This window comes from Henckelia pumila, chromosome 1 (genome assembly GCF_033568475.1).
Source record: "Henckelia pumila isolate YLH828 chromosome 1, ASM3356847v2, whole genome shotgun sequence".
Classification (NCBI taxonomy): Eukaryota; Viridiplantae; Streptophyta; class Magnoliopsida; order Lamiales; family Gesneriaceae; genus Henckelia; species Henckelia pumila.
Genome location: NC_133120.1, coordinates 26,603,561 through 26,675,649, shown reverse-complemented (window position 1 = coordinate 26,675,649; position 72,089 = coordinate 26,603,561).

Sequence of the window (72,089 nt, the reverse complement as noted above, 5' to 3'; positions counted from 1 at the left end):
GCCAGACTCTAGAGCTCGACAGGCTCTCAAAGCTGATACCAAAGGCATTGGGGGTCGCGCTCCCTCACCATAGAAAAACCAACTCTCACTCCCTTCCGGATGAAAGCGTACTAATCTCTGATAGCAGTCCACTGATGCTCGATAGGTAGTCAGCACATCTATTCCCAGAATGCAATCAAAGTCGTCCATCGCCAGGACCATGAGATTCGCTAAAAGAACGTTCCCTTCAAACTCTAAAGGGCAACCCATCACTAGACGCTTAGCCAAAGCAGATTGGCCCGTCGGAGTAGAAACAGACATCACTAGGTCTAGTGTAATGCATGGTAACCTATGCCTCTTAACAAAACGTGCAGAAATGAAGGAATGAGATGCACCGGTGTCAATAAGTACAAGAGCAGGTATACCATAAAGCATAAATGTACCTGCGATGACTTTCTCATTCTCCTCCACAGCCTGATCATGTCTCAGGGCAAACACCTGGCCAGAAGCTCGTGGCCTCAAATGAGAACTCCCAGCAGACTGTCCCTGCGACCTCTGCTGTACGGTAGCCTGAGAACCCGATCCTGAACCAGAACCAGAACCACCTCCCCCAGACATTGGACAATCTCTTCGGATATGACCAGTCTCTGCACAACGGAAACAAGCTCCAAAAGCTCTACGACACTTGTCGGATGGATGGTTCTTCCCACAGTGATCACACTTGTCCTTCTTACCGAAACGGACAACACCTCCAGAACCAGAGGAAGAAGAAGATCCAGACTTCTTGAAAGTTTGGGCACGGGGACCCAAAGAACTAGCAGGTCTCGGCTGAGGGAAAGACCTGTTCCGCCGAATGCTGTCCTTCGCCTAGTGACAACGGCTCACCAAACCCTCGTAGGACATGTTGTCACCAACCGCCACACGGTCATGGATCTCAGGGTTAAGGCCCTGAAGAAACAATTTATACTTCATCTCTGAGCTATCAGCAATCTCGGGGCAATAGGATAGCAGATCAAAGAACCTCTGCTGATACTCATCGATAGACATGGTTTCCTGTCGCAGACTCAGTAGCTCGCCTGCCTTCGACTGTCGGAGTGCAGGAGGAAAATACCGCTTTTGGAAAGCTGTGCGAAACTCGGCCCAGGTGGCCACTCCTCTCGCCGCAACAAAAGGTGTAGAAGTAAACCTCCACCACCTGCGCACACGCCCATCCAGAAGATAGCCAAGGGTCTCCACTTTCTGCTCATCGGTGCATTGGAAAGTCTGAAAAGTCGTCTCCATGCGGTCTAACCAGTTCTCCGCATCCTCCGGAGACTCACCTCCAACTAAGGGCTTAGGACCCATAGCTAAGAATCGACGCACAGTGAAACGCTCGTCGTCATGATGACGATGACGCCGTTCTCGACGAGGCTCCCGGTCGGCATCACCCCAACGCCCACCAACACTGCCATGAGAACTCTGGTCGTCACGATTTGACATCTACAAAAATACCTCATGATGAGACTAAATCCCAAGAAATCTTTTGCATGCTCTGATACCATAAATGTAGTGACCCTTAACCGGATCACCTACTAAACAGAACTTATGCATGCAATTAACTTAATTAAACAGATATCAGAATAAAACTGCGGAATCCAATAACATTATACAATCCCAAGTAAAGAAATCTGTAATTATACAATAATATACAACCAAATCGAATAGCTGTATAAACCCAAACAACAGTAATAAAGCCTAGACGAAGCTCCAGCTGGCCAACCACTGACTAGCCCCTCCTGGATCCACCCTCCTCGTCCAATCGCAAACCTGCCCCATGGAATAGGGTGTCCAGAAAATACAGAGTACGAGACGTGAGCATAAAACGCTCAGTGCGAGAGTATGAGTATACATGCATGCAAAGTGAACACCCTATAGACTCGAGGTCAAGGATCAGATAACAGAGACAGACCGGGCCCTGGTATGTAGCACGCTGTGCCATCGCTTCAGGAGGTGGCTCCCATACCGAGATAACTGTGGATACGCCAGACCCAAATCGATGGAAGTCCATCCACTAACAGGATAGGGTACAACCCTACTACAGACATCTCGAAGGAGATACAGCAAGATGCAAATGAATGCAGCATAATATCATGGCATATAAATCATGCAGTCATATAATACATGCATACTCAGTCAGGATATCTCGAACAGTACTTTTGTACCTCAATACAGTGCATGCTCTACCAACTCTAGGTCCACGCCTATAGTCTGCTCTACACTGCCAAATGATACTACTATCATTAAAGTGCTCTAAAAGCCTTAACTAAGCTATTGCATACTCCTAAATATTTATAGGAAGCAAAAGCTATACCTTCGTCCGTCGTTAGCCCTTTGATGTCGATGCCTCCAAAACTTGGGCACAACTCTGCTACGACTACCGAACGCCTCTCCGACCTCCGGACCAAGCCTAAGAAGACTAGAACAGCTCCAAAAGGACTAGAAAGGAAAGGAGAACTCGGAATTGGCAAATGAAAGTGAAGTCTCGGCCTTCTATTTATAGACAACGATCGGAACTTCCGATCCTTGATCGGAACGTCCGAAACTCGATCGGAACGTCCGATCCTGCCATCGGAGCTTCCGAAGATCCTGATCTGCCACGTGTCAAAATATCACTTGATGACTCCGGATAGGGGTGATCGGAGCCTCCGGTCCTGATCGGAGCTTCCGATCCAACCACACGTCATGCCTGACGTAATATCGATCGGTGCCTCCGATCGCTCATCGGAGCTTCCGATCCTGTTCGGAGTCTCCGATCGTGCCTTCGGAGCTTCCGATCCGTCCAATACCCAATTCAATTAATTAGCATTAATCCTTTAATTACTCAATTAGGGCACGGGCTACTACAGGTACAGTGACTGTCGAGTTTCGAGACGGAATAGGAAGCGTTTCCATATGGCTGTGCACTGTGGAATGTCCCAGTCGAGCATACTGGTGGGAGCTTGCCTTAGTCTTTATGTGTGTACAGTGGTTGCGAGTATGTATAACTATCAGGAGAACGTTTATCGATTGAATTCATGAGGTGAATAACCTATGATCGAGATGATGTAGATCATTAGAGGCGTGATGACTTCCATTGCAATGTATGCTTGACTTCGCAGGCCAACGGCTAGGAGATGACGTAGCGTCATGAATTGCAAGTGATGATAGTTATCAACAGGGCACAGTGTTGAGGTTATACTGAGAAACGTGGACAACATAATGTACTAGACATGATGGTTTAAGTTTCCAATATTCCTTGGGAAGTCGGTTGTGCTTCAGGGAGAGTGGAGAGGGTAACCAGTCTAGGGAACATTGCGAACAATTACTTTGAAGTATAGACTTAAGTCAACTGGATTATCTTAAAGCGAGATTCATGTTAGAATGTGTCAGCACAATATTGGGATTAGTGTTTTCCTGACTAGAGGTGTTGAACACCGAGAACTTTTGGAACCATTAGATGGTTAGTTTTGATTAGTGATTCGACGAATGCAGTAAAACCAGTTAGGTTATGACTTGGTCTTCGTCAGTATAAGATTTCCTTTGAGACGATGATCTTGATCAAGCGGGTATTGTATCCTTCGTGGTCAGGAAGATCGTGTTCCGAGTGAAAGAAGTTTCAGTGATACGATACGCTAGCGCAAGGGAAGTTCGATTGTCGACCAGTAGCGCAGTAATTTTCAGCTGGGAAAATGTTAATGCGGTTCAGCATTAATGGAGCTTGCAGAGAATTCGACGGGAGTCTGAGTGTGTCGGAGGATATTTCGACCAGACACTCGAGCAAGGTTTTCTTGTATGTTCTTGAGGTTTTACCCTAGATTTCGAGGACGAAATCTTTTAAGGGGGGGAGAATGTAGTGACCCGTATCCAGAATTAGAGATTAATGAGTATATTAATTGTGTAATCATGTTTAGATTAAGTAAAACATGATTAAGGAAATTCCAAATGGGTTAAACGGAGTTCAGAAATGGATTCAGAACACTCGAAAATGGTCGGAAAGGTTCCAAGGGTTCGGATGGATTGGAGGATCCGAACCAAAGATCGGAGGATCCGAACTCGGATCGGAGGCTCCGATCGAGATCGGAAGCTCCGTCGGTAGGATAGGACGCTCCGATCGGGACCAGGGCACATGTCATTGCTTACATCAGCAAGGTGACATCATGGCTGATGTAATATTGGGCGATCGGACGCTTCGAAGATGGGATAGGAGGATCCGATCGTGTTTGGACATTCCGAACTTGGTTCGGAGGCTCCGAACTCCGTCTATAAATAGGGGGCCGATATTTCATTTCAAAGTGCACCTTTTCCTCTCTTCTCTCTGATTTCTAAGCCTTCTAACTCAGATCTAGGGAGTTCTAGGCATCCTATTGGGAATCCGGAAGTGGCATAGCGATCCAGGCGTCAAGGCGGAGCTGTGGCCTAGTTTTGAGGCAATTGTCATCAGCGGGCTGACGACGGACGCAGGTATAGCTATGGTCTTCTTAAATTATTTAGGAGTATGCAATAGCTTAGTTAAGGCTTTTAGAGCTTATTTATTGATGCATGGGTATTTTCATTGTAGAGCTGATATAGGCTTGGAACCTAGAGTTGGACTGCTAGGAACTGCCTGTAGTAAGGTACGTAAGTACAGACTGAGATAGCCAGCGGGTTTTGCACTCTTATATGTTGCATTTATGTGTCATATTATTATGCAGCATGTGCATATCATATTGTGTCTGTCCATCTTTTGAGAAGAGCCATGTAGGGCTGCTCAGCCCTGTTAGAATGGTTTATGTCTAGGGCCTAGTGACTGACGGGTCATGGGTGATTAGCATCTGGAGACACAGTCTACGTCCTATAGGAATGAGAAGTGTACACAGGGTTTGCTCCCCGGGTTGTACCACTCATGTCCTAGGCGCCATTACTGAGCAGTTATATATAGTTATCCCAGATATGGATACCCATCATTTGCATGCATCATATTTGTATGTTTTACCCAGTGCTTTCGTATTGAGCTTAGAGCTCACGTCCAGTCTTTTCTGTGTATTTGGACACCCCATTCGACGGGGCAGGTGTAGGTGCATGATTGAGCACCAGGAGCTTGGAGCAGCCAGTGACCAGTGAAGACATCAGGATTGGCTGTAGGTTTTGCCTTTAGGCTATTTATTCGATTTGGTTGTATAAATCGAATTGGTTTAACCGGTTGTATTCTGCCGGTCTGTTTTTATTTAAGTCTTCCGCAGCGATTTATGTAATGCATGTTTAATTATGCTCTTAAACTCTGATTAGGTAGTGGATCCGGGTAGGGTCGCTACAGATCGAGTAGTGTTTCTTGGTCATGTTATCTCTCAAGAAGTATCATTTGATCCAAGTAATACTGAAGCTATTTGCAATTGGTCGCGTCCGACTAAAGCTTCAGAGATTCTTAGCTTTTTGGGTTGGCAGGGTATTATTGGAGGTTTATCGAGAATTTCTCGCAAATTTCTAGACCATTGACATAGCTGACAAGAAAAGATGTTCATTTTGTTTGGTCGAGCGAGTGCGAGCAGAGATGTGACGAGTTTAAAGGCCGATTGACTATTGAACCTATTATTGCATTACCATCTGGAACCGGAGGCTATGTCATTTTTACAGATGCATCTCTTCAGAGGTTGGGCTATGTGTTGAAACAGAATGGGCATGTGATAGCCTATGCTTCTAGACAATTGAAAACCCATCAAGAGAATTACCAGTGCACTATTTATAGCATGCATCAATTGTGTTTGCATTAAAGATTTGGCGTCATTATCTGCATGGCGAGAGGTTCGAGATCCTTTCGGACCATAAGAGCTTGAAGTACTTGTTCACTCAGGCAGAGCTGAACATGCAACAACGTCGATGGTTAGATCTTCTCGAGTATTATGATTGCGAGATTAAGTATCAACCAGGTACTACGAACCAGTGGCGGACGCAATTAGCCGGAAAGAGAGTATTTGTAGTGACCCTTACCCGGATCACCTACTAAACAGAACTTAGGCATGCAATTAACTTAATTAAACAGATATCAGAATAAAACTGCGGAATCCATAATCAAAATATACAATCCCAAATAAAGGAATCTGTAATTTATCCAATAATATACAACCAAATCGAATAGCTGTATAAACCCAAAACAACAGTAATAAAACCTAAGCGAAGCTCCAGCTGGCCAACCACTGACTAGCCCCTCCTGGATCCACCCTCCTCGTCCAATCGCAAATCTGCCCCATGGAATAGGGTGTCCTGAAAATACAGAGTACGAGATGTGAGCATAAAACGCTCAGTGCGAGAGTATGAGTATACATGCATGCAAAGTGAACTCCCTATAGACTCGAGGTCAAGGATCAGATAACAGAGACAGACCGGGCCCTGGTATGTAGCACGCTGTGCCGTCGCTTCAGAAGGTGGCTCCCATACCGAGATAACCGTGGATACGCCGGACCCAAATCGATGGAAGTGCATCCACTAACAGAATAGGGTACAACCCTACTAACGGACATCTCGAAAGAGATACAACAAGATGCAAATGAATGCAGCATAATATCATGGCATATAAATTATGCAGTCACATAATACATGCATACTCAGTCAGGATATCTCGAACAGTACTTTCGTACCTCAAAACAGTGCAAGCTCTGCCAACTCTAGGTCTACGCCTATAGTCTGCTCTACACTGCCAAATGATACTACTATCATTAAAGTGCTCCAAAAACCTTAACTAAGCTATTGCATACTCCTAAATATTTATAGGAAGCAAAAGCTATACCTTCGTCAGTCGTTAGCCCTTTGATGTCGATGCCTCCAGAACTTGGGCACAACTCCGCTACGACTACCAAACGCCTCGCCGACCTACGGACCAAGCCTAAGAAGACTAGAATAGCTCCAAAAGGACTAGAAAGGAAAGGAGAACTCGGAATTGGCAAATGAAAGTGAAGCCTCGGCCTTCTATTTATAGACAACGATCGAAACTTCCGATCCCTGATCGGAACGTCCGAACCCCGATCGGAACGTCCGATCCTGCCATCGGAGCTTCCGAATATCCTGATCTGCCACGTGTCAAAATATTACTTGTTGACTCCGGATAGGGGTGATCGGAGCTTCCGGTCCTGATCGGAGCTTCCGATCTTGCCACACGTCATGCTTGACGTAATACCGATCGGAGCTTCCGATCCTGTTCGGAGCTTCCGATCCTGATCGGAGCTTCCGAACTCACCTTCGGAGCTTCCGAACTCTACCCAAGTAATTATGATTAATTCCTTTAATTACTCAATTAGGGTACGGGCTACTACATTCTCCCCCACATAAGATATTTCTTCCTCAAAATCAGATCTTAAGTACCGAATGCAAATACAGAAATCAGAAACATTCTTTATTCAAATCAAACGTTTACAGAGTTTGCAACTGAATACAACTATAAAGAATGAAATCAAAACAACTCAGGATGGTCTTTACGCATCGTGTCCTCAAGCTCCCAAGTAGCTTCCTCAGTGCCTCGGCGCTGCCACTGAACTAAAACCAAAGGAATGACTTTGTTCCGTAAAACATTATCCTTATAATCCAGGATACGAAGAGGTTTCTCAACATAAGTCAAATCCTTGTCTACCTGAACCTCAGACCACTGCAGAATATGAGATTCATCTGCCACATACCGTCGCAACAGAGATACGTGGAAAACGTCGTGAATACTGGATAGATGCGGTGGCAAAGCTAGTCGATAAGCCAAATCGCCAATGCTCTCCAAGATCTCAAACGGACCGATAAATCTGGGAGAAAACTTGCCTTTAAGGCCAAATCTGAGAATCTTGCGGAAAGGTGACACTCTCAGAAACACTTTCTCCCCGACCTCGAACTGCAAAGGCCTACGCTTGATATTAGCATAGCTGGCCTGACGATCCTGTGCAGTCTTAATCCGTTTCTTGATTTGATCAACAATGTCTATCGCCTGCTGGATAAACTCCGGTCCCTCAGCCTGTCTCTCCCCCACTTCTTCCCAGAAGAGTGGAGTACGACAACGTCGCCCGTACAACGCCTCAAAAGGTGCCATCCCAATACTAGTGTGATAGCTGTTGTTGTAAGCGAACTCGATCAACGACAAATGATCCTGCCAGGCTGAACCAAAATCCATGACGCACGCTCTAAGAATATCCTCTAACGTACGGATAGTGCGCTGTGACTGACCATCAGTCTTCGGATGATAGGCTGTACTCAAACTGAGAGTAGTACCCATCGCACGCTGAACACTCCCCCAGAATCTAGAAGTAAACCTGGGGTCCCGATCGCTGACAATGCTCACAGGCACTCCATGAAGTCGGACGATCTCCTGAATATACATCTGTGCCATGCGATCCACAGAGTACTCTCGGCTATAGGCAATGAAATGCGCTGACTTGGTGAGTCGGTCCACCACAACCCAGATAGCATCACAGTTCCTCGGGGATACCGGCAAATGGGGCACAAAGTCCATTGTGATAAACTCCCATTTCCATTCAGGAATAGGCAGACTGTGAAGCAATCCTCCAGGTCGTCGGTGCTCTGCCTTGACCTGTTGACACACCAAACATCTCGAAACAAACTGATAAACACTGCGTTTCATTCCCTTCCACCAGAAACGAGTACGTAGATCCTTGTACATCTTGTTGCTCCCAGGATGAATACTCAACTTAGTGCGATGTGCCTGAGACAAAATCTCCTCTCGCAATTCTTCATCCTGCGGAATCACAAGCCTACCAGACAAACACAGAAAGCCATCTGACTGATAATGAAATCCAGACGATCTACCCTCGTTAGCTAGACGAGCTAAACGCTGGGTCTTTGAATCAGACATCTGAGCATTTCGAATCTGCGAATACAAGGCTGGCTCAGATAATATCGCAAACATCAGGATACTCTGCATACCTTTCTTATGCTTGAAGGTATAACCTGAAGTACAACAGTCACTAATCGCACTAGACATCGAACAAGTCTGAAGTGCGGATAGTCGCACCTTGCGACTCAAAGCATCAGCGGTGAGATTAGCAGCTCCCGGATGGTACTTAATCTCGCAATCATAGTCCTTAAGTAAGTCCATCCAACGTCTCTGCCTCATGTTCAACTCTGCCTGAGTGAACAAATACTTGAGACTCTTATGGTCGGTGAAGATCTCAAATTTCTGGCCATACAGATAATGACGCCAGATCTTCAAAGCGAACACAATGGCTGCCAATTCCAAATCATGGACTGGGTAGTTGTCCTCGTGAAAGTTCAGCTGTCTCGAAATCCACACCCTTGCGGGTAAGCTGCGTCAACGGTCAAGCTAACTGAGAGAAGTTCAGAATGAAGCGACGATAATACCCTGCTAGACCCAGAAAACTACGGATCTCAACAAGTGTCGTCGGACGCGACCAATTAAGTACCGCTTCAATCTTTCTTGGATCAACAGAAATCCCCTCCCTGGATATGATATGGCCAAGAAAGACCACTCTATCCATCCAGAACTCACACTTGCTCAGCTTGGCGTACAATTGCTCATCTCGAAGAGTCTGCAGTACCAACCGCAAGTGAGAAACATGCTCTTCCGTATTACGCGAATACACCAAGATGTCGTCAATGAAGACCACGACAAACTTATCCAAATACTCCTTGAAGACACGGTTCATCAAATCCATGAATATAGCCGGCGCATTAGTCAAACCAAATGGCATCACTTGGAACTCGTAATGCCCATAGCGAGTACGGAATGCAGTCTTGTCTACGTCCTGATCACGGACTCTCAACTGATGATACCCTGATCTCAAGTCAATTTTGGAGTAAACTGACGTGCCCTGCAGCTGGTCAAACAAGTCATCAATACGAGGCAACTGATACTTGTTCTTTACAGTGACTCGATTCAGCTGCCGATAGTCAATGCACAGCCGCATCGACCCATCCTTCTTCTTCACGAAGAGAACAGGAGCTCCCCAAGGAGATACATTAGGATGAATGTACCCCTTGTCCAAAAGATCCTGTAACTGATTCTTCAACTCACGCATCTCTGACGGAGCCAGACGATACGGTGCTCTAGAAATAGGCGAAGTACCCGGCATCAACTCTATGCCAAACTCGACTTCCCTAGCAGGAGGAAAACTCGGAATCTCATCAGGGAATACATCTGGAAATTCATCCACAATAGGAATGCTCTCTATCGCAATACTCTCAGCAGACAAATCAACTGCATAGATAAGGTAGCCTTCCCCGCCAGACTCTAGAGCTCGACATGCTCTCAAAGCGGATACCAAAGGCATCGGGGGTCGCGCTCCCTCACCATAGAAAAACCAACTCTCACTCCCTTCCGGATGAAAGCGTACTAATCTCTGATAGCAGTCCACTGAAGCTCGATAGGTAGTTAACATATCTATTCCCAGAATGCAATCAAAGTCGTCCATCGCCAGGACCATGAGATTCGCTAACAGAATGTTCCCTTCGAACTCTAAAGGGCAACCCATCACTAGACGCTTAGCCAAAGCAGATTGGCCCGTCGGAGTAGAAACAGACGTCACTACGTCTAGTGCAATGCATGGTAACTTATGCCTCTTAACAAAACGTGCAAAAATGAAGGAATGAGATGCACCAGTGTCAATAAGTACAAGAGCAGGTATACCATAAAGCAGAAATGTACCTGCGATGACTTTCTCATTCTTCTCCACAGCCTGATCATGTCTCAGGGCAAACACCTGGCCAGAAGCTCGTGGCCTCAAATGAGAACTCCCAGCAGACTGTCCCTACGACCTCTGCTGTACGGTGGCCTGAGAACCCGATCCTGAACCAGATCCAGAACCGCCTCCCCCAGACAGTGGACAATCTCTCCGGATATGACCAGTCTCTCCACAACGGAAACAAGCTCCAGAAGCTCTACGGCACTTGTCGGATGGATGGTTCTTCCCACAGTGATCACACTTGTCCTTCTTACCGAAACGGACAACACCTCCAGAACCAGAGGAAGAAGAAGATCCAGACTTTTTGAAAGTTTGGGCACGGGGACCCAAAGAACTAGCAGGCCTCGACTGAGGAAAAGATCTGTTCCGCCGAATGCTGTCCTCCGCCTGGTGACAACGGCTCACCAAACCCTCGTAGGACATGTCGTCGCCAACCGCCACACGGTCATGGATCTCAGGGTTAAGGCCCTGAAGGAACAGATTATACTTCATCTCTGAGCTATCAGCAATCTCGGGACAATAGGATAACAGATCAAAGAACCTCTGATGATACTCATCGATAGACATGGCTCCCTGTCGCAGACTCAGTAGCTCGCCTGCCTTCGACTGGCGGAGTGCAGGAGGAAAATACCGCTTTTGGAAAGCTGTGCGGAACTCGGCCCAGGTGGCCACTCCTCTCGCCGTAACAAAAGGTGCAGAAGTAAACCTCCACCACCTGCGCGCACGCTCATCCAGAAGATAGGCAAGGGTCTCCACCTTCTGCTCATTGGTGCATTGGAAAGTCTGAAAAGTCGTCTCCATGCGGTCTAACCAGTTCTCCGCATCCTCCGGAGACTCACCTCCAACTAAGGGCTTAGGACCCATAGCTAAGAATCGACGCACAGTGAAACGCTCGTCGTCATGGTGACGATGACGCCGTTCTCGACGAGGCTCCCGGTCGGCATCTCCCCAACGCCCACCAACACTGCCATGAGAACTCTGGTCGTCACGATTTGACATCTACAAAAATACCTCAAGATGAGACTAAATCCCAAGAAATCTTTTGCATGCTCTGATACCATAAATGTAGCGACCCTTACCCGGATCACCTACTAAATAGAACTTAGGCATGCAATTAACTTAATTAAACAGATATCAGAATAAAACTGCGGAAACCATAAACATTATACAATCCCAAGAAAAGGAATCTGTAATTTATCCAATAATATACAACCAAATCGAATAGCTGTATAAACCCAAACAACAGTAATAAAACCTAAGCGAAGCTCCAGCTGGCCAACCACTTACTAGCCCCTCCTGGATCCACCCTCCTCGTCCAATCGCAAACCTGCCCCATGGAATAGGGTGTCCAGAAAATACAGAGTACGAGACGTGAGCATAAAACGCTCAGTGCAAGAGTATGAGTATACATGCATGCAAAGTGAACTCCCTATAGACTCGAGGTCAAGGATCAGATAACAGAGACAGACCGGGCCCTGGTATGTAGCACGCTGTGCCGTCGCTTCAGGAGGTGGCTCCCATACCGAGATAACCGTGGAAACGCCGGACCCAAATCGATGGAAGTCCATCCACTAACAGGATAGGGTACAACCCTACTAACAGACATCTCGAAGGAGATACAGCAAGATGCAAATGAATGCAGCATAATATCATGGCATATAAATCATGCAGTCACATAATACATGCATACTCAGTCAGGATATCTCGAACAGTACTTTCGTACCTCAAAACAGTGCAAGCTCTACCAACTCTAGGTCCACGCCTATAGTCTGCTCTACACTGCCAAATGATACTACTATCATTAAAGTGCTCTAAAAGCCTTAACTAAGCTATTGCATACTCCTAAATATTTATAGGAAGCAAAAGCTATACCTTCGTCCATCGTTAGCCCTTTGATGTTGATGCCTCCAGAACTTGGGCACAACTCCGCTACGACTACCGAATGCCTCGCCGACCTCCGGACCAAGCCTAAGAAGACTAGAACAGCTCCAAAAGGACTAGAAGGGAAAGGAGAACTCGGAATTGGCAAATGAAAGTGAAGTCTCGGCCTTCTATTTATAGACAACGATCGGAACTTCCGATCCTTGATCGGAACGTCCGAACCTCGATCGGAACGTCCGATCCTGCCATCGGAGCTTCCGAAGATCCTGATCTGCCACGTGTCAAAATATCACTTGTTGATTCTGGATAGGGGTGATCGGAGCCTCCGGTCCTGATCGGAGCTTTCGATCCAACCACACGTCTTGCCTGACGTAATAACATCGGTGCCTCCGATCGCTCATCGGAGCTTCCGATCCTGTTCGGAGCTTTCGATCGTGCCTTCGGAGCTTTCGATCCGTCCAATACCCAATTCAATTAATTAGCATTAATCCTTTAATTACTCAACTAGGGTACGGGCTACTACATTTACCATCCATATCTCATATGGTGTTTTATCCACTGCCTTCGTATGGACATTATTCAACAACATTGCCGCAGTTTCAAGCGCAAAGCCCCAAATTGATCTAGGCAATTCAGTGAATCTCATCATAGATCGAACCATGTCCATCAAAGTTCGATTTCGATGTTCAGAAACACCATTCAATTGTGGTGTTCCTGGTGGAGTCCACTGTGAGAGAATCCCATTCTCTTTAAGATAGTCCAAAAATTCAGTACTCAAGTATTCTCCACCTCGATCAGATCGGAGTGTTTTAATATTTTTACCCAATTGTTTCTCTACTTCAGATCTGAATTCTTTGAACTTTTCAATTGCTTCAGACTTGTATTTCATCAAATAAACATACCCATAACTCGAAAAATCATCAGTAAAGGTAATGAAGTAGGACTGCCCATATTTAGTGCTAACATTTAGCGGGCCACATACGTGTGTGTGGATCAAATCCAAAAGACCATGTGCACGTTCTACATTCCCATTAAAGGGAGTCTTGGTCATTTTTACCTTTAGACAAGATTCACAAGTAGGTAGAGAGTTTATATCTGACATGTCGAACATGCCCTCTCCCACTAGTTTGTGCATCCTTCTTTGAGAAATATCCTACTTGGAAAAATTAATTAAACCCTTTTTAATTAATATTGCTCTCAAAATTTCTATAAGCCTTTATAAACCATTTATAAAGCTTATCTATCAATCCAGTCAAATTTGTTTATCATAAATTCAACTCTTTGAATTTATTATCTCAACGGAAATAGGAAAACCAGTACTTGTGTAACCCTCAATGGTTCAGGGATACAGCTAGCTGTGGGTTCAAGCTTACCCTTATTAGCCTCATTCTATGCATCAACTCCTTGATCATAAAATGTCAGAACTCATTTCTGATTTAACCCATCGAATCATGGTAAGAGCGTTAAGTAGCACCGCCCCATGATTCCCTAGGTATCACTGATAGTGCCTGCGAGAACCAGTCGATTATGGTTAACGTACAGTACAATCCCTTCATCTCATATATCCCGATCAAAACTGCAACCATTGGTTCATCGAGGGTTGCACGTGAATTTTGATAACGATATGATGTCTTTGAGAATACATAGTGGCATCACATATGTAACTTGGTAAACACTTTACTCTACTACACATCTTACACTCTGGCCCGAGATTCCATGCACTATTATCTCATTTTATCACATAGGATATCCACACCTGTAGGTGAGCAGTGAATCCCCGACTACAATGCACTGGCTCCTACATGTGTCGCAACTGTACCCAAACTCGCCACCTGATGACCCTCATGGAGTCGGTAAACAAGTCAAAGTAAAGTCCTAGCATGTAGAGCCTCACTGTTGTCCCGGGTCGTAAGGACTAATGGTATACAACCATAACCACGGACTTATCCACTCGATGAATGATAACCACTTGGTAAGTCCGAGGGAGGGTAGTTCAGGGAACTCATCGTATGAGCACCAATCTGTATGATTGAACATCTCTATGTCCATACCAATAAAACGTGGTACACATCATCACAGATTCCAGTCTCGAGCTCGAGCGATCCTTATCCTTATTTTGGACGGCTCAATCGACTAGGAACTTGATTTAGAATATACAGTAATTAATAATATGTGTTTCATGATTGTCATCACATGTACAACCTCATATCTTACTATAGTATATTCAAGGTCTTTATCTATGCAACTTGAATGGGTATACAGATAAAGAAAATGTCAGATAAAAGATTAATTATATTAAAATAAAGATTGTTATTACACTTGAGTCAATAAAATTCCTGACCAACATTTTGCTTGCAGGGCATCTACTCTAACAAACTGCAACACCTGTCAGCAACCGGGACACTTCTTTAAGGTATGCCCTCAGTGTAACAGAGATAGAGCTCAGAGTGGGAGTTCGTCTAGACCTGCAGCTCAGCCTAAGAGGCAGTCTTCTGCAGTTCACTCTTTCCAACCTCAGCAGCAGCAGAATAGATAGGGAGGTAATACTAGTGCAAACCAGCCTTCGAGACAACAAGCACGAGTCTTTGCTCTAACAGAGGATCAGGCTCAAGCAGAACCTGACGATGTTATAGCAGGTAACTGTTCGATTTTCGATCATTCTGCTCATGTGTTGATAGATACAGGTGCTTCCCATTCCTTTATTTCTGAAAAATTTGTGTTATTGCATGCTTTGCCTACCGAGTTGTTGCCTACTGTAGTAGTTGTTAATTCACTTGGGTGTAGGAATTGTTTCTTTCAGATTAGTCAGGAATTGTGAACTGTGTTTTGAAGGTAATTTGTTAGAATTCGACTGTATTGTACTTGAACTGTCAGATTTTGATTGCATTGTCGTTATAGATGCTTTAACCAAGTACAGGGCAACCGTCGATTGTTTTTTGAAAGTTGTCAGGTTCAGACCTGAAATGGCAGACGAGTGGAAATTCTTTGGTAAGGGTTCTCGATCTAGAATTCCTTTGATTTCAGCGTTATCTATGACTCGTTTGCTACAGAGAGGTGCAGAAGGATTTTTGGTGTATGCAGTTGATGTACTGAAATCTAGCCCAGCTTTGGTAGATTTACCAGTGGTTAGAGATTTTGCTGATGTGTTCCCGGAAGATGCTCCTGGATTGCCACCTATTCGAGAGATCGAATTCAGCATCGATTTGGTGCCAGGTACTCAACCTATTTCCAAAGCTCCTTATCGTATGACACCTATTGAACTAAGGGAGTTGAAGGAGCAGCTTGAGGATTTGATTTCCAAGGGATACATCAGACCACACAAAAAAGTATCTTTCTTCGTCAACTGTGTCAAAGGCCTAGCTAACTAAGAGAAATTCTCCACAAAACGTCGGTAGTACCCTGCCAAACCAAAGAAACTATGAATCTCAGAAGCTGTAGTCCAACGCAACCAATTCAGAATAGCCTCTGTCTTGCTGGGTTCAACAGATACGCCCTCCTGAGAAATGACATGACCAAGGAATACAACTCGGTCGATCCAGAAGTCACACTTGCTCAACTTGGCATACAACTGTCTCTCTCTCAAAACTTGGAGTACAGTGTATAGATGGTAGACATGCTCATCCATGCTGCGAGAATAAACCATAATATCATTGATAAAAACTACCACGAACTTATCCAGAAAGTCGCGGAACACCCTGTTCATCAGATCCATAAAAATAGCTGGAGCATTCGTCGGACCAAACGGCATCACTAGAAATTCATAGTGTCCATACCGCGTACGAAATGCTATCTTAGGAACATCCTCCTGCCGAACTCGCAACTGATGATACCCAGACCGAAGATCAATCTTTGAATAGACAAAAGTACCCTGCAACTGATCAAAGAGATCATCTATCCGCGGAAGAGGATACTTATTCTTCACCGTCACTTGATTCAACTGACGGTAATCAATACACAACCGCATCGAACCATCATTTTTCTTGACAAATAGCACTGGGGCTCCCCATGGCGAAACACTGGGTCGAATGTAGCCCTTATCAAGAAGATCTTGCAATTGCTTCTGTAGCTCTTTCATCTCTGATGGTGCTAAACGGTAAGGAGCTCTGGAAATCGGTGCAGTCCCTGACAGTAACTCAATTCCAAACTCGATCTCCCTCACTGGTGGTAAGCCTGAAATCTCCTCCGGAAACACATCTGGAAAATCACGAACCACTGGTATCTCCTGGATATCTGGTTCCCCTAAGGATGCATCAATGGCGTAGATAAGGTAGCCTTCCTCGCCAGACTCTAAAGCACGTCGGGCCTTCAGAGAAAAAACCACTAGAATCGGGGGTCGCGCTCCCTCACTATAGAAATACCAAGACTCGCCATCCTCCGGACGGAACTAAACAAATCTCTGATAGCAATCTACTATCGCGCGGTAGGTAGTCAGGAGATCTATGCCAATGATACAATCAAAATCCTCCATAGCTAGAACCATCAGGTTAGCACTAAGCTGAGGCCCCTCGAAATCCAAAACACAACCCACAACTAGATGCTTGGCTAAAACCTCGCTACCCATAGGAGTAGAAACTACTAGTAAAACGTCTAAAGGAATGAATGACAACTTATACTTCTTAGCAAAACGTGCTAATACAAAAGAATGCGATGCACCGGTATCAATCAAAACATATGCAGGAAAACCACATAAACTACAGATACCTGCAATCATCCGGTCACTGTCAGCCTCTGCCTGTTCCTGGTTAAGCGCAAAGACCTGACCCTGGGCACGTGGCTGCAAAGAAGAATGACCCGAGAAGGAGTCTGAGTAGGCTGTCGCTGAGACTGCTGCATCTGCTAGTGCTGTTGAGAATACGACTGTTGATAAGGTGACAGCTGATACTGAGGTTGCTAGAAAGATGCCTGAGAACCTCCTGAACCACCCGCTGCTCCAATCAGCATCGGACAATCCCTCTTCATGTGACCCTCCTGACCACACTGGAAACATGCACTGGTCGATCGACCACACTGTCCTGGAGGATGCCTACGTCTGCACTGACTACATCGGTTCGGTCTACGTCCACCAAAACAATGCACTCCGCCGGATCCAGATGAAGAAGAAGAAGCACCTCCTGTATTCTTAAAAGACTGGCCCTTCGGACCCAAAGGACTAGAACTCGCTGGCCTGGAAGAAGAAGAGAAGAGTCCTCTGTTCCTCCGAATATTGTCCTCTTCCTGGCGGCAATGGTCCACCAAGCACTCGTAGGTCATATCATTGCCCACAACAACCATTCGATGAATCTCAGGGTTCAGACCCTGAAGTAAATGGTCGTATTTCGCCATAGAACTATCAGCAATGTGAAGAAAATAAGGTAGCAGATCAAAGAATTTCTGCTGGTACTCCTTGATCGTCATCGTACCCTGTCGCAGACTCAGCAACTCACTGGCTTTCGCCTGTCGAAGAGCTGAAGGAAAATACAATCTCTGATAAGTAGTACGGAACTCGACCCACGTAGCTACTCCTCTTGCTGCTAGGAATTGTGCGGAATTAGATCTCCACCACTTCCTCGCTCGACCCTCAAGCATAAAGGCAAGAATCTCCATCTTATCCTCGTCTGTGCAACGGAACTCCTGAAAACACTGTTTCATCCTCTCGAGCCAATCCTTAGCCTCCTCAGGCGTCTCACTACCTGTCAATGGCTTTGGGCTAACCTCCTTAAATCTGCGCATGCTCACTCGTCTGCGCTCATCATGCTGACCTTGACGACGTCTATGATCAATCGGATCGCCCCATCGACCGCAGCCTCCACTATCGTGGCTCTCATCGTAATATGCCATCTGTTACACAATAACAGATAATAACTTAATCCGATTTATGAAATTCCCAGTGCAATGCGCTCTGATACCAAAAAGTGTAGTGACCCTACCCGGATCCACTATCTAATTAGAGTTAATTAGCGCATTCAATAAAAGCGCAAAGAGCAAATAATCAAAGTACAACAAATCCAATCGGCAGAATACAACCGACGATAAAAAAAGTGTATAAATATCATTATACAACCAAATCGAAGGTTCAGGGTAAACAAATCCCTACCCTCTATAACCTCACACTCTCGGATCCTCAACCCTGCTGAGAGCCACCCAGACCATCCAGCCTCAAACCTGCCCCGCCAAAAGTATACCATAAATACCAAACACAGGGGCATGAGCGACAACGCTCAATACATAAGCAATGATATATGTACAAATATGCGCACACAGATGATTTAAAATCCCAGGTAAAACACTTGCTCATGGCACCAGGAATATACAGTACTGGCTAAAGAGCGACTCCGCGGGGTACTCGTATATTCTATATCAGGGCTGAGCCAACCCCATCTTGACCCAAATCCAAAACAGGATACAAGTCCCATATGAAAACTATCATACCTGACTCAAGTCCAACATGAGATCATTGTTCCCTATGGAGACTGTCAATGACTCACATCCCTCGGGATGCAATCATAAACATGATAAAACATATAGCACATACTCATGCAACATACATGCAAATATATTATGCCGGCTATCTCGGTCAGTACTTGCGTACCTCTAACACTGCTGGTCAAAACCTAGCTCCGTTGGTCTAGACTCCAAGCCTACTAGTCAAGTCTACTGCTACTACAATTCAATTACCCATGCATCATTAATTAAGCTCTAAAAGCCTTAACTAAGCTATAGCATACGCCTAAATATTTTTAGGAAGCCAAAGCTATACCTGCGTCTGTCGTTAGTCCTTTGCTGTCGCTTGCCTCAAAACAAGGCACAGCTCCGCTACAACTCCTGGATCGCTATGCCACTTCCAGAATCCCGATAGGATACCTGGATCTCCTTAGATCTGAGTTAGAAGGCCTAGGAATAGTGAGAGAAGAGAGGAATTGGTGCACCTCAAATGAAGTCTCGGACCTCATATTTATAGACACGGAACAGAACGTCCGTTCCCCATTGTTGCGTCCGTTCTGCCTGACAAACGTTGCATTCGTTCCTCTTCGTTGCTTTCGATGTCCCATCAAGTGCGTAAAAAATGACTTCATCTTGCTGACGTCATAGATGACATAAACTGTCAGAACGTTGCATCCGTTCCATGAACATTTCTTCCGTTCCTGGTCACCCTTTGGGCCTTTTCCGATCATTCTGAATCCATTTCTGAAGTCCGTTAATCCAACCAAAACTTCATTAATTATGTATTAATAATTCAAAACATGATTACACGATTAATATACTCATTAATTGTTAATTATGGAAACGGGTCACTACATGATGACTATCATGAAACTCATTTTTGGAATATTGTATATTCTAAACTGTTCCCAGTCGATTCAGCCACCACAAAGAAGGATAAAGCCTGCTTGAGCTTGAGACTAGTATTTGCGATGTGAGTACCACGTTTCATTGGTAGGGGACATGGTGATGTCCAAGCATGCAAATAGGTGCTCCCTGTAGAGTGCACTGAACAACCCTCCCTAAAGGACTTTCCAAGTGGTTATCACTTATCGAGTGTAATAGTCCAAGTTTATGGTTGTACATCATTAGTACTTATGACCTGGGACAACATGGAGACTCTATATGCTAGTGCTTTACTTTGACTTGTTTACCGACTCAACTGGGGTCATCAAGTGGCAATGTTGGGTGTTGTGTTGAAACATATAGGAGTCGATGTATTGTAGTTGGGGATTCACCGCTTACCTATGGGTATGGATATCCTATGTGTTCTCATGCATATGTAGCTTAAAATCTCTTATCATAGTAGGTGGTAATTAGGAAAGGGTTTCTTGAAGTACACCTTGGATGCAACTATGACATGACACATAATTATCGATTCATTGACAACTCTCGATATACCAATGGTTGTCGAATCAATCGTGATATATCAGTTGAAAGGACCGTACTGTACGCTAACCATAATTGATTGGTTCTTGCAGGCACTATCATTTGATAACTAGGGAGTCATGTAAGCGATGTTGCTAGACGTTTAACATGACTGGTTGGGTACTATCAGACTTGAGTTTTTGGACATTCTTATTATCAAGGGCTTGATTAATAAGAATTGAGCTATATAGGGTATGCTCACATAAGAGACTTGTTGATCCCGAATCACATGGAGATGTGAACCCACTGCTAGTTGTATCAATGAACCATTGAGGGTCACACAAGTACTAGCTTTCTAGATCCTGTTGAGATTAAAATTAGTTCAATGTGTTGAACAACTTATAAAGGAGTTTATAAGTAAATTAAATTTGATGTATGACTTCTAATGGAGAATAAAAGGGAAAGTAACTTTTAATTTGTGAATGTGTTACAAGATTAAAAGCTGACTTGAATAAATTATTAGTTTTTGAAAATGGTGATTTTCAAAACTATTATTTGAACTTCATTAAATTAATTCAAGTGTTGAATTAATTTTACTCTAGTAAACTTTGTAGAGTCAAAATAATTAAATTAATTCAATTGTTGGATTAATTAAACACTATTGAGTCTAGTAGAGCTCAAAATAAAAGTAGTGTTGAATAATTATACTAGTGGGCTTGAATGAGTTCAAGTTGGATTTAATTAATTATTTAAGCTTAAATGGGTTTAAGTTTAATATTTAATTAAATATTAAGTTCAAGGGTCATGTATGTATATATTTGATATATATATAAGATATGTGTGTGAGGGAATATGAAGGGTTGGAATAATAGATGCAATTTTCCATGCAAACTTTTAACTTTTCCATGCATGGTTTAATTGTATCATTTAATCCTTGACCATAATAAAATTATTATCAATATTCCACACACATATAATTACATAAATATGGCCGTGCACTTCCATCCAACAATTCTCAAGTTTTGTCTTTTCATTTTGGGAGAAAAAGGAAAGAAAATTTCTGAATGAAAAATGCTCTAAATATTCTAGTGCATATTTAGAGTGGATGTAGTTCGACTAGACGTGGACCTAATTCGAAGAGAAGCTATTTTCGAATAAGGTGCATCCTTGAACGGTTGAATCCATTTTTGAGTAAGGTGTGCTCTTAGAAGCTTGTAGATTGTGTCTACCATTTCAAGAAGTTGTTCACAACTTGGTTGGAGCCATAAATCAATATTTTAAGATTGATAGGTAAAACTTTTTTAAAACACCCTATGGTTGTTTGATGTTTTGAATGCTACACAAGTGCTCGGTTTTCTTTTGATAAAAATTTTAAATTTCCGCTGCGTTTCCGGGCACGAGTTAACCAATCTCCAACACTATGCTGAAAGAGTGGGTGCCCGGTGAGCCAACTTGTGGCTAAGGGCTTTTATGACTCTATGTATAAACAATCTTTTGTTTAATATAATTTACACTTTTATAATGGCGTTTACCTTTTCTTTTATCATATTATTATGTTGTGACATACTATAAGATGTATAGATGAAGACCTTGAATATACTATAGTGTATGTAAGATGTGGTGGCACATGGGGATGACTATCATGAAACACATCTTATAGTCACTGTATATTCTAAACAGTTCCTAGTCGATTGAGCCGTCCGTTAATAAAGATAAGGATCGCTCGAGATTGAGACTAGCATTTGCGATGCCGAGTACCACGTTTCATTGGTATGGAACATAGAGATGTTCAAAGCATGAAAATGGATATTCATACGATGAATGATCGAACTACCCTATCCAAACTTTCCAAGTGGTTATCACTTATCGAGTGGATAAAGTCCGCGGTTTTGGTTGTACACCATTAGTCCTTACTACTTGAAACCTCATTGAGACTCTATATGCTAGTACTATACTTTAACTCGTTTACCGACTCTATTGGGGTCATCAGGTGTCGGGATTGGGTACAGTTACGACACATATAGGAGTCGATGCTTTGTTGTCAAGGATTCACCACATACTTGCTAGTGTGGATATCTTATGCAATCTGAGGAGATATTAGTGTGACGAATCTCTGGCCAGAGAACATGATGTGTTTTAAGAAATGGTTTCTTAGTAGCACATGCGATGTCACTATTTGATCTTCAAGATGCATTGCATAGTTATCGAATCTCGAACGACTCTCGATTTACCAATGGTTGTTGATTCGATCGGGATATATGGATGAAGGGACCGTATTGTATGCTAACCAAAATCTATTGGTTCTTGCAGGCACTATCAGTGATACCTAAGGAATCATGGGGCGATGTTGCTAGGCGCTCTTACCATGATTCGATGGGCAAGTCGGAAATTGTTGTTCCGAGTCACAAGGAGTTGTGAGCCCACGGCTAGCTGTATCCCTGAACCATTGAGGGTCACACAAGTAATGGATTTTTAATCTCCGTTGAGATAATTAAATTTAAAGAGTTAAATTTAGTGAATAAAGAAGTGGGACTTCTTATATCAGAGTAGAAGAGTAAGATTTCCTAAAATGACATAGGGATGGACATTTTTTGGAAATCACTGAATTCGGATTCAGAAAATTTATCTTGACTTTAAAAGATGCAAAAATGGTTTCTGTACACATTGGTAAAATTGGTTTATCAATCTGAGTCACGATGAATTTTATATTAATTTTTGAACATGCGGGCTTTGCTTGTCAGGCTTGAACTTATGACTAATGGGCCCTAAGCTGTTAGCAGCCCACATTATAAATAAGTTATTGCAGTACAGAAATTATACAACAGAGGTCACAAAATTCTCGAAAACCCTAGCTGTTTTCTCTCTAGTGGCCGCCGCCCCTCTCTTCTCTTTGTGAGAAAATCCAGCCTGTGAATTTTGAATTTGCAGTCTGGTTTAACGGATCAAATTCGTTAATTCTCTTCGCAGAAACTTCTGATAGATTTTCTAGTGCAATCTATCAGAGGGATTAAACTTTTGTTCGTGGACCTGATTGAAGAATTGTTCGTCCATCAGTTCCTGGGATATACAACAAGAGCAGAGTTATCTGTCGGTGTCCATAATCTCGTTTCGAGATTCATGGTAAAAATTTAATTGTTATTTAATTTTTACACGCACAATTTAATCGTAAAGTTTTGATACCCATGATATGGAATCGTTCCATATAAAATTTTAAAACTTCCGCTGCACCTGGTATCAATTCTGATTGATCTGAACACCGTTTTCCAACAGTGGTATCAGAGACAGGTTGCTCAGATCAAGCGATTAAATTAATCGATTGTACAAAATTTTTAAGCCTCGGTTTTTGAAACAAAACAAAATTTTAAAATTAAATTTTTGACGGGCAAAACACGGGCAGCGATTGGATCGCTGCCCAAGGGCAGCGATTGTCGCTGATCGCTGCCCAGGGCAGCGCACGGCGCTGCCCGGGATCGTCCCGGGCGGCCCCGGAAAATTAATTTTTTATTTTTAATTAAAATTTTAATATGTTAAAATTCTATTTTTGGTCCGATCGAAAATTGTTTTTGATTGGTCCACGAGGCGACGGATCGAATTGTTCGAGTCCGAAAATTGTAAAATTGATTTTTGGATAAATTTGAATTTTTGGAAAATTTATAGATTTTATCCTTTAAATCAGATTTTATGAAATTAATTATTTTTGGTACAATTGATGATAAGATATGATCTTATGGAAATATTGAGTAAAATATGATTTTATGTATAAAATTGGATTTTATATGTAAAATATTATTTTATTTGATAAAAAGATAAAATATGATTTTGTATGTAAAATAAGATTTTATATATGGAATATGATTTTATCCTTTTTAATTTAATTTCCATTGCATGTTATCCAATAAATTAATTTTGAATTAAATATTATTGGATAAGGATGATCGATTGTCATGACCAATTTTGTAGGTGTATGTTAGGGAATTTACATTTTGTTTTTATTGTTGTTGGATTTATTAATGGGCCTAGTTTATGGCCCAATATGAATTGTCATATGTAATAAAAGTGGGCCTAGTTTATGGCCCGTTCCCACCCCTTAAAATGTATCCCCTACTTGTTATAGTTATTTATTGTAAATACATTATACTTAGTGGGAGATAAAGATTTGAAGACGGAGGTGGGCCCAGCAGACAATAAAGACTGAAGAAATGTAAATTGGAAGCACAATGTAATAGGATTGCATTGCATACTTGCATATCACCTAGGATTGGACTTAGACTCGTGAATGGCAACCACGGGTCGATTAGTAATGGAATCGATCATCCTAAAATATAATATATGATATTATCATTGTATGCATGTTTAGACTAAATTGTATGAATCCCGCAAGCATACAAATTTTAAATGATGGGACAAATTTTCAAAAAATAAAATCCCTCATTTTAAATATGATTTAAAATTTATATCAAGATAAATAAAGGAAATTTAAATATTGTTTAAATGTTCCTACCTTTCATCAACGATCAAAGTATGAGATGCTACCCGCGGATACGGTCCGGCTCATATTATTGGGGGGGCCTGTTCGTCGGAAAGCTGTACATTGGATCGACACATGTTGTAAGTTGGGTGGAACTCCCATGGGATTTTCTCATATTATTGGGGATCCACATGGCGACCGTCCATCACAACTTAATATTGATGGGTCATCTTGATGTGTCACAATAAACAGCGTCATATTATTGGGCCCTTATTGGACATGAGGTAAAAACGTGGAGGTTGCTTTGGAAGCAATTGGGCTCTACCTTTTGAAAATTATGGTTGGCTGATATTATTCGGGACCATAGTTTGTCAATTGTACTCCATATTCCCACTAAGGAAAACAGTTTCCCATTTTTACTAGAGGGTAGTGAAATCGTTAAAATAGTGGGAGTGAGATTCATAAAATAAATTTCGCCTATTTTATGTCTTAGTAAATTAATTAAACAATCACTGATTATTGTCTGTTTCTTTTCAGTATTTCATTAAGATGAATTCGCGCAATCCACTATTCTCTATTCTCGAACAAAATAAACTAACTGGCGCAAACTATACGGAATGGTTCCGTAAGTTGAAGATTGTCTTGACCTCGGAGAAGATGCTCTACGTGTTAGAAAAATCTCCTCCGAAGGAAGCACCAGCTGATATAAGTCCGGAAGAGTTGGCCAAACTTGATAAATGGTGGGACCATGATATCAAGGCCAAATTCTATATGCAAGCTTCGATGTCTGATGAACTCCAGAGGCGATTTGAGGATACCGTGAATGCTGCTGACATTCACGTACAACTCAAGGAACTTTTTGGGGCTCAATCCAGAGCTAAAAGGTTCGCTACTGTAAAAGAGTTAATGACGTGTCGCATGCGTGAAGGGACTTCGGTCCGTGATCATGGGGTACGCGTGATTTGGCTCATTCAGAAGTTGGTAACGCTTGATTTGGTATTGGAGCATGAACTCAATGTGGACTTATTACTTCTCTCTCTTCCTTCATCGTTTGACGGTTTTGTGGTTAATTTCAATATGAACAAGATAGAGGCCTCCCTTGAAGAGATGGTCAATATGCTTGTAACTTATGAAGCCACTTTAAAGAAGGATAAACCGGTTCTCTTGGTGGGCTCCTCTTCTTCTACTAAGAGGGGGCCAAGTACAAAGGGTAAGAAACGTTTTGCCCCTTCCAAGAAACCGGACCCGAGAAGAAGAACAAGACAAAGGCTTCAAACATGGAAAAGTCCAAGGATGTTTGCCATCACTGCAAGAAACCCGGTCATTGGAAACGTAACTGCAAGGAATATCTAGAGCAGTTGCAAACTGCGAAAGGTATGTTTTATATTGAAATAAATGTTTCACTTAATACAACTTCTTAGGTATTGGATACCGGATGTGGATCTCACATTTGCAATGATTTGCAGGTGATGACAAGAAGTCGCAAGCTTAGAATGGGTGAGACCCAGCTGAGGCTCGGAAATGGTTCTAGAGTTGAATCCAAAGCTGTGGGAGACGTTTATTTAATTTTGCAGAACGATTTTAAGTTACTTTTGAGAGATGTTTTATTTGTTCCAGACTTGATTAAAAACATTATTTCTGTTTCTATGCTTGATAGAGATGGTTTTTCTTGCAATTTTGTGAATGGGATTTGCAATATTTACAAGAATGAATGTTTGATTGGAAATGGACAACTTGAAAACGATCTATATAACTTAAAATTAAAAGACGTTCCAATAAATTATGTCGATAAACCGGTAACAACAAATAAAAGGAAAAACAATAGTCAAAACCCGGTAAATCTTTGGCATGCTAGGCTAGGTCATATTTCCTCAAGGAGGATGAACAAGCTAGTGGGAGAGGGCATGTTTGATATGTCTGATATTAACTCTCTACCTACTTGTGAATCCTGCCTGAAAGGAAAAATGACTAAATCTCCATTCAAGGGGAAACCTGAGCGTAGTCAAAATCTGTTGGATTTGATCCATACAGATGTTTGTGGTCCATTTAGAATTGGTACTCAATTTGGCCACACCTACTTCATTACCTTTATTGATGATTATTCAAGGTATGGGTATTTATATTTAATGAAATATAAGTCTGAAGCGTTTGAAAGGTTCAAAGAATTTAAGGCTGAAGTAGAAAACAAACTAGGTAAAAGTATTAAGGCACTTCGATCGGATCGAGGTGGAGAATACTTAAGTACCGAGTTTTTGGACTATTTAAAAGAGAATGGGATTCTCTCTCAGTGGAATCCTCCTATGACACCTCAGCTTAATGGTGTTTCGGAGCGTCGCAATCGAACTTTGTTGGACATGGTTCGATCCATGATGAGCTTCACTGAGCTCCCACCTTCGTTTTGGGGCTATGCTCTTGAAACGGCGGTATTGTTGTTGAACAACGTTCACACTAAAGCAGTGAACAAAACACCATACGAGTTATGGAATGGCAAAGCTCCTAAGTATTCATACTTGAGGATTTGGGGATGTCCTGCTTACGTGAAGCAGACAGTGGGAGATAAGTTGGATAGTCGATCCACCTTATGTTATTTTGTAGGGTATTCGAAGAATTCAATCGGATATTATTTCTATCATCCTACTGAAACAAAAGTGTTTGTTTCAAGGAATGCCACCTTCTTGGAGAAGGAGTTCTTATTGGATAAGAAAGGCAAAATGATGGAACTCTAAGAAATTCGAGAAGAACCCAAGATACAAAATAATGATCCTACACCTCAGGAACCATTGATTGACACGCCTATTACTAGAAGATCCGAGAGGACTTCTAGGCCTCCTATTAGATATGGTTTTCTTCTTGAAGGGGATCAAAGTGAACCCGACATTGGATGTGATCCAACAAACTTCAAGGAAGCAATTTCTGATGCGGATTCAAATTTATGGCTTGAAGCTATGCAGTCGGAAATAGATTCGATGCATACAAACCAAGTTTGGTCTTTAGTAGATCCTCCCGTTGGAATTGTTCCAATAGGGTGTAAATGGATCTACAAGAGAAAGCTTGGGCCTGATGGTAAGGTATTGACCTACAAGGCACGATTGGTAGCAAAAGGTTATACTCAAAGACAAGGAGTTGACTATGATGAAACCTTTTCACCAGTTGCAATGTTCAAGTCCATAAGAATCTTTATTGCCATAGCTGCTTGGTATGACTATGAGATATGACAAATGGATGTGAAGACTGCATTTCTTAATGGAAACATTAAGGAAGAGATCTATATGACGCAGCCTGAGGGATACACATCCATGGGAAGCGAGCATAAGGTATGCAAGCTTCAGAGATCAATCTATGGTCTCAAACAAGCATCAAGAAGTTGGAACCAGAAATTTGATGAAACAATATAGAGTATGAGACGTGAGCATAAAACTCTCAGTAGCGAGAGTATGAGTATACATGCATGCAAAGTGAACTCCCTATAGACTCGAGGTCAAGGATCAGATAACAGAGACAGACCGGGCCCTGGTATGTAGCACGCTGTGCCGTTGCTTCAGGAGGTGGCTCCCATACCGAGATAACCTGTGGATACGCCGGACCCAAATCGATGGATGTCCATCCACTAACAGGATAGGGTACAACCCTACTAACAGACATCTCGAAAGAGATACAGCAAGATGCAAATGAATGCAGCATAATATCATGGCATATAAATCATGCAGTCACATAATACATGCATACTCAGTCAGGATATCTCGAACAGTACTTTCGTACCTCAAAACAGTGCAGGCTTTACCAACTCTAGGTCCACGCCTATAGTCTGCTCTACACTGTCAAATGATACTACTATCGTTAAAGTGCTCTAAAAGCCTTAACTAAGCTATTGCATACTCCTAAATATTTATAGGAAGCAAAAGCTATACCTTCGTCCGTCGTTAGCCCTTTGATGTCGATGCCTCCAGAACTTGGGCACAACTCCGCTACGACTATCGAACGCCTCGCCGACCTCCGGACCAAGCCTAAGAAGACTAGAACAGCTCCAAAAGGACTAGAAAGGAAAGGAGAACTCGGAATGGGCAAATGAAAGTGAAGCCTCAGCCTTTTATTTATAGACAACGATCAGAACGTCCGATCCTGCCATCGGAGCTTCCGAAGATCCTGATCTGCCACGTGTCAAAATATCACTTGTTGACTCCGGATAGGGGTGATCGGACTTCCGGTCCTGATCGGAGCTTCCGATCTAGCCAATCGTCATGGATGACGTAATATGATCGAAGCTTTCGATCCTGCATCGGAGCTTCCGATCCTGATCGGAGCTTCCGAACTCACCTTCGGAGCTTCCGAACTCTATCCAAGTAATTATGATTAATTCCTTAATTACTAATTTTTGTTACGGGCTACTACATTTCTCCCCCACTTAAGATATTTCGTCCTCGAAATTAGATCTTAAGTACCGAATGCAAAATACAGAAATCAGAAACATTCTTTATTCAAATCAAACGTTTACAGGGTTTGCAACTGAATACAACTTAAAGAATGAAATCAAAACAACTCAGGATGGTTTTTACGCATCCTATCCTCAAGCTCCCAAGTAGCTTCCTCAGTGCCTCGGCGCTGCCACTGAACTAAAACCAAAGAAATGACTTTGTTCCGTAAAACCTTATCCTTATAATCCAGGATACGATGAGGTTTCTCAACATAAGTCAAATCCTTGTCTACCTGAACCTCAGACCGCTGCAGAATATGAGATTCATCCGCCACATACCGTCGCAACAGAGATACGTGGAACACGTCGTGAATACTGGATAGATGTGGTGGCAAAGCTAGTCGATAAGCCAAATCGCCAATGCTCTCCAAGATCTCAAACGGACCGATAAACCTGGGATACAACTTGCCCTTGAGGCCAAATCTGAGAATCTTGCGGAAAGGTGACACTCTCATAAACACTTTCTCCCCGACCTCGAACTGCAAAGGCCTACGCTTGATATTAGCATAGCTGGCCTGACGATCCTGTGCAGTCTTAATCCGTTTCTTGATTTGATCAACAATATCTATCGCCTGTTGGATAAACTCCGGTCCCTCAGCCTGTCTCTCCCCCACTTCTTCCCAGAAGAGTGGAGTACGACAACGTCGCCCATACAACGCCTCAAAAGGTGCCATCACAATACTAGTGTGATAGTTGTTGTTGTAAGCGAACTCGATCAACGGCAAATGATCCTGCCAGGCTGAACCAAAATCCATGACGCACGCTCTAAGCATATCCTCTAACGTACGGATAGTGCGCTCTGACTGACCATCAGTCTCCGGATGATAGGCTGTACTCAAACTGAGAGTAGTACCCATCGCACGCTGAACACTCCCCCAGAATCTAGAAGTAAACCTGGGGTCCCGATCGCTGACAATGCTCATAGGCACTCCATGAAGTCGGATGATCTCCTGAATGTACATCCGTGCCATGCGATCCACAAAGTACTCTTGGCTATAGGCAATGAAATGCGCTGACTTGGTGAGTCGGTCCACCACAACCCAGATAGCATCACAGCTCTTCGGGGATACCGGCAAATGGGTCACAAAGTCCATAGTGATAAACTCTCATTTCCATTCAGGAATAGGCAGACTGTGAAGCAATCCTCCAGGTCGCCGGTGCTCTGCCTTGACCTGTTGACACAACAAACATCTCGAAACAAGCTGATAAACACTGCGTTTCATTCCCTTCCACCAGAAACGAGTACGTAGATCCTTGTACATCTTGTTGCTCCCAGGATGAATACTCAACTTAGTGCGATGTGCCTGAGACAAAATCTCCTCTCGCAACTCTTCATCCTGCGGAATCACAAGCCTACCAGACAAACACAGAAAGCCATCTGACTGATAAAGAAATCCAGACGAGCTACCCTCGTTAGCTAGACGAGCTAAACGCTGGGTCTTTGAATTAGACATCTGAGCATCTCGGATCCGCGAATACAAGGCTGGCTCAGATAATATCGCAAACATCTAGATACTTTGCATACCTTTCTTATGCTTGAAGGTTTAACCTGAAGTACAACAGTCACTGATCGCACAAGACATCGAACAAGTCTGAAGTGCGGATAGTCGCACCTTGCGAATCAAAGCATCAGCGGTGAGATTAGCAGCTCCCGGATGGTACTTAATCTCGCAATCATAGTCCTTAAGCAAGTACATCCAACGTCTCTGCCTCATGTTCAACTCCACCTGAGTGAACAAATACTTGAGACTCTTATGTTCAGTGAAGATCTCAAATTTCTCGCCATACAGATAATGACGCCAGATCTTCAAAGCGAACACAATGGCTGCCAATTCAAAATCATGGACTGGTAGTTGTCCTCGTGAAGCTTCAGCTGTCTAGAAGCGTATGCGATCACATGCCCATTCTGAGTCAGGACACAACCCAACCCTTGAAGAGAAGCATCCGTGTAAACTACATACCCTCCAGATCCTGACGGTAATGCCAACACCGGCGCAGAAGTCAACCGCCGTCGAAGCTCACGGAAATTCTCCTCACATTCGGAGGACCACTCAAAATCCACACCCTTGCGGGTAAGCTGCGTCAACGGTCGAGCTAATTGAGAGAAGTTCAGAATGAAGCGACGATAATACCCTGCTAGACCCAGAAAACTACAGATCTCAGCAACTGTCGTCGGACGCGACCAATTAAGTACCGCTTCAATCTTGCTTGGATCAACAGAAATCCCTTCCCTGGATATGATATGGCCAAGAAAGACCACTCTATCCATCCAGAACTCACACTTGCTCAGCTTGGCATATAATTTCTCATCTCGAAGAGTCTGTAGTACCAACCGCAAGTGAGAAACATGTTCTTGATTTGAAATGGAATGAGTTTAGTTTCATTTGCATACATCTTGAGCTGAAGATTCGATTCGTTTTGAATTTAGACGATTTAGGGAGCTATATTGAAGTGGCTTTGGATTTTGAGTTTTTCCAATTGCTAAATGCTTCTTATAGTTGCTCTGAAGTCTAGGGGTCTGAGTTGAGCGACATCCACCCCGAATTGGTGTGTCGTTGAGTTGTTCGTACAAACTTGACCCTGGATCCCAACCGAGTACCGATTGATATTAGATTATCCGATTAGATAATCCCGAGTTTTGAAGTCATGCATTGAATTTTAATGCATTTCAAGTTGATAGCTGATATTCCTTTTTGAATTAATTGGCTCGTTGTTTTATATAGCATGAATTGTTATATTATTTGAAATTGCTTTATTTGTCTCTTTTACTGGGAATTATATTCTCACCGGATTATTCGGCTGTCATTTTGTTTGTATGTGTACTTGATGGCAGGTGGGGCAGGATCGAGTCACAAGCTGCATGACTAGATCGAGTTGGAAGTGATAGAAGTGAGACATCGTGCGTCATAGGGTTATGTCTTTGAATTTGTATTTATTTGATTTGTCGAATGACCCTATCGTCAAAATTCTTATTTGTTTTTGGGCAGAACTTAGAATATTGTATGTTCTAATGATATATATGTGTTCTTGAGTTTAGAATTTATCGGAATTGATCTTGGTTGATTTTTCCAGCGTTTCCAGGTTTCTGTTCGTTTGGCCTGCGCGTGGGCGAGGCTGGACCTCGCGCGCGCGCGGCTAGCCTGGAGGGGCTCTGGAAAATTTTCCCGCGCGCACGCGAGCACTCCCCTCGCGCATGCGCGAGCAGTTCCACGAGCCTCTAGACCTTTTGCCTGTGAACGCGCGAGACGACATCTCGCCCGGGCGCGAGGCAATCCTTTTAAATAAAAAAATAAAAATTGATTCGATTTTTCCGCGGCTCTTCGTGATTGATTGTGTTTAATTATTCGAGATTAGATGTTTAGAAACGGGGTCTCACAATTTGGTTGACTATTCATGTTTTTCCTCTAGACATAAATTTCGAGGACGAAATTTCTTATGCCAGGGAGAATGTAGTGACCCTTATCCATAATTAACGATCAATGAGTATATTAATCGTGTAATCATGTTTTGAATTATTAATACATGATTAAGGAAGTTTCGGTTGGATTAACGGACTTCAGAAATGGATTCAGAATGATTGGAAAAGGCCCGAAGGGTGACCAAGAACGGGAAGTAACGTTCATGGAACGGAAGCAAAGTTATGGCAGTTGATGTCATCCGTGATGTCAGCAAGATGACTTCATTGCTTACGCACTTGATGGGACATCGGAAGCAATGAAGAGGAATGGACGCAACATTTTTCAGGCAGAACAGACGCAACGATGGGGAACGGACGTTCCGTTTCGTGTCTATAAATATGAGGGCCAAGACTTCATTTGAGGTGCACCAATTCCTCTCTTCTCTCTCTATTCCTAGGCCTTCTAACTCAGATCTAAGGAGATCTAGGCATCCTATCGGGATTCCGGAAGTGGCATAGTGATCCAGGCATCGTAGCGGAGCTGTGACCTAGTTTTAAGGCAAGCGACAGCAAAGGACTAACGACGGACGCAGGTATAGCTTCGGCTTCATTAAAATATTTAGGAGTATGCTATAGCTTAGTTAAGGCTTTTAGAGCTTAATTAATGATGCATGGGTAATTGCATTGTAGTAGTAGTAGACTGGACTAGTAGGCTTGGAGTCTAGACCAGCGGAGCTAGGTTTTGACCAGCAGTGTTAGAGGTATGTAAGTACTGACCGAGATAGCCGGCATGATATATTTTCATGTATATTGCATGAGTATGTGCTATATGTTTTATCATGTTTTAGCATGTTTTACCACCTTAGCACATGCACGATTTTACGTATGACTGCATCTCGAGAGATGTGAGTCATTGACAGTCTCCATAGGGAACAGTGATCTCATGTTGGACTCGAGTCAAGTATGACAGTTTTCATATGGGACTTGTATCCTGTTTTGGATTCGGGTAAGGATGGGGTTGGCTCAGCCCTGATATAGAATATACGAGTACCCCGCGGAGTCGCTCTCTAGCCGATACTGTATATTCCTGTCGTCATGAGAAAGTGTTTTACCTGGGATTTTAAATCATCTATGTGCGCAAATTTTTACATATATCATTGATTATGTATTGAGCATTGTCGCTCAAGCCCCTGTGTTTGGTATTTGTGGTATACCTTGTGGCGGGGCAGGTTTTAGGCTGGATGGTTCGGGCGGTGTGCCAAATAAAATAATGTCAAATATTATAAAATAAATATTGTCATACAAGAGTTCTCTCAAGGATAATCGGCCAACACTTGGCTCGACGGGCACCTACTCTAACAATCTCCTACTTGCACTAGAGCCAACTACCCATATGCATAAAACCCATTAATTCGCGATGCATTTCGAATAATGGTCCTGGTTAAGGCATAGCTATTGGATCGGTAACATTATCTGCGGAGGTGACTCTATCTAACAAGACCTATCCTCATTCCACAATCTCTCAGATGATGTAGTATTTTTTCAGTATACGTTTGGATTTTTTTTGAGACCTGGAGCAACTCCATCAGGAACAATGTCCAACTCTTGGACGAAATTCCTCATTCAAACACCCTCCTTATGCTGCATCTAATGCAGCAATGTATTCGGTCTTAGTGGTGGAATCTGCATTGTTGTTTTGCTTGGAACTCTTCCAACAGACAGCAACACCATTGAGTATAAAATCTAAACATCTTTATTAATGTGAAATTGCAACATGTGTTTGAGTACTCAAAAATCATATATTTGTACCAGATCTAACACATTGGGTACTCAAAAATCACATATGGGTACCATATTTTCAATGTTTTGTACGGATTTTTCTCCAAATAAGATAAATGTGTTATTAATATCAATATTTTTTAGTTCTATAAAATCATATATTTATACTAGATCTAACATATTTGATACTCAAATATCATGTATTTGTACCATATTTTTAATGTTTTGTACCGAATATCCGAAACAAAACATGTGGGCCCAAGGAGTTTAAACAAAGTTTTTTTTGACAGGGATTGATCATTAATTTTTGTTTAGATTTGGGGACTGAATTATAATTAACCGTTATATATATTATTATATATAGAGATGTGTATATATATGCATTACGATATGTATATATAAACATATATAGATATATTTGCATTTAATGCAAAGCATGATTACTATTATTATTTTATATATATATATATATAAAATAATAATAGTAATCATGCTTTGCATTAAATGCAAAGCATGATTGCCGAAACAGCAATTGGGCTGACTGTTCGAATTTAATTCGGGCAGTGTTTGGTCAGTAGGTGTAGGGATGAGTCTGAAAATATTTCGGGCAACCTTACACATATACATAATTTTCGAAAAGAGTTTCGGATCCGATGCGATTTTATAAAATATTTTTTTATGAAATAAATAATTAGAATGTGATTTTAATTATTTATAGTAAAAGAAGTTTTACAAGAAAATCAATTATTATTGAATTAATTAGAAATTAAATAAAGGAGTTTATTTAATTTGTTAATTCATTTAATAATTGTGGCGGTTAGTGATAAAATTACAAGATACATGAAATTGATGAATTATATAATATGTGATATTATATGCATGAAGGATGATTGAGAGCCATGACCAATGTGCTAGGTGTATGTTAGGATATTTTTCATGTCTCAACTTGTATAATTTTATTTGATAAAATTAAAGTGAGCCTGGTTTATGGCTCGTTCCCACCCCTTGATATGAATCCCTTATGTGCCATGGCTATTCAAATGTAAATATTTGTAATAGTGGGAGATCAAGATTGGAAGATGATGGACCCGATGATAGAGATGCGAAATGTAAAATATTGTAAGCTTATGTAATAAGTTGAATTTGCATCCCTGCATTTACCTAGGATTTGGACCTTGATCCATGCTTGGCTCGCATGGATCAAATAGTATTGGCAATCGATCATCCTTATTTAATTGTCATATTATGATATATTTGATATATAGTAATATGCATGTATGTATATTATTCGATAATATAGTTGCATGAATCCGGCAAACATACAAACTCATGACACGCGATTTTAAATAAAATGATGAGACAATTTCAAAATTAAAATCCCTCATTTTTAATATGATTCAAAATTTATATCAAGCCATAAAAGAAAAAATTAAAAGAGTATAATTTATTCTTGTATTCCATCAAAGGCGGTTGCATGTTGAACTCTACCCGCAGTCAGTGCCTGGCTCATATTATTGGGGAGACCTGGACACCGAAAAGCTGTGAATTCCACTGACATAGGTGATGTGAATTGGGTGGAACTCCCATGACTTCGGCTCATATTATTGAGGAAACTCATGGCGACCATCTACTACGATTCAACATTGATGGGTCGGCTTGACACTCGAAGATAAACGACGTCATATTATTGGGTCCTTATCAAGAGTGAGACGAAACACGTAGAAGTTGCATGGGGATGCAATTGGGCTCTACCTTTTAGAAATTATGATTGGCTGATATTATTCGGGATCATAGTTGTCTAGATTGGACTCTATGTGCTCACTAAGGAAATACGATTTCCCGTTTTTCATCAGAGGGTGGTGAAAATGTCAAAATAGTGGGAGGAAATTTATAAAATCAAAGTCCATATTTTATATCTTATAATTATTTTAAAATAATTAGTAACGATTATCTGTTTTCAATTTCAGTATGTTTAAGATGTCGACACGCAATCCATTTTCTGCTATTCTCGAACAAAACAAGCTAACCGGACCTAATTATCAAGACTGGCTAAGAAATCTAAAGATTGTTCTAAACTCTGAGAGGACTGCGTATGTGCTTGAAAAGAAGCCACCAAAGGAAGAAGCTCCTAACATCAGTGAGACTGAGTTAGCCAAGCTTGAGAAATGGTGGGACCATGATCTCCAAGCTAAGAGCTACATCCTGGCTTCTATGTCGAATGAACTGCTGACATTCACTTTCATCTGAAAAAGTTATACGGTGTTCAAATTCGATCAAAAAGACATGCAACAGTGAAAGAACTCATGACTACACGCTTGCGAGAAGGGGCTTCGGTCCATGAGCATGGTGTTAGGATGATTGGGTTAGTTGAGAAATTAGTGGGACTCGATGTGGTTATGCCACATGAGCTCTCGATTGATATTCTCTTGTTGTCTTTACCTTCCTCGTTCGACGGATTTGTGGTTAATTTTAATATGAACAAGATAGAGGCTACCCTTGAAGAGTTGGTCAATACACTTGTTAATTATGAGGCCACAATCAAGAAAGAAAAGCATGTTCTGCTTTTGGGCTCATCGTCTGGGATGAAAAAGGGAGCCCAAAACAAGGTAAAGAAGCGTTTTGCCCCTGCAGTTAAGAACAAGCATAATAAGAAGCCATACAAGAAACCTGCTCAAGCGCCCAAAAGGACAAATAAATCAGAACAAGTTTGTTTCTACTGCAACAAGCCTGGACATTGGAGGCGTAATTGCACTGAATATCTTGCCCAGAAGCGTTCTGGCCATGGTATGTTTTATATTGAAATTAATATCTCAATGAATTCTTCTTCTTGGGTATTGGATACCGGATGTGGTTCTCGTCTATGCAATGATTTGCAGGTGATGACAAGAAGCAAGAAACTTAGAGAAGGTGAGACCTTTCTAAGACTTGGAAATGGAGCAAGGGTTGCTGCCAAGGCCAAAGGAGATATTATTTTAATATTAAACAATGATTTTAAGTTGCTTTTGAGAGATGTTTTTTATGTTCCTGATTTGGTTAAAAACATTATTTTTATTTCTATGCTTCATAGAGATGGTTATTCTTGTGTTTTTGCAAAAGGTGTTTGCAATATATATAAGAATGAATGTTTGATTGGAACTGGTGAATTACAAAACGATCTCTATAACTTAAAATTAAAATATATTTCATTGAACAATGTCCAAACAGTAACAACAACAAATAAAAGAAAACAAGATAGTCAAAACCCAGCACATATATGGCACGCTAGACTAGGTCATATTTCTCAAAGAAGGATGCACAAACTAGTGGGAGAGGGCATGTTCGACATGTCAGATATAAACTCTCTACCTACTTGTGAATCTTGTCTAAAGGTAAAAATGACCAAGACTCCCTTTAATGGGAATGTAGAACGTGCACATGGTCTTTTGGATTTGATCCACACACACGTATGTGGCCCGCTAAATGTTAGCACTAGATATGGGCAGTCCTACTTCATTACCTTTACTGATGATTTTTCGAGTTATGGGTATGTTTATTTGATGAAATACAGGTCTGAAGCATTTGAAAATTTCAAAGAATTCAGATCTGAAGTAGAGAAACAATTGGGTAAAAATATTAAAACACTCCGATCTGATCGAGGTGGAGAATACTTGAGTACTGAATTTTTGGACTATCTTAAGAGAATGGGATTCTCTCACAGTGGACTCCACCAGGAACACCACAATTGAATGGTGTTTCTGAACATCGAAATCGAACTTTGATGGACATGGTTCGATCTATGATGAGATTCACTGAATTGCCTAGATCAATTTGGGGCTTTGCGCTTGAAACTGCGGCAATGTTGTTGAATAATGTCCATACGAAGGCAGTGGATAAAACACCATATGAGATATGGATGGTAAATGTAGTAGCCCGTACCCTAGTTGAGTAATTAAAGGATTAATGCTAATTAATTGAATTGGGTATTGGACGGATCGGAAGCTCCGAAGGCACGATCGAAAGCTCCGAACAGGATCGGAAGCTCCGATGAGCGATCGGAGGCACCGATGTTATTACGTCAGGCATGACGTGTGGTTGGATCGGAAGCTCCGATCAGGACCGGAGGCTCCGATCACCCCTATCCAGAATCAACAAGTGATATTTTGACATGTGGCAGATCAGGATCTTCGGAAGCTCCGATGGCAGGATCGGACGTTCCGATCGAGGTTCGGACGTTCCGATCAAGGATCGGAAGTTCCGATCGTTGTCTATAAATAGAAGGCCGAGACTTCACTTTCATTTGCCAATTCCGAGTTCTCCTTTCCCTTCTAGTCCTTTTGGAGCTGTTCTAGTCTTCTTAGGCTTGGTCCGGAGGTCGGCGAGGCATTCGGTAGTCGTAGCGGAGTTGTGCCCAAGTTCTGGAGGCATCGACATCAAAGGGCTAACGACGGACGAAGGTATAGCTTTTGCTTCCTATAAATATTTAGGAGTATGCAATAGCTTAGTTAAGGCTTTTAGAGCACTTTAATGATAGTAGTATCATTTGGCAGTGTAGAGCAGACTATAGGCGTGGACCTAGAGTTGGTAGAGCTTGCACTGTTTTGAGGTACGAAAGTACTGTTCGAGATATCCTGACTGAGTATGCATGTATTATGTGACTGCATGATTTATATGCCATGATATTATGCTGCATTCATTTGCATCTTGCTGTATCTCCTTCGAGATGTCTGTTAGTAGGGTTGTACCCTATCCTGTTAGTGGATGGACTTCCATCGATTTGGGTCCGGCGTTTCCACGGTTATCTCGGTATGGGAGCCACCTCCTGAAGCGACGGCACAGCGTGCTACATACCAGGGCCCGGTCTGTCTCTGTTATCTGATCCTTGACCTCGAGTCTATAGGGAGTTCACTTTGCATGCATGTATACTCATACTCTTGCACTGAGCGTTTTATGCTCACGTCTCGTACTCTGTATTTTCTGGACACCCTATTCCATGGGGCAGGTTTGCGATTGGACGAGGAGGGTGGATCCAGGAGGGGCTAGTAAGTGGTTGGCCAGCTGGAGCTTCGCTTAGGTTTTATTACTGTTGTTTGGGTTTATACAGCTATTCGATTTGGTTGTATATTATTGGATAAACTACAGATTCCTTTTCTTGGGATTGTATAATGTTTATGGTTTCCGCAGTTTTATTCTGATATCTGTTTAATTAAGTTAATTGCATGCCTAAGTTCTATTTAGTAGGTGATTCGGGTAAGGGTCGCTACATTTATGGTATCAGAGCATGCAAAAGATTTCTTGGGATTTAGTCTCATCTTGAGGTATTTTTGTAGATGTCAAATCGTGAAGACCAGAGTTCTCATGGCAATGTTGGTGGGCGTTGGGGAGATGCCGACCGGGAGCCTCGTCGAGAACGGCTTCATCGTCACCATGACGACGAGCGTTTCACTGTGCGTCGATTCTTAGCTATGGGTCCTAAGCCCTTAGTTGGAGGTGAGTCTCCGGAGGATGCGGAGAACTGGTTAGACCGCATGGAGACGACTTTTCAGACTTTCCAATGCACCAATGAGCAGAAGGTGGAGACCCTTGCCTATCTTCTGGATGGGCGTGCGCGCAGGTGGTGGAGGTTTACTTCTGCACCTTTTGTTACGGCGAGAGGAGTGGCCACCTGGGCCGAGTTCCGCACAGCTTTCCAAAAGCGGTATTTTCCTCCTGCACTCCGCCAGTCGAAGGCAGGCGAGCTACTGAGTCTGCGACAGGGAGCCATGTCTATCGATGAGTATCATCAGAGGTTCTTTGATCTGTTATCCTATTGTCCCGAGATTGCTGATAGCTCAGAGATGAAGTATAATCTGTTCCTTCAGGGCCTTAACCCTGAGATCCATGACCGTGTGGCGGTTGGCGACGACATGTCCTACGAGGGTTTGGTGAGCCGTTGTCACCAGGCGGAGGACAGCATTCGGCGGAACAGATCTTTTCCTCAGTCGAGGCCTGCTAGTTCTTTGGGTCCCCGTGCCCAAACTTTCAAGAAGTCTGGATCTTCTTCTTCCTCTGGTTCTGGAGGTGTTGTCCGTTTCGGTAAGAAGGACAAGTGTGATCACTGTGGGAAGAACCATCCATCCGACAAGTGCCGTAGAGCTTTTGGAGCTTGTTTCCGTTGTGGAGAGACTGGTCATATCCGGAGGGATTGTCCACTGTCTGGGGGAGGCGGTTCTGGATCTGGTTCAGGATCGGGTTCTCAGGCCACCGTTCAGCAGAGGTCGCAGGGACAGTCTGCTGGGAGTTCTCATTTGAGGCCACGAGCTTCTGGCCAAGTGTTTGCCCTGAGACATGATCAGGCAGTGGAGGAGAATGAGAAAGTCATCGCAGGTACATTTCTTCTTTATGGTATACCTGCTCTTGTACTTATTGACACTGGTGCATCTCATTCCTTCATTTCTGCACGTTTTGTTAAGAGGCATAAGTTACCATGCATTGCACTAGACGTAATGATTTATGTTTCTACTCCGACGGGCCAATCTGCTTTGGCTAAGCGTCTAGTGATGGGTTGCCCTTCAGAGTTCGAAGGGAACATTCTGTTAGCGAATCTCATGGTCCTGGCGATGGACGACTTTGATTGCATTCTGGGAATAGATGTGTTGACTACCTATCGAGCTTCAGTGGACTGCTATCAGAGATTAGTACGCTTTCATCCGGAAGGGAGTGAGAGTTGGTTTTTCTATGGTGAGGGAGCGCGACCCCCGATGCCTTTGGTATCAGCTTTGAGAGCCTGTCGAGCTCTGGAGTCTGGCGGGGAAGGCTACCTTATCTATGCAGTTGATTTGTCCGCTGAGAGTATTGGGTTAGAGAGCATTCCTGTTGTGGATGAATTTCCAGATGTATTTCCTGATGAGATTCCGGGTTTTCCTCCTGCTAGGGAAGTCGAGTTTGGCATAGAGTTGATGTCGGGTACTTCGCCTATTTCTAGAGCACCGTATCGTCTGGCTCCGTCAGAGATGCGTGAGTTGAAGAATCAGCTACAGGATCTTTTGGACAAGGGGTACATTCGTCCTAGTGTATCTCCTTGGGGAGCTCCTGTTCTCTTCGTAAAGAAGAAGGATGGGTCGATGCGGCTGTGCATTGACTATCGACAGCTGAATCGAGTCACTGTGAAGAACAAGTATCCGTTGCCTCGTATTGATGACTTGTTTGATCAGCTGCAGGGCACGTCAGTTTACTCCAAGATTGACTTGAGATCTGGGTATCATCAGCTGAGAGTCCGTGATCAGGACGTAGCCAAGACTGCATTCCGTACTCGCTATGGGCATTACGAGTTCCTAGTGATGCCATTTGGTTTGACTAATGCGCCGGCTATATTCATGGATTTGATGAACCGTGTCTTCAGGGAGTATTTGGACAAGTTTGTCATGGTCTTCATCGACGACATCTTGGTGTATTCGCGTAATACGGAAGAGCATGTTTCTCACTTGCGGTTAGTACTACAGACTCTTCGAGATGAGCAGTTGTACGCCAAGCTGAGCAAGTGTGAGTTCTGGATGGATAGAGTGGTCTTTCTTGGCCATATCATATCCAGGGAGGGGATTTCTGTTGATCCAAGCAAGATTGAAGCGGTACTTAATTGGTTGCGTCTGACAACTGAGATCCGTAGTTTCCTGGGTCTAGCAGGGTATTATCGTCGCTTCATTCTGAACTTCTCTCAGTTAGCTCGACCGTTGACGCAGCTTACCCGCAAGGGTGTGGATTTCGAGTGGTCCTCCGAGTGTGAGGAGAATTTCCGTGAGCTTCGATGGCGGTTGACTTCTGCGCCGGTGTTGGCTTTATCGTTAGGATCTGGAGGGTATGTAGTTTACACGGATGCTTCTCTTCAGGGGTTAGGTTGTGTCATGACTCAGAAAGGGCATGTGATCGCATACGCTTCTAGACAGCTGAAGCTTCACGAGGACAACTACCCAGTCCATGATTTGGAGTTAGCAGCCATTGTGTTCGCTTTGAAGATCTGGCGTCATTATCTGTATGGCGAGAAATTTGAGATTTTCACTGACCATAAGAGTCTCAAGTATTTGTTCACTCAGGCGGAGTTGAACATGAGGCAGAGACGTTGGATGGACTTTCTTAAGGACTATGATTGCGAGATTAAGTACCATCCGGGAGCTGCTAATCTCACCGCTGATGCTTTGAGTCGCAAGGTGCGATTATCCGCACTTCAGACTTGTTCTATGTCTAGTGCGATCAGTGACTGTTGTACTTCAGGTTATACCTTCAAGCATAAGAAAGGTATGCAGAGTATCCAGATGTTTGCGATATTATCTGAGCCAGCCTTGTACTCGCGGATCCGAGAGGCTCAGATGCCTGATTCGAAGACCCAGCGTTTAGCTCGCCTAGCTAACGAGGGTAGCTCGTCTGGATTTCATTATCAGTCAGATGGCTTTCTGTGTTTGTCTGGTAGGCTTGTGATTCCGCCGGATGAAGAGTTGCGAGAGGAGATTTTGTCTCAGGCGCATCGCACTAAGTTGAGTATTCATCCTGGGAGCAACAAGATGTACAAGGATCTACGTACTCATTTCTGGTGGAAGGGAATGAAACGCAGTGTTTATCAGTTTGTTTCGAGATGTTTGGTGTGTCAACAGGTCAAGGCAGAGCACCGACGACTTGGAGGATTGCTTCACAGTCTGCTTATTCCTGAATGGAAATGGGAGTTTATCACAATGGACTTTGTGACCCATTTGCCGGTATCCCCGAGGAACTGTGATGCTATCTGGGTTGTAGTGGGCCGACTCACCAAGTCAGCGCATTTCATTGCCTATAGCCGAGAGTACTCTGTGGATCGCATGGCACGGATGTACATTCAGGAGATCGTCCGACTTCATGGAGTGCCTGTGAGCATTGTCAGCGATCGGGACCCCAGGTTTACTTCTAGATTTTGGGGGAGTGTTCAGCGTGCGATGGGTACTACTCTCAGTTTGAGTACAGCCTATCATCCGGAGACTGATGGTCAGTCAAAGCGCACTATCCGTATGTTAGAGGATATGCTTAGAGCGTGCGTCTTGGATTTTGGTCCAGCCTGGCAGGATCATTTGCCGTTGATCGAGTTCGTTTACAACAACAGCTATCATACTAGTATTGGGATGGCACCTTTTGAGGCGTTGTATGGGCGACGTTGTCATACTCCACTCTTCTGGGAATAAGTGGGGGAGAGACAGGCTGAGGGACCGGAGTTTATCCAACAGGCGATAGACATTGTTGATCAGATCAAGAAATGGATTAAGACTGCACAGGATCGTCAGGCCAGCTATGCTAATATCAAGCATAGGCCTTTGCAGTTCGAGGTCGGGGAGAAAGTGTTTCTGAGAGTGTCACCTTTCCGCAAGATTCTCAGATTTGGCCTTAAAGGCAAGTTGTCTCCCAGATTTATCGGCCCGTTTGAGATCTTGGAGAGCATCGGCGATTTGGCTTATCGACTAGCTTTGCCACCGCATCTGTCCAGTATTCACGACGTGTTCCACGTATCTCTGTTACGACGGTATGTGGCAGATGAATCTCATATTCTGCAACGGTCTGAGGTTCAAGTAGACAAGGATTTGACTTATGTTGAGAAACCTCTTCGTATCCTGGATTATAAGGATAAGGTCTTACGGAACAAAGTCATTCCTTTGGTTTTAGTTCAGTGGCAGCGCAGAGGCACTGAGGAAGCTACTTGGGAGCTTGAGGACAGGATGCGTAAAGACCATCCTGAGTTGTTTTGATTTCATTCTTTAAGTTGTATTCAGTTGCAAACTCTGTAAACGTTTGTTTTAATAAAGAATGTTTCTGATTTCTGTATTTGCATTCGGTACTTAAGATCTATTTTCGAGGACGAAATATCTTAAGTGGGGGAGAATGTAGTAGCCCGTACCCTAATTGAGTAATTAAAGGATTAATGCTAATTAATTGAATTGGGTATTGGACGGATCGGAAGCTCCGAAGGCACGATCGGAAGCTCCGAACAGGATCGGAAGCTCCAATGAGCGATCGGAAGCACCGATGTTATTACGTCAGGCATGACGTGTGGTTGGATCGGAAGCTCCGATCAGGACCGGAGGCTCCGATCACCCCTATCCGGAATCAACAAGTGATATTTTGACACGTGGCAGATTAGGATCTTCGGAAGCTCCGATGGCAGGATCGGACGTTCCGATCGAGGTTCGGACGTTCCGATCAAGGATCGGAAGTTCCGATCGTTGTCTATAAATAGAAGGCCGAGACTTCACTTTCATTTGCCAATTCCGAGTTCTCCTTTCCCTTCTAGTCCTTTTGGAGCTGTTCTAGTCTTCTTAGGCTTGGTCCGGAGGTCGGCGAGGCATTCGGTAGTCGTAGCGGAGTTGTGCCCAAGTTCTGGAGGCATCGACATCAAAGGGCTAACGACGGACGAATGTATAGCTTTTGCTTCCTATAAATATTTAGGAGTATGCAATAGCTTAGTTAAGGCTTTTAGAGCACTTTAATGATAGTAATATAATTTGGAAGTGTAGAGCAGACTATAGGCGTGGACCTAGAGTTGGTAGAGCTTGCACTGTTTTGAGGTACGAAAGTACTGTTCGAGATATCCTGACTGAGTATGCATGTATTATGTGACTGCATGATTTATATGTCATGATATTATGCTGCATTCATTTGCATCTTGCTGTATCTCCTTCGAGATGTCTGTTAGTAGGGTTGTACCCTATCCTGTTAGTGGATGGACTTCCATCGATTTGGGTCCGGCGTTTCCACGGTTATCTCGGTATGGGAGCCACCTCCTGAAGCGACGGCACAGCGTGCTACATACCAGGGCCTGGTCTGTCTCTGTTATCTGATCCTTGACCTCGAGTCTATAGGGAGTTCACTTTGCATGCATGTATACTCATACTCTCGCACTGAGAGTTTTATGCTCATGTCTCTTACTCTGTATTTTCTGGACACCCTATTCCATGGGGCAGGTTTGCGATTGGACGAGGAGGGTGGATCCAGGAGGGGCTAGTCAGTGGTTGGCCAGCTGGAGCTTCGCTTAGGTTTTATTACTGTTGTTCGGGTTTATACATCTATTCGATTTGGTTGTATATTATTGGATAAATTACAGATTCCTTTTCTTGGGATTGTATAATGTTTATGGTTTCCGCAGTTTTATTCTGATATCTGTTTAATTAAGTTAATTGCATGCCTAAGTTCTGTTTAGTAGGTGATCCGGGTAAGGGTCACTACAGTAAAGGTTCCCAAATATTCTTATTTGAGAATATGGGGATGTCCCTCTTACGTGAAGCCGACAGTGGGAGACAAATTGGATAGTAGATCCAGTTTGTGCTACTTCGTGGGATATCCAAAGAACTCTGTTGGCTATTATTTCTATCATCCAAAAGAAGCAAATGTGTTTGTTTCTAGAAATGCCACCTTCTTGGAGATGGAGTTTCTATTAGATAGAAAAGGCAAAATGATAGAACTCGAGGAAATTCGAGATACACCCGCGACTGTAGAAGTTGAACCCAATCTCCAACAGCCAGTAGTTGAATCACACATACCTAGAAGGTCTGAAAGAATAATCAGACCTCCTGCAAGATATACGCTTCTTCATGAACAAGGCCATGATGAGCCTAGTGATGGATGTGATCCACGGAACTTCAAAGAAGCAATATCTGATGCTGAATCATCTAAATGGCATGAAGCTATGCAGTCCGAAATGGACTCCATGTATTCGAACCAAGTATGGACTTTAGTAGATCCACCTGAGGGAATTGTTCTCATAGGATGCAAATGGATTTACAAGAGAAAACTTGGGGCGGATGGGAAGGTATTGACCTTCAAAGCAAGACTAGTGGCAAAAGGTTATACTCAAAGGCAAGGAGTTGACTATGAGGAAACCTTTTCACCAGTCGTTATGTTCAAGTCAATTAGAATATTGCTAGCCATAGCTGCATGGTATGACTATAAAATATGGCAGATGGATGTGAAAACAGCATTCCTCAATGGAGACATTAAAGAAGAGATCTATATGTCTCAACCTGAGGGTTTCACATCAGTAGGAAGTGAGCATAAGGTATGCAAACTTCAGAGATCGATCTACGGTCTCAAGCAGGCATCTAGGAGTTGGAATCTCAGATTTGATAACACTATCAAAGAGTTTGGTTTTGTTAAAAATCCTGAGGAACCATGTGTGTACAAGAAAGCTAGTGGGAATGTAGTGACATTCCTAGTGCTTTACGTTGATGATATCCTTCTCATTGGGAATGATATAGGAATATTGCAATGAACTAAAGTATGGTTAGCAAGTAAATTCTCCATGAAAGACATGGGTGAAGCATCTTATGTATTGGGAATACAAATCTATAGAGATAGATCAAAGAAGATGCTGGGGCTCACCCAAGTCACGTATATTGATACCATACTTAAAAGATTCTCTATGGAAGAGTCCAAGAGAGGATACTTACCAATGTTTCATGGTGTTACTCTATCTAAATCAATGTGCCCTAAGACTGATGAAGAGATAGAGATGATGACACGTGTTCCCTATGCGTCAGCAATTGGTAGTATCATGTATGGTATGATATCAACGCGTCCTGATATAGCATATGCTTTGAGTATTGCAAGCAGATATCATGCTAACCCTGGTCCATTGCATTGGAAAGCCGTGAAAGATATTCTTAAGTACTTGAGAAGGACTAAGAATTTGTTCATGGTTTATGGGGGTGGAGAATTAAAATTGGAAGGCTATACTGATTCTAGCTTCCAATGTGACGTGGATGATTTGAAATCGACTTCTGGTTTTGTATTCATGCTTAATGGTGCTGCTGTCTCTTGGAAGAGTTCCAAGCAAGACACAGTTGCGGATTCAACCACTGAAGCCGAATACATAGCAGCATCTGCTGCAGCCAAAGAGGCAGTTTGGATGAGGAATTTTGTCCAAGAGTTGGGCGTTATTCCAAATGGAGTTGATCAAGTCCCGGTATACTGTGACAACACTGGTTCCATTGCTCGGGCAAAGGAACCAAGGTCTCATCAGCGATCCAAACACATACTGAGGAAATTCCACATCATTCGGGAGATTGTGGGAAGAGGAGACATATCAATTGAGAGAGTTGCCTCTACAGATAATGTTGCTGATCCACTAACAAAGCCCTTGCCAGGACCATTGTTTGAGAAGCATCGCGAAACAATGGGATTAAAACTAATGAGTAGTTGGCTTTAGGGCAAGTGGGAGATTGTTAGAGTAGATGCCCTGCAAGCCAAATGTTGGTCAGGAATTTTATTGACTCAACTGTAATAACAATCTTTATTTTAATATAATTAATCTTTTATCTGACATTTTCTTTATCTGTATACCAATACAAGTTGCATAGATAAAGACCTTGAATATACTATAGTAAGATATGAGGTTGTACATGTGATGGCAATCATGAAACACATATTATTAATTACTGTATATTCTAAATCAAGTTCCTAGTCGATTGAGCCGTCCGAAATAAGGATAAGGATCGCTCGAGTTCGAGACTAGAATCTGTGATGATGTGTACCACGTTTCATTGGTATGGACATAGAGATGTTCAATCATACAGATTGGTGCTCATACGATGAGTTCACTGAACTACCCTCCCTCGAACTTCCCAAGTGATTATCATTCATCGAGTGGATAAGTCTGTGGTTATGGTTGTACACCATTAGTCCTTACGACCCGGGACAACACTGAGGCTCTACATGCTAGGACTTTACTTTGACTCGTTTACCGACTCCATGAGGGTCATCAGGTGGCGAGGTTGGGTACAGTTGCGACACATGTAGTAGCCAGTGCATTGTAGTCGGGGATTCACCGCTCACCTACGGGTGTGGATATCCTATGTGATAAAATGAGATAATAGTGCATGGAATCTCTGGCCAGAGTGTAAGATGTGTAGTAGAGTAAAGTGTTTACCAAGTTACACATGTGATGCCACTATGTATTCTCCAAGACATCACATCGTTATCAAAATTCACGTGCAACCCTCGATGAACCAATGGTTGTAGTTTTGATCGGGATATATGAGATGAAGGGACTGTACTGTACGTTAACCATAATCGACTGGTTCCTGCAGGCACTATCAGTGATACCTAGGGAATCATGGGGCGGTGCTACTTAACGCTCTTACCATGATTCGATGGGTTAAATCAGAAATGAGTTCTGACATTTTATGATCAAGGAGTTGATGCATAGAATGAGACTAATAAGGGTAAGCCTGGACCCACAACTAGCTGTATCTCTGAACCATTGAGGGTTACACAAGTACTGGTTTTTCTGTTCCCGTTGAGATAATAAATTCAAATAGTTGAATTTATGATAAACAAATTTGACTGGATTGATAGATAAGCTTTATAAATGGTTTATAAAGGCTAATAGAAATTTTGAGAGCAATATTAATTAAAAAAGGTTTAATTAATTTTTCCAAGTAGGACTTGGAGATAAGGATCCATAATATATATAGATATATATATATATTCGATATATATATATAGATATATAATATAATTTATTTATATATTATATTATTGTGGAACCTTATGTTTATATTATATTATTATATAATATATTTTTAAAAAAAAGAATTGAATGAGTTGTCTGCCGACAACTCATTCAATTCCCTCAATCAATTACATAAATTGATTGAGGGGAATAATTGAAAGCATTATTCAGCTTTCTTTCTTCGGCTCTCTGTTCTTTCCTTTGGCTCTGGTATTCGGCAGAAGAAATGATACGATCATTTCTTCAATTCAAAATTCTCAATGTTAAATTTCTTCTTCTTTTAAGTGCAATTTAGAAGAGGAACAGGGAATCCGGTCGTGTACCTGATTTGGAGATTGAAGAAAGGTGAAACTCCAGTTGATTGTTCGTAGGGATTTACAACAAGACCTATTTTCGAAATTGTTTCGAAATAGTTGGAGCCATCGTCAATCTTTTAAGATTGATAGATATAAATCTTTTAACACCCTATGAACTTTATTTAAACCATACGAGTGTCCAAGAATATTTTAAATGTCAAAATTAAAATTTTAAACTTCCGCTGCGTCTTGGGCATGATAGAGATCCGAGATCCAACACAGTTACCAAAGACTCCCACACACTGATCTGGTGAGTGTCTTCCTCCACACTTACTGCAGTGCAATGATGATGATCCAGAACTCTGCCCTGAACCAAACTGTCGGGAACCACTGGAACTAGACGAACTGTTTCCCTGCCTTTTGAACTGTTTACCTCTTGCCTTGTACTGATCCTTTCTGTTTTCCCCACTGCTACCACCTTCATACCTCTGCTACTGGTTCAGATGTTGAGGTGGCTGATTCTGATACTGAGATGGTTGGTTCTGATACTGCCTTTGCTGCTGAGGTGCCACCTGATTACCTCTTTGCCTCCACAAGCCTGCTTCTGCTCCCTTTGCGTGATTCATGGCATTCGAAAAGTTGTTAGGCCTGTTGGTGTTCACCAACGTGAAGACATCGGGGTTCAAACCATTGATAAACTAATCGGCCTTTGCTTCCTCATCTCCGGCAATTAGCGGTTCGAAACGCAACAGACTATCAAACTTGGCTACGTACTCTTCAATGTTCAGATTCCCTTGCCTCAGATTGGCAAACTCTGCTCCCTTATCTTTACGGTTTGAGATAGGGAAAAACCGCTTATAGAATTCAGATTTAAAAAGAGTCCAAGTAACTTCCGTACCTCTACTCTCCATTTCTTTCTTTGTCATGATCCACCAGCTCTTAGCAACCCCACAAAGCTGATGAATGACTAACCTGATTCGGCGGTCATCGGTGTAGTCAATGGAATCGAACAACTAATCAATATCATCCAACCAACTCTCACAGTCAATTGGATTTTCTGAACCCATCAACGATGGCAGATTGAATGACTGAAACCTCTTCAGCAAGGTCTCCATCGGCGTCGCTGTAGCATCCATCTGATCAACTTCAGTGCTAGCTTGCTCAGTCACAGGGATAACTGGCGGTGTGTTTCTATTTATCACTCGACGATGACCCATCTGATAATCAAAGGTTAGGACACGAGATATCTCAATCGCTACAATCAGTGCCCTTACAACCGCTTGGAATACCGGATACCAGTCGACAACAGAAACAGTTATATCACAAGTAGATCATGCTTTATAGATTAAATCACAAAACCATGTAATTAAATAATTCCCAACAATAAAGCATGCTCGCATGAAATTAAGTACACAGTTAAATAATTCAAACACGTGCGAGGAGCCAATACACGCAGACTTGATAAACCCCGCTCACTCTAGCTCAACCAAGAATCTTAATGCTCTGATACCAATTAATGTGAGACCTCGGTTCTAAACATCAATTAAAGGAGTAATTAAAAATAAGTAAGCATTAAAAGCCAACACAATTTTATTTTTTTTTAAAAGGGCCCGCGCGGCCGCGCCTCATCAGGCGCGGCACCGCACGGCGCCTTGGCTCATGCGCGGCCGCGCCCTTCCGAGGGGCGGGCGCGCATGACGCCCTGCCCGAAAAGGGGAGCAGGCGCGCGGGCGCGCCTCCCTGGCTACTCCAGTGCTAGAAATTGCCAAAATCAATAACATCAATCCATACAATATTTCAAAACATAAACATGCGTTACAAACTTGATTCCTTCATTTAAAACAGGAGTTCTGGAGTTTAACAACCAAACCAAAGTCGAGAACATGCAACAACAATATAATGATGAAGTTCGATAAATAAACATGTTCTAACATAAACTAGATTGGCATGCTGTGTAGTGACCCAACCCGGATCCACTACCTAATCAGAGTTATAGTAAAAGCGCACGCAATAAAAGCTTTAAGAGTAAAGTGCGGATAATAAAAACACAACAAATCCAATCGGCAGAATACAACCGACGCTATCACAAGTGTATAAATATTGTTATACAACTAAATCGAAGGTTCAGGGTTAATAAATCCCTACCTTCTACAACCTCGCACTCCCCAAGCTCAATCCTGCTGAGAGCCGCCTGGACCGTCCAGCCTCAAACCTGCCCCGCCACAAGGTACACAATACCCAAACACAGGGGAGTGAGCTAGAAAGCTCAATACGAAGCAATGATATAAATACAAATATGCGCACTCAGATGATTTAAAACTCAAGTGTAAACACTTGCTCATGGCGCCGAGAATATACAGTACCGGCTAGAGAGCTACTCTGCGGGGTACTCGTATATTCCATATCAGGGCTGAGCCAACCCCATCCTGACCCGAATTTAAAACAGGATACAGGTCCGATATGGAAACTGTCATACCTGACTCGAGTCCAAAATGAGATCATCGTTCCCTATGGAGACTGTCAATGACTCACATCTCTCCAAATGCAGTCACACGTAAAATCATGTATGTGCTATGACGGTAAAACTTGCTAAAACATGATAAAACATATAGAACATACTCATGCAACGTATAAGCAAATATAACATGCCGGCTATCTCGGTCAGTACTTACGTACCTCTAACACTGCTGGTCAAACATAGCTCCACTGACCTAGACTCCAAGCCAACTAGTCCAGTATACTGTTACTACAATGCAAATATCCATGCATCAACAATTAAGCTCTAAAAGCCTTAATTAAGCTATTGCATACTCCTAAATATTTTTACGATGCCAAAGCTATACCTGCGTCCGTCGTTAGTCCTTTACTGACGATAGCCTCAAAACTAGGTCGCAGCTCCGCGACGACGTCTAGATCACTAAGCCACTTCCGGATTCCCCGTAGGATGCCAAGATCTCCCTAGATCTGTGTTAGTAGTCTTAGGAATTGAGAGAGAAGAGAGGAAATGTGTGAGTCATAAATGAGCTTCGGATCCTCTATTTATAGACGACGTTCGGGTCGTCCGAACTCGGCTTCGGGCCCTCCGAACTGGTTCGGATCCTCCGATCATGACTTCGGATCGTCCGAACACGATCGGACTGTCCGATCTCTACTTCGGGTCCTCCAAAGTCCCATCAATGCTGTCATCCATGACGTCACCTTGCTGACGTAGTTGATGACGTAAGCCCTACCCTGTTCGGGTCCTCCGATCCCACCGACGAATCCTCCGATCCTCTTCGGATCCTCCGAACTTGCTGAACCAATTCAACTAATTCGAGTGTTCTGAATCCATTTCTGAAGTCCGTTATCCCAACAGAAACTTACTAAATCATGTTTTACTTAATCTAGACATGATCACGTGATTAATTACTCATTAATCACTAATTAGAAATGCGGGTTACTACATTCTCCCCCACTTAAGAAATTTCGTCCTCGAAATTTAAGTCTTAGAGGAAAACATAAATAGCCAACCAAATGTTCTTTATTACAACTGAACAAGTATAACTCGATACAAAGAAGTACAAAATCTCAAAATAAATCGGGGTGCTCGGCTAACATCCGGCTCTCCAACTCCCAAGTAGCTTCCTCTGTCCCTCTGCGTTGCCACTGTACCATAACCAATGGTATGCGCTTGTTACGAAGTACCTTGTCCTTCCTGTCAAGAATTCGTAGGGGTTTCTCCACATACGATAGATCCCAATCTATCTTTACCTCGGTCGGATGCAAAATATGCGACTCGTCTGCCATATACTGGCTCAACAAGGACACGTGGAACACATCGTGGATCTCCGAAAGATCGGGTGGCAAGGCCAGACGATAAGCCACATCCCTAACCTTCTCTAAAATCTTGAAAGGAACAATAAATCTAGGTGTCAGCTTACCCTTGCGACCAAACCTCATCACCTTCTTGAAAAGTGACACACGCAAGAAAACATACTCTCCTACCTCAAAATGAAGTGGCCTGCAGTGGGTGTTCGCGTAGCTAGCCTGTCGATCCTGGGCTGCCTTAACCCTGCGTCGGATCAACTCTACTGCATCAATCATCTGCTGAATCATCTGAGGACCCTCAACTTGATGCTCGCCAACCTCGTCCCAAAACAAAGGTGTAAGACAACGGCGTCCATAAAGAGCCTCAAATGGTGCCATTCCAATGCTGCGATGGAAACTATTGTTGCAGGAGAACTCCACCAAGGGTAAATGATCATGCCACGTTGGACCAAAATCCATCACCGTCGCGCGAAGCATATCCTCTAAAGTGCGAATAGTACGCTCCGACTGACCGTCCGTCTCTAGATGATAAGCCGTACTCAAGCTCAAAGTAGTACCAAGGGCTCGCTGGAAACTACCCCAAAATCTCGAGGTGAACCTCGGATCTCTATCGCTGACAATGCTCAACGAAATCCCATGAAATCAAACAATCTCCCACACATACAATTGCGCCATCCTATCAAAGGTGTAATCGCGGTTATAGGGAAGAAAATGCGCTGACATCGACAACCGATCCATGACAACCCAAATAGCATCACAATTCGTGGAAGACATAGGCAAGTGGGTGACAAAGTCCATCGTCACATGCTCCCACTTCCATTCAGGAATCTCTAGGCTGTGAAGTAACCCTCCGGGTCGTCTAAACTCTGCCTTGACTTGTTGAACCACAAGGCATCGGGAAACAAACTGATAGACGCTGCGCTTCATCCCTTTCCACCAAAATCGAGTGCGAAGATCCTTGTACATCTTCATGCTGCCTGGATGTACAGAGAATCGACTGCGGTGAGCTTGCGATAAGATCTCATCCCTCAAATTAGATTCCTCGGGTACCACAACTCGACCAGAAAGATACAACAGGCCGTCTCCCTGCAAATGGAAACCAGAAGTATTATCACCCTCAGCCAGCCGGGCCAACTTCTGAGTCTTCAGATCAGAATTCTGAGCTTCCCGGATTCGTCTGTATAGCGCAGGCTCTGCAAGCACAGAAGAGACACGAATCCCTTGTTGTTCTTTCTTATGACGGAACGTGAATCCCAAAGAACAACACTCCTCCACTGCCTTCGAAACCGAACTGTTACGAAGGGAACTCACATAAACTTTGCGACAAAGCGCATCAGCAACGGGATTTGAAGAACCTGGATGGTACTTGATCTCACAATCGTAATCCTTCAACAGATCCATCCAACGACGCTGCCGCATGTTCAACTCAGCCTGAGTGAACAGATATTTCAAACTCTTATGATCGGTGAAGATCTCAAATCGTTCACCGTACAAATAGTGACGCCATATCTTAAGAGCAAAGACAATGGCTGCAAGCTCTAAATCATGTACGGGATAGTTCTCCTCGTGATTCATCAGCTGTCTGGAAGCATAAGCGACTACAAAACCACCTGATCCAGACAGTAAAGCAAGAACTGGAGCTGTCGTCAGATGACATCTCAACTCACGAAAACTGTCTTCACAAGCATCAGACCAAACGAAAGAAACGTTTTTATTCGTCAACTGAGTCAAAGGCTTAGCTATCTGAGAGAAATTCTCCACAAAACTACGATAGTATCCTGCTAAACCAAGGAAACTACGAATCTCAGAAGCTGTAGTCGGACGCGACCAATTCAAAATAGCCTCTGTCTTGCTAGGATCAATAGATACGCCCTCCTGAGAAATGACATGACCAAGGAACACAACTCAGTCAATCCAGAAGTCACACTTACTCAGCTTCGCGTACAATTGTCTTTCCCTCAAGACCTGCAGTACAGTATAGAGATGGTAGGCATGCTCATCCATGCTGCGAGAATACACCAGAATGTCATCGATGAACACCACCACGAACTTATCTGGAAAGCCGCGGAAAACTCTGTTCATCAGATCCATAAAAACAGCTGGAGCATTCGTCAAACCAAACGGCATCACTAGAAACTCATAGTGTCCATACCGCGTACGAAATGCTGTCTTAGGAACATCCTCCTGTCGAACTCGCAACCGATGATACCCAGACCGAAGATCAATCTTCGAATAGACAAAAGTACCCTGCAACTGATCAAAGAGATCATCTATCTGCGGAAGATGATACTTATTCTTCACTGTCGCTTGATTCAATTGGCGGTAATCGATACACAACCGCATTGAACCATCCTTCTTCTTGACAAACAGTACTGGGGCTCTCCATGGCGAAACACTAGGTCGAATATAATCCTTATCAAGAAGATCATGCAGTTGCTTCTGCAACTCTTTCATTTCTGACGGTGCCAATCGGTAAGGAGTTCTGGAAATCGGTGCAGTCCCTGGCACTAACTCAATGCCAAACTCAATCTCCCTTACTGGTGGCAAACCTGGAATCTCCTCCGGAAACACATCTGGAAAGTCACGAACCACTGGTATCTCTCGGATATCTGGCTCTCCTAAGGATGCGTCAATGGCGTAGATAAGGTAGCCTTCTCCTCCAGACTCTAAGCACGCCGGGCCTTCAGAGCTGAAACCACTAGCATCGGGGTTCGCGCTTCCTCACCATAGAAATACCATGACTCGTCATCCTCTGGATGAAACTGAACAAACCTCTTATAGCAATCCACTATCGCTCGGTAGGTAGCCAATAGATCTATCCCAATGATGCAATCGAAATCCTCCATCGCTAGAATCATTAGGTTAGCACTAAGCTGATGTCCCTCAAAATCCAAAACACAACCCACAACTAGACGCTTGGCTAAAACCTCGCTCCCCATAGGAGTAGAAACCACTAGCAACACGTCTAAAGGAATAAACGGCAATCTATACTTCTTAGCAAAATGTGCTGAGACAAAAGAATGCGATGCACCGGTATCAATCAAAACATATGCAGGAAAACCATATAAAGTACAGATACCTGCAATCATCTAATCGCTGTCAGCCTCTACCTGCTCCTGGTTAAGCGCAAAGACCTGACACTTGGTACGTGGCCTCAACGAAGAATGACCCCGAGAAGGAGTCTGAGAAGGCTGTCTCTGTTCGTCCGAATACTATCCTCGGCCTGGCGACAATGGTCCACCAAATCCTCGTAAGTCCCATCGCCGCCCACAGCAACCATACGATCAATATCAGGGTTCAAACCGTGAAGGAAATGATCAAACTTTGCCATAGAACTATCACCAATATAATGACAAAAGGGTAGGAGATCAAAGAACTTCTGCTGGTACTCCTCGATCATCATCATCCCTTATCGCAAACTCAACAACTCACTGGCTTTTGCCTGACGAAGAGCTGGAGGAAAATAAAATCTCTGATAAGCAGTACGGAACTCGACCCAAGTAGCTGCACCTCTAGCTGCTATGAACGGTGCGGAAGTAGATCTCCACCACTTCCTTGCTCTGTCATCAAGCATAAAGGCAAGAATCTCCATCCTATCCTCAGCCATGCAACAGAACTCCTGGAAGCACTGCTCTATCCTCTCCATCCAATCCTCTGCCTCTTCGGTTGTCTCACCACCCGTCAAAGGCCTCGGGGTAACTTCCTTAAATCTACGCATGCTCACTCGCATGCGCTCCTCGGGCTGTCCCCGACGTCTACGATCATCCGGATTGCCCCAACGACCGCCGTCTATGCTACCGTGACTCTCGTTTTAATCTGTCATCTGTTACATAAGAACAGATAATTACTTAATCCGATTTACAAAATTCCCAGTGCAATGCGTCGCTCTGATACCAAAAATGTAGTGACCCAACCCGGATCCACTACCTAGTCAGAGTTATAGTAAAAGCGCACGCAATAAAAGCTTTAAGCGTAAAGTGCGGATAATAAAAACACAACGAATCCAATCGGTAGAATACAACCGACGCTATCACAAGTGTATAAATACTGTTATACAACCAAATCGAAGGTTCAGGGTAAATAAATCCCTATCCTCTACAACCTCGCACTCCCCAAGCTCAATCCTGCAGAGAGCCGCCTGGACCGTCCAGCCTCAAACCTGCCCCGCCACAAGGTACACAATACCCAAACACAGGGGCGTGAGCTAGAACGCTCAATACGAAGCAATGATATAAATACAAATATGCGCACGTAGATGATTTAAAACTCAAGTGTAAACACTTGCTCATGGCGCCGAGAATATACAGTACCGGCTAGAGAGCTACTCTGCGGGGTACTCGTATATTCCATATCAGGGCTGAGCCAACCCCATCCTGACCCGAATCCAAAACAGGATACAAGCCCCATATGGAAACTGTCATACCTGACTCGAGTCCAAAATGAGATCATCGTTCCCTATGGAGACTGTCAATGACTCACATCTCTCCGAATGCAATCACACGTAAAATCATGTATGTGCTAAGACGGTAAAACATGCTAAAACATGATAAAACATATAGCACATACTTATGCAACATATAAGCATATATATTATGTCGGCTATCTCGGCCAGTACTTACGTACCTCTAACACTGCTGGTCAAACCTAGCTCCACTGACCTAGACTCCAAGCCTACTACTCCAGTCTACTGTTACTACAATGCAAATATCCATGCATCAACAATTAAGCTCTAAAAGCCTTAATTATGTTATTGCATACTCCTAAATATTTTTAGGATGCCAAAGCTATACCTGCGTCCGTCGTTAGTCCTTTGCTGACGATAGCCTCAAAACTAGGCCGTAGCTCCGCGACGACATCTAGATCACTAAGCCACTTCCGGATTCCCCATAGGATGCCTAGATCTCCCTAGATCTGAGTTAGAAGGATTAGGAATTGAGAGAGAAGAGAGAAAATGTGTGAGTCACAAATAAGCCTCGGCTCCTCTATTTATAGACGACGTTCGGGCCGTCCGAACTTGGCTTTGGGCCCTCCGAACTGGTTCGGATCTTTCGATCATGACTTCGGATCGTTCGAACACGATCGGACTGTCCGATCTCTACTTTGGGTCCTCCGAAGTCCCATCAGTGATGTCATTCATGACGTCACCTTGCTTACGTAGTTGATGACGTAAGCCCTACCCTGTTCGGGTCCTCCGATCCCACCGACAGAGCCTCCGATCCTCTTCGGATCCTCCGCACTCCAGTTCGGAGCGTCCGAACTTGCTGAACCAGTTCAACTAATTCGAGTGTTCTGAATCCATTTCTGAAGTCCGTTATCCCAACAGGAACTTACTTAATCATGTTTTACTTAATCTAGACATGATCACGTGATTAATTACTCATTAATCACTAATTAGAAATTTGGGTTACTACATGCTGAAATCGACTTCTAAACCGAGTCTCACTTCTACATCTTTCCCTCGAAGCTAACCATGCCTCTTCTGACTTGTTCCTGACCCACCTGTTGCCAAGTACACATACAAAACAAAGCAACAGCCAGATAACCGGTGAGAATGATAATCCAAGTAAAAGCAACATATCAAGTAATACTACAATAAACATGCTTTCAAGACAACAACGTAATCAATAACAATTAAATGAAATGCATGTCTTTAAATCGGGATATCAAATCTGATAAACGAGGGATTGCTGCTGTGCTTTTGGGATCCCGAGGATGAAATCACGTAACGACTCACCGACTCTCCCAATCGAGGTGGTGTCACGTATCCCACTCCTCTAGACATTGAGCAAAGTTGGATCCAGAGCGAAATGACTACGACCTAGGCCACTCAATCATAGTTCCCAAACTTCTAAACAAAAAGGGCTATTCTGCCCGCTGAAATCAAAGTTGGCTCAAGATGAATGCATAACAGAAACATAAAACATAGCCATATAACAAGAGCTCAAGCAAAATCAACAAGACACAAGTTCCTCATGCTAGAACAAGTGTAAATGCAATATGTGATTTAAAAGGGAAAACTCGAGAACCAACTATCCCGAGTATGCTATCCCGCTACGATGACTGCTTTTACCTTTCAATGCAGTAGCTCCAACTCTGGATAAGCTACAACCAAAAGATTGTATCAAACACTAAACAATCTAAACAACAACTGCGGTTCAAGGAAAATCTCTTTACCGTTCTTCATCCAAATCTCGATGACCAATGCTGATAACTCCGGGCTTGACAACATCGAACAACTCAAAGCCCAAAGTACAACAACTCAAATGGTTCGAAATCTCAAAACTCAACCGACGGCATAACAGCTATAAACTGAACAAACCGAAAATGCAGACAACAGTTCAATAACGATATAACCTCATATCAATGCCCAAAACAACAATAACAAGGCAAACCCACCAATCTCAAAATCCATGTTTTCGAAAATGGCTTCCAAAAATCATAACAAATCCGAACGTCGCTCTAATTCAAAACTGACAGATAATAAACGATCAGAACTCTGTCAAGAACAACATACTCGAATCTCGAACGATTCTAACAACATCCAAAAACTAGAATGTATCTGATTGTAGAGAAACTTACGGTATAACGGAGCTCTCGCTGCAGTGATCGCAAATCTGCCTTCAGAAAAAATTTTCAACGGCCGGATCGAACTCTGATTGAAATCCCAAAGCTTGAAAGAGGCGTTCCCAAGCTTTAATGGAGAGGAATCGAGTTGGAGAAGATGAGAGAGTGGTTGGACTAGTCAATGGAGTGTAGATAATATATTAAACTCAAAATTTGCACTTTAGTCCCTGAAATTTCCAAAATTTGCAAAAAGGACCCTGATCAAAATCAAGTCGGCTCTTGAACTCTGAAATCTCCGATTAACTCACATAAAATCATTTAAGATAAAAACGGGGCGTTACACACATGATTCCTCAGGATTCTTAATAAAACCAAACACTTTGATTGTATCATCAAATATGAGGTTCCAGCTCCTAGATGCCTGTTTTAGAACATAAATAGATCTCTGAAGTTTGCATACCTTATTCTCACTTTCGATAGATATGAACCATTCAGGCTGAGACATGTAAATCTCTTCCTTAATATCTCCATTAAGAAAAGTTGTCTTCACATACATCTTCCATATTTCATAGTCATACCATGCAGCTTTGGCAAGCATTATCCTTATAGACTTGAACATTGCGACTGGAGAAAAAGTTTCCTCGAAGTCAACTCCTTGCCTTTGAGTATACCCTTTTGCTACCAATCTTGCCTTGAAGGTCACCACCTTCCCATCCGCTCCAAGTTTCCTCTTGTAAATCCATTTACACCCTATAGGAACAATTCCCTCAGGTGGATCCACAAGATTCCATACTTGGTTCGAATGCATGGAATTCATCTCAGATTCCATAGCTTCAAGACACTTGGATGAATCAGCATCAGATAACACTTATTTGAAGGTCCTTGAATCACATCCATGGTCAGGCTCATCATGGCCCTCTTCAAGAAGTAGACCATACATAATAGGTGGTCTCGAGATCCTCTCGGATCTTCTAGGAGCTTTTATCTCCTCTCTTTGCTGTTTGGGAATGGGCTCTACAATCGTGGGTGTTTCATGAACTTCTTTGAGTTCTATCATCTTCCATTTTCTATCCAGTAGAAATTTATTCTCCAAAAAGGTTGCATTTTTAGAAACAAACACCTTTGTTTCTTTTGGATAATAGAAATAATATCCAACCGAATTCCTTGGATATCTCACGAAGTAGCATAAAATGGATCGAACATCCAATTTATCTCCCACTATCTGCTTCACATAAGTAGGACACCCCCATATTCTAATATAAGAATACTTAGGAGATTTTCCCATCCATATCTCATATGGTGTCTTATCAACTACCTTTGAATGGATATTGTTCAACAACAATGCCGCTGTTTCAAGCGCATATCCCCAAAAGGATGGCGGCTACTCCGTGAACCTATCATAGACAGTACCATGTCCATCAAAGTCCGGTTACAATGTTCTAAAACACCATTCAACTGAGGTGTAGTAGGTGGAGTCCACTGCGAGAGAATCCTATTCTCCCTAAGATACTCTTGGAATTCAGCACTCAAGTATTCACCACCTCGATCCGATCGAAGTGTCTTGATGCTTCGTCCCAACTATTTTTCTACTTCATTTCTGAATTCTTTGAACCTTTCAAAAGCTTCAGATTTGTATTTAATCAAATACACGTACCCATACCTTGAGAAATCATCGGTAAATGTGATGAAGTAAGAATTTCCATGCTTAGTGGTGATGCTAAGTGGACTACACACATCCGTATGGATCAAATCCAACAGTCCATTGGCTCGCTCCACATGGTCCTTAAAGGGAATTTTGGTCATATTTTGTAGAGACCCAGCCCGGATCCACTACCTAATTATAGTTTAGGAGCAAAATTAAACATGCATTAAATAAATCGTTGTGGAAGACTTAAGTTAAAACAGACCGGCAGAATACAACCGGATAAATAAATTTGATTTATACAACCCAATCGAAATAAATAACCATAAAGGCAAAACCTACAGCTAAATCCTGTTGTCTTCACTGGTCACTGGCTACTCCAAGCTCCTGGTGCCCAACCATGCACCTACAACTGTCCCGTCGAATGAGGTGTCCAGACATACAGAAACACTGGACGTGAGCTCTAAGCTCAATACGAAAGCAATGATATATATTTTATATGCAACACATAGGTGACTTCAAAAATCAGGGTTAAATCACTTTCTCTGGGCTCCTGGAATACACAGTACCGGGCTAGAGAGCGACTCCGCGTGGTACTCGTATATTCCCAAGACACGAATCCTCAGGAAGAATCGCCTCGACTGATGGAAACTGTCATGACTCACATGATCCCGATGCAGTCTCCGTAAAAACATATGCATGTGCTAAAGCCATAAAACATGGTAAAACATATAGCACATACTCATGCAACACATATAATATATATCATGCTGGCCATCTCAGTCAGTACTTACGTACCTCACTACAGGCAAATCCTAACAGTCCCACTCTATGTTTCAAGCCTATCAACAACTCTACAATGCAAATATCCATGCATCATTCAATAAGCTCTAAAGGCCTTAACTAAGCTATTGCATACTCCTAAATAATTTAAGGAGACCATAGCTATATCTACGTCCGTCGTCAGCCCACTGATGGCGACTATCCCGCAACTAGGGGCACACCCCTGTTGCAGCTCCACAGCTTCGAGCACTGCTCTGCTACACGAGCACTGCCCCGCTACTAGGGCAAAGGAGAGGAATTCGGAATTGGCAAGAAATGAGGAGCTCGGACCCTATATTTATAGACGTCGATCGGAAGTTCCGTTCCTCGATCGGACATTCCGTTCCGGCAGATCGGAAGCTCCGTTCCTCGATCGGATGCTCCGTTCGCCACGTGTCAATTCGGTCCACATGCAACCACACACCTGTCACCGACAGCCATCGGAAGCTCCGTTCTTGATCGGACGTTCCGATCGTCGATAGGACGCTCCGATCCTAGATCGTTGCTTCCGATCCCACTCGAGTCTTGGAACCCTCTAAACCAATTTCGATTGTCCTGGATCCATTTTTGGGCTCAGTTAATCCTCCTAGATTTTCCTTAATCATGTTTTACTTAACCCAAACATGTTTACATGATTAATTACTCATTAATCGTTAATCATGGATACGGGTCACTACATATTTCCTTTTATACAGGGTTCACAAGTAGTAGCAGAATTAATATTAGACATATTAAACATGCATTCTCCCACTAGCTTGTTCATCCTTCTTAAAGATATATGACCTAATCGAGCATGCTAGAAGTGTGTTGGATTCAGAGTATCTTGTTTTCTTTTGGATGTTGTTGATATCTCTTGGACATTATACATTGGAATATCTTTCAATTTTAAATTATAGAGATCATTTTTCAAATCGTTTGTACCAATTAAACATTCATTCTTGTAAATATTGCAACCACCTTTGCCAAATAAACAAGAATATCCATATTTATCAAGCATAGAAATGGAAACTATGTTTTTCACCAAATCTGGTACAAACAAAAAATCTCTCAAAATTAATTTAAAATCATTGTTCAACAATAAGTAAACATCTCTCACAGCTTTGGCAGCAACTCTTGCCCCATTGCCCAGCCTCAAGAAGGTCTCACCTTTCCTGAGTCTCCTACTTCTTGCCATCAACTGCAAATCATTACAGAGATGTGAGCCACAGCCGGTATCCAATACCCAAGAAGAAGAGTTAGTTGAAATGTTTACTTCAATGTAGAACATACCCTTTCCAGAACCATTCTGGTCAAGATATTCCTTACAACTACGCTTACAATGTTCATGCCTAAGCGCACATGTATGCTCACCAAAGATCTCTTTTAGATGCAGATAAATGTCAGCAGCATTCTTAGAATCCTCAAAATGCCTCTGTAGCTCATCAGACATAGAAGGAAACATATAACACTTGGCTTTCAAGTCATGGTCACACCAATCCTTGAAAGTCTATAGCTCATCAAGGCTACATGTAGTCGGAGCCTCAGCAGGGGGTGGCTTATCATGTGTATATGCAATTCTTTTTAAGTTCAAGACAATTTTCAGATTTCTTAGCCAATCGAGGTAATTTGGACCAGTCAGTACATGTTTATCTAGTATTGCAGATAAAGGATGTCAAATTGATGACATGTCAAAAGTTTTGTATTGAAAAATAATAACAGATAAATGTTACCAACTATTTTAAAATATTTAATAAGATATAAAGTATGGACTTTAACTTTATAAATTTTTACTCCCACTGTTTTGACATTTTCACTACCCTCTGGTGAAAACGGGAAACACATTTCCTCGGTAGGTACGTAAGGTCCATTTAGCCAATCTTGATCCCGAATAATATCAGCCAATCACAATTCCTAAAAGGTAGTTTCTAATTGCATCTCCATGCAACCCTTACGTAAACTTTTGTCTCACGCTTGATTAGGACCCAATAATATGACGTCGTTTATCTTTACGTGTCAAACCTTACCCATCGATATCGAACCTTAATGGACGGTCACCATGAGTTCCGCCAATAATATGAGCCGAAGTCATGGGAGTTACACGTAGTTCATATCACCATGTCAATGGATGTCACAGCTTTCCGGCATCCAAGCCCCCCCAATAATATGAGCTGAGCATTGAATACGGGTAGCATTCATCATGCACCTATTGTCGATGCAAGACATGAAAATTATAAACAAATTTATAATTCCCATTTTCGGGCTTGATATAAATTTTGAATTTAATTAAAAACGAGAGTTTTTAATTTTTAAATGGTCTCATCATTAATTTTAAAAATATCCATGTTTGATCGTATGATTGCCGGATTCATGCAACTTTGTTATTATAAAATAATAACGCACATACCCATTATTTATAATATATCATGCATATATTATAAACAATAAATTAACAAGGATGATCAATTATCCCAAAACTATTCGGCCCGTGTAAGCCAAACACGGTCCTAGGTCCAATCCTAGGGAATGCACGGGACACAAATGCAACAATTACATAAGCTTCCAATATTTACATGTCTTGGATCTTCATAATCCATCATGGCCCACCATCTTCCAATCTTGATCTTCCACTATCAAATATTTTATAATAAAATATACATGGCAAATAGGGATACATTTCACGGGGTGGGAACAGGCTATAAACCAAGCCACTTTATAATTTGATAATTATTACAACCCATTCAACACAAAATATCCTAGCATATACCTAGCAAATTGTTCTTGGGATTTTGATCATTCTTCATGCATAATATCACATATCATACACCATCAATTAATTATCACAATAATCAATTGATTAAATATTATATATCTTGGTCCAATCACTAACCGCCACAATTATAAATTAAATTAACAAAATAAACAAACACATTTGTTTACTCTCCAATTAATTTATTTATAACCGATATTTTTTTTTGTAAATCACAATTTACTATAAATAATCAAATTCACACTTTAACTATTTATTTCATGAGAAAAATCAAACACCATAAAGTTTAATTTTTCAAAAAAATCAACTATAATGATTTTAACAACTTAGGGCCTATGACACTTGATATCCCAAAACACCTTTTGGAAACACAAGTCGTCATAGTCGTTACCAAAACTCCGTTGCTGGATTCCGGCACAAATTCAAATTTATTTTTTTAAAATATGAGGGGCAGCCCATAGGCTGCCCTACCAACCCTTCGGGCAGCCCATAGACTGCCCGAAAAGTGACCTTAAATTTTTTTTAAAAACAGCCCCAAAAGTTAAAAAAAAATATTTTCTCATGCGATTAGAAATTGACCTCAATATAATATTCAACAAATGCTACACAAAAGAATAACCTAGGCTCTGATACCACTGTTGGTGACCAGTTAACTCGTGTCCAAAAACGCAGCGGAAATTTAAAACTTTTATCAAAAGAAAACCGAGCACATGTGTAGCATTCAAAACATCAAACATCCATAGGGTGTTTTAAATAAGTTTTACCTATCAATCTCAAAAGATTGATTTATGGCTCCAACCAAGTTGTGAACAACTTAGCTCTTAAAATGGTAGACACAATCTACAAGCTTCCAAGAGAACACCTTGCTCAAAAATGGATTCAACCCTTCAAGGATGCACCTTGTTTGAAAATATCTTCTCTTCGAATTAGGTCCACGTCTAGTCGAACTAGATCCACTCTAAATATGCACTTGAATATTTAGAGCATTTTTCATTGAGAATTTTTCTTGTCTTTTTCTCCCAAAATGAAAAGACAAAACTTGAAAATTGTTGGATGGAAGTGCACGACCATATTTATGAAATTATATGTGTGTGGAATATTGATAATTATTTTATCATTGCCAAGAATTAAATGATACAATTAAACCATGCATGGAAAAGTTAAAAGTTTGCATTGAAAATTGCATCTATTCTTCCAACCCTTCATATTTCCTCACACACATATCTTATATATATATCAAATATATACATACATGACCCTTGAATTTAATATTTAATTAAATATTAAACTTAAACTCATTTAAGCTTAAATAATTAATTAAATCCAACTTGAACTCATTCAAGCCTACTAGTATAATTATTCAACACTACTTTTATTTTGAGCTCTACCAGACTCAATAGTATTTAATTAATCCAACACTAGAATTAATTTAATTAAGTTCAAATAATAGTTTTGAAAATAATCATTTTAAAAAACCAATTATTTATTCAAGTCAACTTTTAATCTTGGAACACATTCACAAATTAAAAGTTACTTTCCCTTTTATTCTCCATTAGAAGTCATACTTCTAATTTAATTTACTTATAAACTCCTTTATAAGTTGTTTGACACATTGAACTAATTTTAATCTCAACGGGATCTAGAAATCAGGTACTTGTGTGACCCTTAATGGTTCATTGATACAACTAGCAGTGGGTTCACATCTCCATGTGATTCGTGATCAACAAGTCCCTTATGTGAGCATACACTATATAGCTCCATTCTTATTAATCAACCCCTTGATAATAAGAACGTCAAAAAACTCAAATCTGATAGTACCCAACCAGTCATGTTAAACGTCTAACAACATCGCTTACGTGACTCCATAGGTATCAAATGATAGTGCTTGCAAGAACCAATCAATTATGGTTAGCGTATAGTACGGTCCCTTCAACTCATATATCTCGATCGATTCGACAACCATTGGTATATCGAGATTTGTCAATGAATCGATAACTATGTGTCATTCCGTTGTTGCATCGAAAGTGTAATTCAAGAAACCCTTTCATAATTACCACCTACTCTGATCAGAGATTTCAACCTACATATGCATGAGAACACATAGGATATCCATACCCGTAGGTAAGCGGTGAATCCTCGACTACAATGCATCGACTCCTATATGTTTCGACACAACACCCAACATTGCCACCTGATGACCCCAGTTGATTCGGTAAACAAGTCAAAGTAAAGCACTAGCATATAGAGTCTCCATTTTGTCCCGAGTCATAAGGACTAATGGTGTACAACCATAAACTATGACTATTCCACTCGATAAGTGATAACCACTTGGAAAATCCTTTAGGGAGGGTTGTTCATTGCACTCTACAGGGAGCACCTATTTACCTGCTTGGGCATCACCATGTCCCCTACCAATGAAACGTGGTACTCACATCGCAAATACTAGTCTCAAGCTCGAGCGGCCTTTATCTTTTTTTGTGGCGGTTGAATCGACTAGGAACAATTTAGAATATACTGTATTCCAAATATGAGTTTCATGATAGTCATCACATGACCATCTTATAATCTTTTTACTATTTGAATATTCAAAGGTTTTATCTATGCAGCTTGCATGGGTATACAGATAAAGGTGTGCCAAATTAAATAATGTCAAATATTATAAAATAAAGATTGTCATACAAGAGTTCTCTCAAGGACCATCGGCCAACACTTGGCTCGACGGATACCTACTCTAACACATAGAACACGAACGGTTCCCCATTCTGAACTTTCAAGGACACTGTTCTCTATTTGCAATCTATGGTGGCCTCATGCTGAGACAACCAATCCATCCCAAAAATCACGTCAAAATCTTACATATCTAATATAATGAAATCTACACACAAATCTAAACCCTGCATCTGAATCTTACAATTTCTTACCACAGTGCTTCTCTTCAATTCCTCTCCTGAAGGCAACGACACACTAAACCCCGAAACAGACTTACCCGACACAATTCACGATTTCATCATAAAATTTACATACATAAAATAATGTGTAGCTCCCTCTGTCCAACATGTCCACAGGCTCAATCATGTTTCAACATAATTCAACATACTTGAAACATACATAACTCAAAAATCTTACATACTATCATGCATCTTAAACAATTCATAACATAAAACTTATAGACATGAAAACGAAGCATGGGGTCGTGGCGAGTATTCATGTGTGCAACAAACTCAGATCGAACTGCTCTGATACCAAGCTGTAACGTCCCAGTTTTAAAATCGGAGCGTTACTCAACATACATACTTCAAAGTTTGGGGAAAATAAAAACTTTGCAAAAGCATCACCTTCTTTATTAAATAAGAGTGTTAAAAGTGCACAAAATAATGAAAATAACATTCAAATACTTTGCCAAACATGGCCATCAAAGAAATAATAACACTTGTTTTTCCGTCAGAACGTAAAATTTTCTTAACGACTCACATCCATAAGCCTCGCACTCATGCATCGCCCACTGGACCGACCCCAGCTCCTCTTCATGCCCGCCCACATAGTCATCAATGAATGCATCAACATCATCGTTACTTGCGCCATTCCAGTATAGTGAGTCTAAAGACTCAGCAAGAAATGCATAAAAACTTTCCATAAAAACATGAGATTCGAAGTTTATAACATAACATAAACACATAGTAAAACTTAGAATCTTAAGTGATGAAATACATTCATCTGTGGCAACCATCGTGTGAGCACGTATTTTGGGAAGGAACTTTCGGAGCTAATTCCAAAAATCCAAAACCCTGCTTTGAGCACATGTTTTGGGAAGGCACTCCCGGAGCTCAACCCGGAAGTCCAAAACCATGTATCTTTTAGTACGTATTTTGGGAAGGCACTTTCGGAGCTTATCCCGGAAATCCAAAACCCTGTATCTTCTGTCTCTTTTTCCACCACAAATTCACATACAACATCAAATCATTTTCATGCAACATAACATTCATCTTATCATATCATAACGTTTCATATCATTGTAAAATCATGCTCGTAAAACTTCTCGTGATCTTAACATACTTACAAATTCAAAACACTTCATGAGAAATTAGTTTTCAATAGAAAATCACATAATCATGCAATACATAGCTTGACCGATCCACGTGAGGCATTCCGTCCATCCCAGACCTTGAAAACTTAAAATTGTTTCATGAATATTCATAAAAATTGATTAAAATACATTAAAATATCAATAACATGATTTTTCGGACGCAAAACACAAAAAATTGGGTGGGGATTGCGAACAGACAGCGCGGGCACGCAGCCTGCTTGCAAATCTGTGGGACATCGGTGCGGGCGCACAGATTTTCAGCGCGGGCACGCTGCCAGTCCGCAGATTTTTGTTGCTCATGCACGGCCGTGCTGTTCCTTCAGCGAGGGAGCGCCGTCGCGACCCTTTCTCCGAAAATTCATCTTTTTCTGCACATTTCTGAAACCCACAATGTTTGAAACACTTTTCTATCAAAATACCTTTCAACATCATGAAAAATTTTAAAATAAAAGGCACCAATACACAAATAAATTCAAAATATCTTTCATAAAAAACCTTCCTTAAATCTTTTGCCCAAAAATCTGATTTCTTGCCTTCAAATCATTCAAAACTCAATAAACTTGAACCGAACACATCAGGAAAGCTTCACATATCACAATCAAGCAACATACTCATGAATTTCTCAAGGAATATGCATAGATCATCAATCAAAACACCTAGGGTTTTACCTTGAAAATACATATATTCTTGAATGGGTTTCAAAATAAGTAAAAACTTGCCTGACAGATCTCTTGGATTTAACTTGGACGATAGGACTATATGGACTCAAGATTTGAAGAACTCTAGCCTTGGTGAGCGCTTGAGCGAGAGAGATTTGAGAGAAAAGAAGCATTCAAATGAAAAGAAAAATATGAACGCTTGTTATTTTGTGAATAATGGGCTCCCAACACAGCCCATTTATTATAATTAAAGTTTTAAAAACTTTAAATCTCCCCATATAATAAAATACGCTACAACCTCTCACAATAAAATATTTTTCTTAACTTGCTCGAAGGCTAGACTCGTCCCTACGACCCAGAATTAAACGCCAACTTGAAAACTTAAAAATCCTACATCACATAAATTTCAGGAATTAACATAATTCACATAATTAAACATAACAATTTATTAACCTAAATAACATGCATTAAATCATATAATTTAATTAATTTCTCATGATTAAGCTAGTGGACTTTTTGGACCTTACAATCCAAGTCTGCGCATTTTCTTTTGTATAACCGCGATTTCACTTTTGATCGCATGGTGAGTTTATACATCCAAGAGATAGTGCGGTTACATGGAGTTCCTTTAAGCATAGTCCGTGATAGAGATCCGAGATTTACCTCACGGTTTTGGGATAGTTTTCAGCGAGCTTTGGGTACTGCTTTGAGTTTGAGTACTGCTTATCACCTAGAGACAGATGGTAATCCTGAGAGGACTATTTGGAGATTGGAAGATATGTTGAGAACCTTACTAATGGACTTTGAATTATCCTGGCAGGATCATTTTCCGTTGATAGTGTAGGCCTACAACAATGGTTATCATTGTATAATTGGCATGGCACTATTCGAGGCTTTTTATGGTCACCATTTTTGTTCACCCTTGTTTTGGGATGAAGTACGAGAACGACAGGTTGAAGGACCGGAATTGATCCAATAGATTGTGGACAAGGTAGAGTTGATCAAGAAGAGAATCAAGACAGCACAAGATAGGCAAGCCAGTTATGCCAACACCAAACGCAGACCTTTGCATTTTGAAATAGGAGAGAATGTCTTCTTGTGAGTTTCGCCTTTCCGGAAGGTGATGAGGTTTGGTCTCAAGTGGAAGTTAGCACCCAGGTTCATTGTTCCATTCGAGATCTTGGAAAAGGTTGGAGATGTGGCTTATCATCTGGTGTTACCATCGTATCTTTCTAGAATTCATAACATGTTCCACGTGCCGTTACTTTGTCAGTACGTGGCAGATGAGTCGCACATTCTGCATCCGACGGAGGTTTAGTTAAAGCCTGATTTGTCATATGTGGAGAGACCGCTTAGAATTTTTTAAAGGAAAGACAATGTGCTTTGGAATAACCGCATTCCTCTAGTCATGGTTCAGTGGCAGCATCGAGGTACTGAGGAAGCAACCTGGGAGTTAGAGAGTCGTATGCGTTCTGAGCATGCATATTTGTTTTGATTGTATTGTATTTTAACAGTCCTGCTATATTATAAAACTGCATTATTGTAATTACTAGTTGGATCAGTACTATTTTTTTCTGTTATCCTAGTCTTGATTTTGAGGACGAAATGTCTCAAGTGGGGGAGAATATAGTAACTCATCTCCAAATTAAGTTAATCAAGCACTTAATTATGTTTAATTGGCTAAAACATGATTAAGGGATCCTCAAATGGGTTTAAAGAATTGAGGAATAGATCCAGAGCGATCAAGAATAGTTCGGTAGAGCTTTGAACATCGGAAGGATCGGAAGTTAAAAACAGAGTTCGGAAGCTCCGAAGTGATCAAGCCATAGTTTTGGGTTCAGAAGCTCTAGTACGTTCGGAAGTTCCGAAGAGCGATTGGAAGCTCTGATCGTCACAGAATTCCAGTTGTACACAAATTTGTAAGTAGTGACGTCATGGAGATCGGAATCTCCGAACGTGATCGAAAGCTCCGATCGGACTGTCGGCAACCAGCTTCTAGAAGATGGACACGTGGTTGGCGGAGAGAGTTTGGATGCATGGATCAGAAGCTCCGATCGTGCGATTGGAGGTTCCGATCGCTATCTTTATATAGGTTTCCGGGAGCTCATTTTCATTTGAAACTTCAAGACTTTCATCTCTTCATTCTAGCTAGTATTTTGGGCTTTTAGGGGTTTCTATGTGTCCTACTATAGGGTCGGCAATGGCAGAGCACTTCGGGGATAGCAGCGGAGTTGTGCCTAAGTTTTGAGGCAGTCTTCATCAGCGAGCTGACAATGGACGCAGGTATAATTTTGGATCCCTAAAGAGATTATGGAGTATGTAATAGCTTAGTTAAGGATTTTAGAGCACTATAAGTGATATATTGTCTATGTGATTTTAGGCTTGGACTAGAGAGCAGGATTTGTTAGGTTGCTCTTATTTCTAAGATTAAGTTAAGGACATATTCCGAGATACCATGTTAAATATACATGTATTATGTTTGCATGTTTTCAGTGTCATTATTATGTGGAAT